This window comes from Cicer arietinum, chromosome 2, assembly GCF_000331145.2.
Source record: "Cicer arietinum cultivar CDC Frontier isolate Library 1 chromosome 2, Cicar.CDCFrontier_v2.0, whole genome shotgun sequence".
Classification (NCBI taxonomy): domain Eukaryota; kingdom Viridiplantae; phylum Streptophyta; class Magnoliopsida; order Fabales; family Fabaceae; genus Cicer; species Cicer arietinum.
In genome coordinates, this window is record NC_021161.2 from 42,424,510 (window position 1) to 42,496,598 (window position 72,089).

The following is a 72,089-nucleotide window of genomic DNA, read 5'->3' on the forward strand; positions in this document are numbered from 1 at the left end:
CGAACAGACTGAAAGTAAATAGATAAGGGAAAAGATACCACATAAGGATATATACTAGTTCACCCAACTCGGGCTACGTACAGTCCTCACAACTGTGAGATTTTCCACTAAGCGTTTAAATAGAGAACAATCTTGGTTTTACACCACCAGTTCAGATCAACCTTAATCTGTTATAAAGTAAAACCTTTCCAACCAGAAAGGAGTTCAATCAGGTCGCCTATCAATCTTTAGATAAGAGTTTACACTTCACCTTTTAACCATAAATGGATTTTCTACAAATTATTCAAGCTATATTCAACACTGTAGACTTTGCATTTACAAGATAATTATTTAAAGAGTTTGGCATAATCTAAGTGATCTCAACTCGTGTTTGATATTAGATTCTTGACAAAAGAATTCAATAGAATAACTCTAAGAAATTGAATAAGGACATAACTGATTCTTTGGTGTGAATGAGATACTTTCAAGTGTATGAATATAAGTGAGTGATGAATTTTGTTAGCACTTGAAGTTCTAACTTTTTCTTGATCTTGACCTTCCTTTTATATACTTTAGGAAGGTTGATGACAACCAAAAGATCCATTAGAAAGTGCATTGCTGTCATGTGTCATATTTAACCAAAGACCAGACTTTATGAATTAAAAATGTTCATGTCTTTGAACATTCTTCGTTTCGATTCTGTGATGAGAATGATTGGTCTTAAGCTTCGCATTCATGGACAACTTTGATTGTGTTTAATAATCCTTTGATTCTCAGATATATGATTGATGCATTCAGTTTAAGACAGTGTTTTGATTCCGGCGAAACAGATTGTAGAATGATGTGAATATGCTGGAGAATGATTGTTGAACATTATGGAGACTGATGATCATTCTGCAGACTAATGAGAACTTTCTGCAAATTGATGTTATCATTTTGGAGATTGATAAGAACTTTCTGCAGATTGATGCTATCATTCTAGAGATTGATGTTTAACATGCTGGAGAGTAATGTTAACATGTTGGAGATTGATGTTAACCACCATTCGTAAAACTTAATCTTTTATTTCATAAGATTTGTTGTCATTAAAACATACATCAAAAAGGTTTTGTTTTTTTTTTTGCCTCAACAGCTAGCAACATCAGCGACACGCAATAACGAGCAAGAATGATGATCAGCAACAAGAAACAACCTAAAAGCACAATCTCAACACCAAAAAATTATGAAAAACAATAAGGAATCGCGAAGATGAAACCAAAAGTCGAACAAACAACCGCAGATGAGTTTGCAATGTAATCATGAAACAAACAAGGAACAAGAACAGAAGGAACGATTTCAAGAGCGACCCAGTGGGGTGTCGTTGAATAAAGCCAAGATTAACTAATATTATTTCCTTATTCACAATAAAAGGATTTTTACAAAAGCAACTCAAACTATAAACAACTCTTATAGTTTTGATTTTACACAATAATGATTTAGAGAGATTGGTATAATCTAATTATGCTCAAATAGTGTTTGAGAATAGATTCTTGATAAAAGAACTCAGTAATATTATATGGATATATGAAGAGGAAATCAGAACTGATCCTTTTGTAATTGAGAAGCTTTCAAGTATGTAAAGTGTATGTGATTGATGGATTTTCTTAGCTCTTGAAGTTCTACGTTTTTCTTGAGTTTGGAGTTCCTTTTATAGGCTTCAAGGAGGTTGATGATAGCTACCATGACCGTTGAAAAGGTGCCTTGATGTCATGTGTCAGACTTGACCAAAGACCAGACTTTTAAACTTTGAATGTTATTGTTTTGAACATTATGCGTTTATGCTTATGTGTTAATAATGTCTTATTTGTAGCTTCCCCAGAGATGTGCTTATCATTCTGGACTGATGTCATCATACTGGAGAATGATGTTGATCATTCTGAAGATAGTTATTAATCATTATGGAGAAAGATATTTGTTGTTGAAGATCAAGTGTAACAAGCTGGAGAATGTTTATCAATCTGGAGACTGATGTTACACTGTTAGAGAATTATCATTTGACACTTTTGCTTTAAGTTGTGCCTTTTAATCTTTGATCTTTTTGAGTGAATCTTTTGCTCATATGAGAGTTGTATATTCCTAGTATATGAACTAGAAATCCATTTTCAATTTGTAAGAGCTTTCTTTGTTTTAAAAACGGATGCGATCTTGCTTGTTGAAAATGATAGAAACGTGGAGAACATTCTTGGTTTTCCAGATTATGTCAAGAATGTTCTTGGTTCAGTTTTGTTCATTTTTAACACTTTCTTTAAATTTATTTCTCTTGCATTTGCTTTGTACCTAACTTGAATTATTACATTCAACAATAGCACATAATTTTAGAATCATAATTAGAGTCTTTAATTAACTTTGTTTGTTTACATCAAAACATTAATTTGAGATTTTGCCTCAACATATTAAAATATTAATGTGCTCACTTAAAAGAATTTTCTCCAGTATGATGGATCATATCGTCTATCCGATCATCCATATCTAGACTAACTTCCTCTCTCTTTAAGACAGATTTAGAGTTGGTATATATTCACCATGCCATGTCGATCTTGTATAATTTTGGTGAATCCTTTTACACAAATGACATGATTTCTTATTTCATCAACTCGTTGTGGTTTATGATTCACACAATTTACACAAGGACATTGAAAAATTTCATTACTTTTTTGAAAGATTTTTTTTCAACAAATTGTAGAAACTTTGTCATTTCATTCTCATATTCATCACTTAGTGTATCAACTACAATTCAAAATTATTATATTATGCAAAGGACACTCATCAATAATTCACATAAACTATATTTAATCAAATTGATTTATTATTAAAGCTCAAAATTCAACAAAACATTAAAAAGGAGAATAATATAACATGTCAACGACATAGAAAAGATAAAAAATGAGAATAATAACATGTCACCACACATAAATAAGGAACACATCAAACGGTGTTTTCTTATCTACAGTAAAAAAAATCAACTTTTTTATTACTTTGAATTTGATAAATAAAGATAAGCAATTATAAAATAAATAATATAAAAATAGATAATAAAAATAATCAATTATAAAATGAATAATATAAAGAAGTGGATACGAATTAAAAAACACATAAATATAAAAAGGAATAATTGTACATCTAAAAATGAAAAAAAGTTATAACTATTCATGAATTGTAAGTCAATTAAATAAAACTTTAAAACTTAGAATGTTATTACAAAATGAGTCAAGTTAATTTGACTAATTATTAATTTGTTTTATACGTGACCTTTATTTTGTAATATTTATTTGTTACAAAATTATAAAATAGATAAATTTAAATAACTGATTTATCTATAAAAATTAAAATAAAAAATTAAACAACAAAACCCTTCTCCACTTCACCCTCTGAAATCTTATCATGTCTTTATTTTAATGTATTTAATGTTGAAATAAAATAAAATAAAATTATCAATGTAACATTAATATACTATCGTTCTAAAGACAAATATATTACGTTACAAAGATAATTTTAAAATAAAATAATTTGAATTTGTGATATTTAATAATAAAAGTAGCAAAATAGATTTTTAAGTAAGATTTACGAAATAATAATAAATTTTATAAAAAAAATATGTAATTTTTTTTTTATTTTTAAATTTTATATATATTTTTGATGAGTTTTTATTTAAGAGAATTTTTATTTTTTTTTCTAATTACTATTAAACAATACAAGATTTATAAAAATATAAATTTAATTGATACATATATAATAGAATGAAGTTTAATTTTAAATTGTTAAAAAAATGTTTAAAATTATAAATCATATTAATTTTTTATTATTAATTATAGTTCTTATAACATGTTAAGAAAACTAAAAAAAAATTATTAATTCAAAAAAATGATCAAACTTAACAAACATATAATTTTGCCTTCAACAATTCACAATAAAACACTTTATTTGTTAAAGTTTAATATACATTGCATATCATGATTTTTTAGTGTATTTGAATTGATTTTTCACATGACAAACGCGAGGATAAGCACAAATAGCTTGTAGCTCCGTAATAGATATTTTGTGAGTACCATATTCTCCACCATCTTTATGTGAGTTTCACCACATAAACCTTTTAATAATATTATTAGGGCGTAGTCGTTAAGCTCGTATTACAATTTTACTTTAGAAACAAAAATTACTTATTAGTAATATTAAAATTTAAAAATTGACTTAATTATTAATTAGAATTATTGAAAAATGAACATTTTAGCTTGCCATAAATAAAAAAGAAAAAATATATATATGTATAGATATGCAAGTATGAATTTCATTGAGAAACAAGACTCAATTTGATCTTCAATTTCATATTATTTTTTACTACTATACTTTAGATGAATTGGATATTAAGGGATTAAGCCTCTATCCATAAAATAAATAAGTAAAATATTTAATTACAGTTTCGGTCTCCTTATTTTAGTTGAATTACGAAAATAATCATCTATTTTATTTCTCTTCAGTTTTGGTTTTTCAAACAGGATTTTAGTCTAAAACTTGATAAAATGTCATTTATTTAAGTCACACCACTTCATTTATGATAATAGATCTTAAGTACAATTGGTGCACCACGAGATCTTGAGGCATTGTGTGACTTAAATAAGCGCAAAAAATGACACTTCATCAAAAAAATTACCAAATTTTTTTTTGGAGAACCAAAGCTGGAGAGAAATAAAATAGATGAACTATTTTCGTGATTCAGCTAACATAGAAGGACCAAAACTGCAATTAAGCTTAAATAAAATCAAATCTTTATAAGGATGCCAATGGTGTAGGGTGGAGGTCTAGAGTGCTTATCTCATCTCCGTTCATGCTCCTCAACAAGTCTTGTGTCTCCAGTTTCTACTATAGGGAGATTTTCGCTTACTTCCTCGTCTCCACAAATCCTCATGGACCTCTAGAGGGATCCATCTATATAAAAAAGCTAACACTCTCGTAATTTAATTTTTAATTTTTAATTCAGTGTGATGTTGGAACCAAATTAATTTTATATTTAGAGTTTTAATGATAAAAAATATTTTATGAGAACAAGATATTTGACTTTACAGAATATAAAAGAAGATTCGTGTTTTTGAATAAGATCTAAAATAAGATTTGATTCAGATTTATACTTGAATAAAATATGAAATAAAATTTGATTCAAATTTATAATTGAAGAAAATATTTGACCAAGTTGAAAAGAAGATATGGTCAAAATTTGAAGAAGATTTGATCAACATTTATCTACAACAAAATATGAACAATATCAATATGAACAAAATACAAACAAAATCAATTTGAAGAATTTACAAATTCAATATAAGCAGAATCAATCTAGAAAAACTGTTCATATTGAATTCAAAAATAAAGGATTGACTAAAGAGCATATTATCAAAAAAACATCTTATTCAAAATTATTTTTAAACAAGATCATTGTTGACTTATCAATTATTGCACTTTTTTCCAAACACACACCGAGTATATCTTCCACATTTTTCTTGTGTCAATTTGCATCAATACAAAGTTATTTTCAACCCTTTTATTTATTTTTTAATTAAGCACTTTATAGTATTCTTCTAGCCCCGGTGGTTATGATGGTTACAAATTACATATACTACTAGAGTACTAGTACTACTCAAATTTACATTTATATACAAACTAAACCAAAAATACAATTATTCAAGCCAGCCAAAAGGGTACAATACTCAAGTGATTTATTTATTTTTAATATGTATATGATATATAACATAAAGTGAGTATTAATAATCGGGTTAATTTCTGGACTTGGAAGGTTGCATTCCCTTGACCACAGTAACAGGGCAAGAAGCATTTGCCACCACATGCTTGCTAACACTTCCTAACAACACTCTGAAAGAAAAAAGTTAAATGTTTAAACTATCTCCTTCAATTAAATTAAACACAAAAAATCTCTAAAAAATCTCAAATTATAAGATTTTTGGTAAACCAAAACATATATTACACACAATTGTAAATAATAATCTCTCAATTTAAACTAAGAATTACTTAAGAAATTAACTGAACCTCTAAATAAAAATAAATTGATCCAATCATCTATTACTTGTAACAATTTATTGATTAATAAATAGTACTACCTTTTAATGGGACCCAAACCCCTGCTTCCAACAACCAAAGAGTCAAGATGAAGATCTTCCACAGCACTGCACAATTTCTCCCTTGGATCTCCCCAATATACTTTTGCCATTGCCCTTGCCTAATTCAAAAACCAACAAATTAAAATCCACATATTTGTAACCATAGTCACTAATCTCTTGAATTTATCATTTTTTTCTTTCTTATAAACATAAGAAAATAACACAATAAGAATCAAAATAAATACCCCTTTGGTCTTGGAGGCATTTTCAAGAATATCTATGACTTCAGAATCCCTGGCAATCCCATATTGCTTTGTAAAGTTTATCTCCCTCAATTCCTCTAGAGGCACCAAAGCTGCAAACCCATTAACAATCCAAAACACAACAAAATTGTTATGCTTCATAAGCACAAGTTTATCACATTAAAGATAAACCTTTATAACATATAGTCATTTAGTATGTGTCAACCAAGGTTTTTTTTTTAAAAAAAAAAAAGGTCAATGATCCAATTTGGGTCGCAACATCAAAAAAAAAATTATGTTTCTATTTCTAGTCGTGTTTTAAACCTTGAACTATTTATTAAAAAAAAAAAAAAAAAAAAAGAAGAGAATGGAAAAAGGACACTAACGTGAACCATTGTCTTCAAAAAGTTCTTTTCTAGTGTGATCAGCTGAAAGAGGTTGAACGTTGATCATAATAATATGATCATTTTTGTTGATCAAATTATCAATTGCCCATCTAAGTGCTAATTTGCTTGTAGGAGAGAAATCCATAGCTACTCCAACTTGGTGTGTTTTTGCCATCTTTCACTTATGCTTCCAATAATTGATGAAGGGGGTAACATCCTTTTTATAGTTGTATGTTTTGTTCAAAAGACTTGTTTGGCTGGTTTTGGAAGGTTCAAGAAAGTGGTATTAGAAAAAGAGACAAAGGAATTTGTCATAGTTTGTTTTGTTCTTTAAGAATAAGTGAAAGGAATTTGTAACATTAACAAAGGTGGTGTGTGGAATATTGGCATAAATAAAGGTGAAAAGTATTAAGATAGTGAACCTTGCTTTTTCTTGAAGAGAAAGAAACAAAAAAATATATAAATACAACCATCATATAATATATGTACAAGTGTATGTAAATAATTGCTTGCGTTAGGTTATTAGTTGACAAAATGATATTGTTAGATAAGAACAAAAGAAAATAATTGTTATTCTTAAAATTTGTACGGTGTATATTTGAACTTTTATAAAAGTGACTTAATGATATCTCTTATATACAAACATATGTTCGGAGTATATTTTATTTTGACCTCTTAACAGTTCTTGAAACTACTATTCTTCTAAAAGCAACAACATATATAAAGAATAAATATAGGCAAAAGAATCCTTAAACAACTATATGTCTAAAAATTTAATTTGTGAGGGTTCTTATGTTGTTGTTATGAGAAATTGAAAAGCTATAAATAATTTGCCTTTATATTATAAATATATCGTTAAATATATATTTTGGTAAATTATATACCTTTAATATTGTTTTTTACTAATACATAGCTTTAAAATGGGAGAGGACTCCCTCCAGATACATGAGGGTGTCGTGCATTTCCACCCCTTGATTTAATAGGAGAGAAGGATTCAAAAAATGAATTTAAGGGTAATAATTTCTCCACGTGAGGAAATGTTGTGTAGTAAGCGTACCTTTAGAAGTCGCACTTAGAAAAGTGAAAGTTACATATAAGAAAAGTGAAAGTTACATATGAGATTCTTAAGTTTAATGTTTTAAGATTTTAAATTGAGATGTAATGTTCAATTTAATCGTATAGTTATCGTTGTTTTTGAATTTTGAAAAAAAATTTAAAAATAATTTATGTCACCGAAAATATTACTGCATTAAGTCGCGGACTAGGTCGTTCTCTTTAAGACGTTTCAAGGCACTACTTAAATTGTGCAAGGCAGACTATCAACCACGAAGTCTCTAGAATAAAACAATTGAAATACTTTGTATCGGAATTCTAGTACATCGTAGAAAACCGTTCTAGAATTACACCTTCAATATGGCAGTCGAATGACTGCCACTAGTAATATAGCACTACCACCACTCGAAAGAAATAGAAAAAAAAAGTAAGAAGGGGGAGAAGTGAGAAAAGCCTTAGATACAAAAAGCTTTTGATGTTTTTTTTTTCAACTGAGGAGAACCCTCTATTTATAGAGGAAATCCGCAATTGGATATGAGAGAATCACGGGTCCATCAGAACGTGTGCTCCAAGATGTGACCTCAGAAACGTGCACTCCAAACTTAAGGGTTTTGACTGGATCGGATATTTCATGTTGACTCGGGTCGGACGAGAGGCGGTGCGCACGTTTGTGGTGGTCAATTTGCTTGCGTTCTCCCTCCTTCACAAAATTGGAGTACCTCTTGGGGCCCTCCCCAAATGTCCTACCTCCACCTTATATACACTAATAGTGTGTGATATCCGTGATATTTCTTTTTTTCAATTCACAACAACACTAGCTCTCATAAATGTCATCATTATTTTCAATAAATTTTCATTAAAGCATCATCATTTCCAACAATTACCTATAATAATTGTATTTATTTTAATGATTTTTTTTTTGTAAACAAGTACTCCCTGTTTTAGTGAGTATTTTGTGTATTATTAAATGAAGTGTTTGATAGCATCTTATCATGGAGATTTCGTTATTATTTTTTCTTGATTTAAATGAACTTCTGATCTCCTATTTTATCAATAATTAGTTATTAGTTCATTCATTTTTAAAATCAGTTTTTTGTCCTTTTATTAACTGATTCTTAGGATTTTGTTGGTCTCCACCATTTTTTATTATGTTACCCTTTTATTAATCATGTGACACTTAATCGTTGTTATTAACTTTGTTTAATTAACATATTTAAATTTAAAATTTAAAATTATTTATTTTATTTAACTTTTTTTCATTTTTAAAATGTTTATATAAAATATTTAATATTTAAATTATTATTATATTAAATTTTTTAAAAATAAATTTATTTTATTTATAAATTAAAATATTTAAATAAAATATTTCAAATTTATTTATTTTATCCAACAATAATTTAAAATTTTAAAATATTTAATTTTATTTTATATTTTAAAATATAAATAAAATAAATTACAACAATACATATAAATTATTTTATCCAAGTAACAACAAATGTCACTTTAGTGCCACATCATTAGAGAATTAAAAATCTAGTTTTAAAAAAATAAGAGGACTAAAAGTTTATTTTTTATAAAATAGAAAGACCAAAATTACATTTAAGTTTTTTTAAAATGAATCTTTTTGATAGATTAAACAAAAAACGTAAAATTCTAAATTACAATATGTTTATTCTAATAAATCGTGCACGTGAATTTATTGTTTTCATCTCCAAAAAAAAAATAACAGTATTTTTATTTTATTTTTTGAATAAAGAGGGCAAAACCCAAAAAAAGAAGAAACTACTTAATTACACGAATATTTCTTAACATGTAAACTCTAGAACTGTCATAAAAAATGAGTCTTTAAAACTCATTAAGAAGAAACTCCAAAACATGAAAAGAAAAAGAACTTTGTAAAATACAATGATTGACAAAATCCAGTTGCCTTCACGCCAAGTTTAACAAATTTAATTTATTGTTTAATTAAAATAAGGAGAAAATGCATTGACCTACTCAATTATCGATTTAAATGATATTCACACTTCATCTAATTTTTAAAATGTATTTATATCTCCTGCATTCATATAAAAATTATGTTAAACATGTTTCTTTTTATCACCCTTACATCTTTATTTATCATTCATCCAAAAAAAACATTAAAATGCACATTTTGATTGTGTCATATCTTAGCTCAACCATACTTTTTAAATTGTATATACCAGATATAATCTTAAGTTTACATATTAAAATGAAAACTCTAACCGTTTTATACATTGAATAATAGAAGAAGAAATAAGTCTTATGATAAATATGTTCGATACAAATTTTTTTTAGTAAATATAGGAAAGTTGATTGTTTTAGAATACTAAAAATAATGTGAATTTGCTTAAAGATATCTGATAAAATGTCAATACAATTTCTCCTCAAAATATAACTGTAACTTTGGCAATTGAGTTGAAATATAAAAATGAAAATTCGATTCCACACACTACAAGTAAGGTGGAAAATCAAAGGTGTGGAAATATATGGCTATCGAAGACTTTCTAGTTCTAGAAGAATATAACTTGTGTCAAGGGGTGGGAAATGCGGCTTTGTGAAATGTATTTTAAAATGTTAAGATTTGAGTCTGATTTATTATTTTTTTTAAGTATATGAAATGACTTTTTAAAAGTTCATAAGATTAAAAGTTTGTTTGAAAGTATATTTTACAATACACTATAACAATAAAAATATCAACGATCACGAAAAAAATAAATCAAATATACCCATTCTTTAAATATTTGCATCTTTCTTTTTAGGAATAAAATTGTCACTTTGTATGTTGTTCAAATAATTAAATTCAACATCTATTGATGTGCATGATTAACGTGGACGCAAATAATTTGTTTTGAATTTAAATATATTTAATTAATTATCTAATTTTGTATGATTAAAACTTTAAATTAATCAACTACTGATGAATAATTTTATAATATTTTCTTATGAAATTCGAAGTGAATTGAACTAATGAATAACAAGTTGTTTTGGTTTAATGTGATCAACATTTATAAAAAAAAATTAAAATTATTTAAAAAAGTATTTTTTTTTATATTTTTATAATCGATGAATTTTGATTGATAAAGGTGTAATAGGTTAGTTTGGTTCGATTTATCATAACGTCTATTGATGTGCATGATTAACGTGGACGCAAATAATTTGTTTTGAATTTAAATATATTTAATTAATTATCTAATTTTGTACGATTAAAACTTTAAATTAATCAACTACTGATGAATAATTTTATAATATTTTCTTATGAAATTCGAAGTGAATTGAACTAATGAATAACAAGTTGTTTTGGTTTAATGTGATCAACATTTATAAAAAAAAAAAAATTAAAATTATTTAAAAAAGTATTTTTTTTTATATTTTTATAATCGATGAATTTTGATTGATAAAGGTGTAATAGGTTAGTTTGGTTCGATTTATCCTAAGAAAAACAAGCAGAACCAATTAAAATATGGTGCTTGATTTTGTTAAGTTTTTGCAACAGTTTCTAAACAAAATAAAACTTATGAGAAATATAAATGATATATGTGACATCTTTTTGTCATTGTTCAATTTATTCAAAAAAAAATATATTTTATAAATAATTAATTAAAAGAAAAACATATATTTTATTAATAATGTATTTTTTTTTTTTTTTTTTTGAATATCTTCTACATAGAAGTTTGAATAACATTATAACACTAATTATAACTTTCTCTATAAATTATGGTAGACATGACAAATGTTAGGTATTGGTCAATTAGTTAAAATATATTATTCTTCAAATTAATTAATTCAAACATCAAATTTCGAGACGATTAATTGGATTATTAAAATTATGATTGATGAAGATATATATTTTATTTGTATTGTTGAAGAACCTTTTTCGAGCTCGGTGTACGAGTCAAGAAGGAGGAAGTTGGAGGAGTCAGAGGATGTTGATAATGATTCTTGTTCAAGTTTTAGTATATGTCCAAATTTATTAGAGAATTTTGAATTTGATGGGGTGGATAAAAAAATTGGACATTATATTAAGGAATGGGAATTGATGGAGGGAGGGGCGGTTATGGAAAGCAGAGTAATGGGAGGCAATTTAATTTGAAAAATATGGTGGAATCATTTAAAATTAGAAATCAATCACATTTAAATGAGGACAATAATGTTAGTGTTTTAAATTGGAATGAAGATGTTGATGTGGTAGGTGAGGATATTTGGATGTTCGAAAAAATTAATCATTTAAATTTTAAAGGGGATAGTTAAAAATTTGATGGAGATGGAGGAAAGAGATACATGTAATATTGGGCAGGGGTATCGAAGGCATCATCTTGGTCGAAGTTCTAGTACATGTAGTAGGTGGTGGTAGAAGGTTTTATTGTCAAGATAATAAGTTATAACACCAAGAGGTTTTGAGGGTGTGGTATAGAGAAAAAAATTAGAGAACGGGTACAAAGGAAGAAATTTGATTTGTTATGCATTCAAGAGACTAAGTTGGAAGTGATTGATAAGAGGTTGTGTGAAGGTTTGTGGGGGTCATCTGATGTGAACTTCTCTTTTAAATCGTTATCTGATCGTTCGGGTGGCTTACTTACTTTGTGGAATTTCAATATTCATCGGCTTTGTTATCACATGCTCTTGTGACTAAGGAGTTGTGGATGTCATCAGAGGATGTGGTGACGGTAGTTAACATTTATACTCCTTGTGAGGTTCAGTGAAAAGCAGAGTTGTGGGCATTCTTAACCCACAATTGAGTTATAGTTTGATGTTTATTCACGCATTTATGGGGATTTAAATTCTATTCAAAGCATGGAGAAACATAAGGGAGTAGAAGTTTATTGAGAAATAAGGAAATTAACAATTTTAAAGATTTCATAGATGAAAATCATTTGGTGGATTTACCTTTAATTGGAAGGAGATTTACGTGGTCGAGGTTGGATAGTGCTTATATGAGTAGATTGGATGGTGCTTGTATCTCAATGGGCATTGGAAAGAGACTTATTTGATCATTGTTCTATCTTGATGTTCTATGTGATGAAGGATCAGTGACCTAAACCGTTTAGAATGATGAAATGTTGGACATAATTTCCAAGTTATCATGAGTTTGTTCAAAACCACTGAAGATTTTGTCGTTTGCCAGATAGAGAGACTTTGTTTTGAAGGAAAAATTAAAGGAATCAAATCATCTTTGAAGGGGTGGCATAAAAATCATAGTAGCAATATGGGCGAGCAGTTGAGGTCCACCAAGGAGAATATTAATTGGTTGGATGTGAAGGGTGAATCTGATAGGTTAGATTGAGAAGCGTTTCTGATCAGCTGAATTATTTTCCCTTTCTAGACTGTATAGTAGTACTCAATGGTAGAAATCAAGGGCGACGTGGTTAAAAGAGGATGACTCTAATTCGATGTATTTCATATTTTCATTGTATGATTTCTTCTAAGAGTAGGCATAATACCATCTTGAGTATTGAAGTTAGAGGTACTCCAGCGAATGGTGTGGAAGGAGTAAGTGAATCTATTTTCAATATTTTAAAAATCATTTTCAATCAAGTCGAGATAGAAAGATTTAAGTGGATAATTTTCATTTTGAAGTCTATTAGTGCTAAAGAGAATTCTCAATTAACTAGAATATTTGATGAAGAGGAAGTGAAGACAGCTATTGAGATTGTGATAGCTTCAAAAGTTTAAGACCTAATGGTGTCAACTTTGGTTTCTTTAAAGAATTTTGGGGTGATGTTAAGTATGATGAGTTCTTCAATGGAAATCGGGTCATTCTCTAGTTATAATGTGGATGAGGACTCATATTTTAGAATTTCTCATTTGTAATTTGTGGATGATGCAATTATCATGGGTGAGAAGAAATGGTCTAATATAAGAGCTATTAAAGCCAACCAACTGTTTTTTGAATTGGCTTCAGGTCTGAAGGTTAATTTTCACAAAAGTCTTCTAGTTGGTGCGAATGTTAATGAATCATGGTTGACATTCAAGTTATTGAATTGCAAAGTTGGAACAACTCTTTTTAAATACCTTTGATTACCTATTGGGGACAACTCAAGGAAGATATCCTTTTGGAATCCTATGATTGAAAAAATTCAAAGTTATCTGGATGTAGGGACTGCAATTTTTCTATGAATAGCTCATAAAAATTTTCATATATGTGTTATCGATTTATTTATCTTCTTTCTTCAAGGCTTCATCAGATATCATCTCTAAAATTGAATCTCTTTTTAAACATTTTTTATGTGGTAGGGGGAGGGGGTGGTAGCGAGGAGGTTTGCAAGGCTCATTGGGTCAAATGGATAGAATTGTTGTGAGTGTTAGAAATGTGGGCTTGGTGTGCATAATATGTGTGTTTAATGTGATGTTTTTGGATGAATGGTATTGAAGGCTTATAATGGATACATGTGGGTTATGGTTTAAGGTTCTTTCTTGTAAATATGTTGTTAGAATAGGATAGTGGGAGGTAGTACTTCTCAAGATTTGTCATGGTGGAAAGATATTAGGTGTCTAGAGCTTAGAGGTGGGGGGTATTCATAAACAGTGGTTCTCGAACAACTTAGTAAGAAAAATATGTATTGGTGGGAATACTTTATTTTGGTATGGTATGTGGTTGGAAAATGGACCATTACATAGTAGATTTAGTCGGTTGTTTGGAGTGGTGCGTGATAAATTTATAATAGTGGCAAATATGATTAGATTGGGTGGGAGTTGGGAGAGATGAATGGGGGAAGAATCGTAATCTGTTTCAATGAGAATATGGGTTTGTGGAAGAGTGTGTTTCATTATTTTTTAATGTTCATTTGCATGGTCGAGTTGATGATTTTGGGCAATGGAAAAGTACTATCAGCGGGATGTACTATGTGAAAGATGTTTATCAAGGATTTATACAAAACTCTTTTGTAAATTGCTCCTTTTGGTAACATTGTTTGGAATAAAATTGTACAGTTAAAGGTGTCTCTCTTAGGTTGGAGGTTGTTGCAAAATTAGTTGCCTACGAAAGATAATTTATTGAAAAAATACATTTTGGATAGCTCTTCAAGCTTGTATGTGGATGGGTGTGGACTTGAAGAAACTGCTCAACATCTAATTTTTTATTGTCCTTTTTTGGTTCAATTTGGCAAAATATTCTTACCTAATTGATCATTGAGGGTCTTTTGTCTAATGTTTTAACCACACTCAACAATTTGGTGGGTTAGGTGTGCTTCGAAGGGTCGAAAATTTTCAATCCCCATTTGTGCTATATGGAAAATGAGGAATCATATATACTCAGATAAAAAGTGTGCAACACTATTGAAACGACATAACGTGTTAAACTACTCTATTGGTGTTGGGTTCATTATAAAGGAAATGTTTTCGGTATGACTTTAATCAATTGTGGTCTAACCTGATTCATGCTTTATGTAGTTTTGTGGTTTTTTGGGTTGTTTTTGGTGCATAGATGGAGTTTTATTGTCCATACTATGTCTATTTTGTTGTCCAGTTGAGTTTCGTTAGCTCTTTTACCTTTGTATGTTCTTATTCTTCGCACGTCTTATGCTTAGAATTATTTTATTTTAATATATCATTTGATTGTTTAAAATAAAATAAAAATTATTTTTTTTGTTGCAATTATGTATAACTTTTTCCTTTATTTTGTCAACGGAAAAAAATATATTAACACACACAAATATGCACAATTACGCATATCATTACATTCAACTGTGTATCCATTATGTCATTAACTCTCGGGTAGCCAAAATACCCATTTATTTTATCTGCAGATACCAAGTCACTACGAGAATAAGCTGAAATAGCCAGGGTCATCCCTAGGACTTTTCAGTCCTATGAGATTTGTTAGGGCCTTTTGGCTCTCACTATATAATTGTGTTGAATTTTTCAAGGTCACCACGGTTGGACTTAAGTCTCCTTAATCCTAATTTTGACATAATTAACAAACATACAATGTTCATACATCATGTGATAAATCTAACATTTTAACTGAGTAAGATTTCAGGAACAACAACTCAACACCCTACATACCTGAGACAATAGCTTGGAACTCAAGGAATCAACAAAAGTTGAAAATCTTCTAAGCAAATCGATTAGGCAATCGATTCCGTAAAAGGGTTGTATGAGAATATATAGTTTGTGATTAAACAATCGATTAGACAATCGACTGGCACAATCATTGATAAAAATTGTGCAAGTCAGAGGCAAGCCTTTTAGCATGCTAATCGATTGACACATCGATTGTACACATCACAAAAACTAAAACTGATTGGATACATCGATGGACAAATCGATTGTGCAAGTCATAGGGCCAAGCCATTTAATACGCTAATCGATTGGCCAATCGATTTTCGTAAATAAGATTTCATAAGGAACATGGTCTGTGACAAACACAATCGATTGGACAATCCATTGTGATAAATCCAATTGTAACAAGTTTGGTATCAATCGATTGAACTGAACAAACTGGTAAAATCATTTTTCAGAAACATAACACCAAATCGATTGGCACATTGATTTACTTGAAATAAGTTGAGTCCCTGTTTTAACCTAAATCGATTGACAAATCGATTGCACCAAAATTTCAAGTTACAGGGAACACTCAGTATATGGCCAAATCGACTATGTGTATTAATGTATCGATTATGTGACTTAATGAATCGATTGAGGAATCGATTGTCTTGATCTCGTTGTTGGAACAAAACACTTGGAATCGATTATGCAATCGACTCACATATAAACTACACATAATCTTCTGAAAAGTGTATTAAAATAATTGATTGGGTAATCGATTAGTTTATGTAACAAATACTTTGTAAAGAAAGAACTGATAAAAATCCAGTAGTTAAAACTGGTGGCTATCTTCGTTGTTGAGAGAATTCATCAAGAAGAAGTCTTACTGTGATCTTGGAAGAGTTTGGAAAGAAACTCTGGGATACAGTGGCTGATCAAAATCCAGTTTGGAAACTGGTGGCTATCTTCGTTGTTGAGAGAATTCATCAAGAAGAAGTCTTACTGTGATCTTGGAAGAGTTTGTAGAGGAACTCTGGGATACAGTGGTTGCCAAATAGAATAGAGAGAGAGTTTTAAGATTGATAGGCCGGGAGGGCTGGAACATCGGTAAAACACTCTAAGATTCTATTGAAAAAGGCCGAAATCGTTTAATTTCGGGACTGGACGTAGGTCGTCTGAAAGACGGTTGAACCAGTATAAAAATCTTGGTGTGCTTCTCTCTATCCCTTACTCTTTATTTCCATATTGCATTTTATGATTGTATGATTAATCTTGATTGCATGCATGTATCTTGATTAATCTGTAGAACTATTACTGTATAATCTTGACTGGTAATTGATCAATACATGTAAGTGTGAACTTTCAATTAGAATCAACTCCTTGGGACCGTGATCAATCTTGTTGAATATTTTAAAAGACTGCCATAAACCTTTTTCATAAAAGTGAGACCACATATTTTTACAACAACCACAACTCTAGCTAAATAGTCATGTTATTTTGTTAAAGACAAAGCCCTAAGAAAATATGGGCATTTGGATTTTGCGAAGATCGTAGTCCTAGGTGATGATGCTACATTAAAACTTTGTTAAGAATAAAACCTTCGGATAAAATAAGGATGATTTTTTTTTTTTAAATTTCACATTACCTAGAGCTAAAGCCTTCAGTAATGTACTTTTGTATTGATCAATAGTCAAATTCTTCACTGATTGACACACAAAACAAATTTCTAAGAGCTAAAGCCCTCACTAATTTACTCTTATAATTTTAGGTCATTAATTATAAAAATATTAAATATTGTTAAACTTAGTATAATGTTTTATTATTTAGCTTTATTTTCAAATTTATTTATATCTTATTAATCATTTTAAATAATTTAACTCTAATTTGAATATAAATAATATTGTAAATAATTTAAATTATTAAAAAAATTATTTTTATTTTTAGTGAAAATGAAAATATTGCAAATATAATAAAAATGAAAATTTATTCAATTTTAAATTAATTTAAAATAATTTTTTTAATTATATAAATAATTTAATATAATGTTTTATAATTATTCAATTATATTTATAATAAATATATAATTAAATTTTTTACCTAAATAAATTTATATAATTAAATTTAAATTTAAATGATTTTTTATTATAATTTTTAATAATAAAATTAAATAATATAATTATTTTAATACCAATTTAAATAAAGTAATTTTTTTTAACTTCTGGGATCATTTCTAAGGGCATTTGCACTGGAAAATGATGTGTCACTTGATCTTATAAAGGACCTTACCCTTAGGAAATTGTGTAATAAGTTAGATAAGCGAGGGTCGTGCTTTGGGAAATATTCTGACATTTCTAAGGGATTTTGCACTGGAAAATGATGTGTCACTTGAGCTTATAAAGGACCTTACCCTTAAGAAATTGTGTAGTAGGTTAGATAAGCGAGGGTCATGGTTTGGGAAATATTCTGACATTTGAATTTAGTGAAGGCCTGAGCCTTGAAAGATGTTCTAAAAATCTAAATCAACAAGGGTTGTAGTCCTAGGTACATTGAGAGGGCCTCAACTTAGGTTTTTTTTCAAGGATTTTGGCCCAAGGTACGGTTCCGTTTTTTTATTTAAGAAAATGTGTTTTGCAAGGGTTTCAACTATTGGTATTTCTTTAAGATCAGTGTTATAGCTAAAGCCTTTTAGCCCTCAGAAATGTTGTATTTCTCATGTTTTTTTTAGCATTTTCTAAGAATTTTTATCTTAGCAATATCACAAAATTCTTGTAGTGATTAAGCTATCTCCCTCATGCTCATTTTAGATTTTATCACAGATATTTGCGAGTACGAACTTTTTGCTATTCATAGATAGAGAATCCCTTGTACTCCCCATTAATAAAGTTTGCTTATAAAAAAGTAGCTATATATAATTCAATAATATTGTAATCTCACTATTTTTCCACTTCATTCAACTGTGTATATTAAGAGTGGCAAAAAAAGTATCAACATGTCCCCGTTGTGACCTACTATGTCATCAATCGTCTAATATAGGAGTGGGGGAAGAATATAAATAATTGAGTTGAATCCTCTCTCCACCTTGTTTCTCGATGAGTTGACAAGCCGATGGATTGACACATTAAAAAATTAAAAAGAAAATTAAATATATTGATTTTCAAATGAATTGATCGTATCAAAACAATAATTAAAAAACTATAAAATAATCTACTAAAATTCAACGTAATAAAAAAATCAATACACAAGCACTAAAACTCTAAATTTATTGAGTTGCAATGGAAAATATGCTAATAGTTAGAGAAAAAAAAACTTTAGTCAGAAAAAATAAACAAAATTTTAAATTGAATCCACAAGTAAATTCACATTATTTGTGTCCACCATGTCTTTTCAACGAGCTAAACTGGACCCATCGACTTAAGTATTAAAATCCAAAACCACAATTTATTGTATCTAAAATAACTAATTAAACAAATTAAATCGAAAGTATTCAACTCATTTTACACCTCATAATATATATTGTTCATTCTTGAAATCAGTTATCTTTACTTTTCTTTTTTTTAATAACTTTTTCACTCATCAAGATTTCCATCGTAAAATTTTCCACCATTCCATGAATTTCCTACTCGTTTGTTTTTTTCTCTTAATTTTGAAGTATGTACACCTTAAAATTTGGGGACATAGGAAGAAAATAGAAGTAGCATAGAAAGGGAAAGTTGGGCGTCACCTAACAGTATGATCCCAGCCTCAATCAACCAAGCAAGTAGGTCCATTCCCACTGTCCTACACACTTATTAAAGCATAAAAGACCGGTCCATCTCCAATGACTATGAGGACCGATTTAGATCTCGTGTCATCATTAATGCACCCTCTATATTAGAGATCATCCGATTAAAATTGAATATTTTAAAAATAAAGTACATTTTATATTTTAAAAAAATTAAAAATTCTGAACTTTATTTTTGAACTGTTTAATTTTAATCAATCGGTCTTCAATATATCGATTATACAACTGCGTAATGTACAAGATTCAAATTGCATGAAGACATTGAATATATCACTTCTACTTATCATTGATTATTTATTTGATTAATAGGCCTCAGATATATTTTATATTCTCTCAATTCTTATATATAAGTTTATAAGTGAAAGTGTTGATATATTTGATTTAAATTAATCGACACTTTTGTCTATGAAGGGGACTATATATATATAATTATTTTTCACAAATTAAGAAGAAAAAAATTGAAAAAAATGATTATTCTACTTATTTATTCTTATTAATTAACAATTGATGTATTTTTAATTATTTATGAAAAAAATTCAAAACGTAAATGTACTTTAAAAAATTCAAACTTTGTACACTAAAAACTTTTTTTATAAATTTTTTAGAATTTATTTGTATTTTTAAAAAATTTAAATAAAAAACTTCAATATACAATTGTTTTTGAAATTCAAAATATAATTTTTTAAAAAAAAAACTCAAACTTTGTATTCTAAAAAACATTTTTAAATTTTCTAAAAATATTTGTGTACCAAAAAGAATTTTTAAAATTTTTCAGAATACAAATATTTACCACAAAATATAAATTTTGAAGTATTTTTTTTTTTTGAAGAAAGATAAATTAATTTTTTAAATAAAATATGAAAGTAGAGTATAAACATAGGGTAAAAAATTTCCGTGAAATATACTCTCCATCAACTCTAAATTATAAATATTATCAATGCAATATTATACCTAACTCCACTCATTAAACAAAGCTAGATTGTACCAAACTTTTGAAGTAAAAATCAAGCTTTTGAATCAAAGGGAATTATTACAACACTCAATTTTCCTTGGATATAAATTGTTAAATATTGACTTTCTGTTTTTACATTAGACTATCACTAACATATATATTCTCTCCTTTATGCCGTGAGTAATCCATTTTATCTTTAATTTTTAATATAATATTAATTAAATTTTCTTTAATTTTATTAAATAATAATGAATATGTCAATGTTTAATAAGAGTAATGTAATAAGAGAACTTATTTTTTTCTTTCATTATATTTTCTTCTTTACATTTACATGTTCGAGATCAAATGTCACTCCATCTAAAATAAATTATAAATAAAAATATGTCAAATTACATATATTAAAAAAGATAATTGATTACATTTAAATTTAATCAATGTAATTCCAATAAAAAAACTTAAATATATCATCTAAACTACCCTCTATGATCGAAAAACTGTATTACTTCTGTTTAAAAATATAAGCAAAGATTAATTAAAGAAAACGAATATATTAAATCTAAAATTCAGATAAAATACATCAACTGTCTTTAATAAGTTTTTTTTTTAATATTTTGGAGTGAAAAATATCATTGAAAATAGAAAAATTAAATTCATTAAATATAAGAGAATTTATTGATTTTATGACCAGACATCATCCATATAAAAATAATTTTACATTAATATCCAATGGAAAATCAAAATATGTTCACATGAATTTACTTTATAAGAGTAACTTAAAAATAATTAGAAAATGTAGTCCTCTTATTTCACATTTACACCGAAGCATTTCCTATTTTCTCAAAAAAAATATAGGTTAATTTTATAAGAAAATGAACCATGTACTCTCAATATAAAATAAAGAAGTGCCATTGAATTTGATGGCTCACTGTGTTATTGTAACTACTTTAGTACAATTGATTTGTGGTTGTATGTGAGTGTAAATTACACGCTCGCTAAACTTTAATTTTAATTTATATTTCATTGGAGAGAGTTTTGTGGTAGGAGAGAGTATTGTGTAATGTCTAGTGATATAAATGAGAGTAACCTTAACATTTATTTATGATATGGATGTTGTACCATTTGTCTATGTGAGAAGACACGTACTTGTCATCATTCGCCATTTACGAAGACGATTCCTTTTCAATTCAACTCAACAATTCATTACAATTTCAACAAGTGCGTGCAAATTCAAATCTTTGGAATTTTATTTCCCTTTGTTTGAAAAAGGAAGTGTCGTGGAAATTCCTTCTTCTCATTCAACCACTCTCATGCACTTATCCGCCTCTAAACTATAGAAACAAACAATTTGTATTTTCATTGCAAACTTTCTCTCTCTCTCTCTCTCTCTGTATGTGTGTTTGTGTTTATGGAAAAGTCAACGGCATGTTTGGTTAGTGCCATTGTGATCCTTTGTTTCTGCTTCATAAACCATGTTAAATCTGATTCATTGGATCACCGTTACAAAGAAGGTGATTTTGTACCTTTTTATGCTAACAAAGTGGGACCCTTTCACAATCCAAGGTTAGATTTTCAACACTTTCACTTTTTCATCTACCCTTTTAAATTTCAATCATATAGTTCTAAATTACGCTGCAATTTCGGCCGCGCAATACTTAATATTGTAGAGACCTCTGATATGATATTGTTGTAGAGACCTCTGAAACTTTTATATTTTAGTTGTGATTATAGTTGTGGACTGCAATTTAGAGCTATGATCCCAATCCTAAAATTATAATTTAGAGAAAAAAATTTGGGTTGTGTTATTATGAGGTATCCATACAAGAATTTTTCAATGTGGATGAAGAGGAGATGAATGTGTCTTAGAAGGTGTTGTATTCATACTTTTAATTGCTTCATTGTCAAATATCAGAAATTGTACATAGTGTCAAATGGAAGTATCAGAAATTGCAGAGCATTTCATTTTATTCATATTATTGAAGTGTGTTCGTTTCTTCTTTTGCTGAAAGAGTACTGTTGAATTAATGAACTTTGCATTATATAGTATCAAAATGGCTATATGCAAGAATGGATATTAAATAGTGTAATGCATGTTTTAATTTTTAAAGCATTATCATGAGTTTCTTCCTAATTGGTTACTTTGTTAATATTTGAATTTTCCTTGAACTTTTTGTATGCCACAGTGAGACATACAGATATTTCGACCTTCCCTTTTGCGCACCAGGTTAGTTTAATTCTATTTTTATCTATGAAGCACTGACACAGACACGTACATCAAACACGATATTGATAATGACATGTTGACACTAATAATAATTTGAAAAATGAAAGAAATTGAATGTATCTACATGTGTCGATGTCAGACATCAAATACACCTTTAATCTGAATTGTTGATGTTTCAAAGATTTATTATTACCCTAAGCTTTCTATTAGTGTCACTGTATTCCCTATCCTTATAAATAATTCATGAATGTGTTGGCTGCAGATAATGTGGAAGAAAAGAAAGAAGATCTTGGTGAAGTTTTGAATGGGGATAGATTAGTTGTTGCTCCTTACAAAATGGATTTTCTGATTAATAAAAAACCTGAGAGCATATGCGGAAAGAAGCTGACAAGAAATGAGGTTGCTCAATTCAGACATGCTGTTTTGAAGGACTATTTTTATCAAATGTACTATGATGACTTGCCTATTTGGGGTTTCCTTGGAAGATTTGAGAATGATGATAAAGATGACACAAATGAGGCCACAGTTTATCTATTTAGGCATGTTCATTTTGAGATCCTTTACAATAAGGATAACATCATTGATGTTTTCATTAGAAATGATCCAAATGCTGTTGTAGACTTGACAGAAGATAGAGAGGTAGATGTGGATTTCACATATTCTGTCAGATGGACTCAAACAGATATTCCATTTGAGAAAAGGTTGGAGAAATACTCACAGACATCATCACTCTCACATCACTTGGAAATCCATTGGTTTTCTATTATTAACTCTTGTGTTACTGTTCTCCTCTTGACTGGATTCCTTGCCATGATTCTCATGCGTGTGCTGAAGAATGATTTTGTCAAGTAAGAATCGTCGTATTTATTGATCTCAGCAGTATGATTCTAAGTTGCAGCTGCAGTTGTAGTCATGTTGCAAACTTTGATATTGTAGCAAAATGCAAGCAAATGCGGTTGATGCGGCCACAACTGCAGTTGCAGAGACCTCTAAAACATTTATATTGCGGACTGCAATTTCAAACTATTTACATGGATTTAGACCTTTTAGTTTGTGGAGCTTATTGCATCTACATATGCAAATACTATGATAGGTTTACACCTGATGAAGAGGCACTTGATGACCAAGAGGAGAGTGGATGGAAGTATATCCATGGTGATGTATTTAGATATCCAAGATACAAGTCTTTGTTTGCAGCAGCAATTGGAATAGGCTCTCAATTATTTACACTGTGAGTGAGTACTAATAATATAAAGGTGTTTCCTCATTTTTCATGTCTTTGCCTTTTATTGTTCATCTCTTTTGTGACTGACTATATAACTTTGCTACCATTTTCAGTGTAATCTTCATCTTTATGCTTGCACTAGTTGGTGTTTTCTATCCTTACAACAGAGGAGCTTTGTTTACTGCACTAGTTGTCATATATGCACTAACTTCTGGCATTGCGGGTTATTCTTCGGCTTCATTCTATTACATGATTGAAGGGAAAAATTGGGTAAAGCCCAACATTATGCATTTAATTGTATCTGACTTACTCATGAATTTGATGGAATTGAAGTTTTTGCCTAAATTTATTTCTAATTGTAGCATATTGTATAGTTTACTGACTTTGAAACTTGTTAACATGATGCTTCACATGGATTGAAACAGATTCTTGAATTATAAACTTAAAGTATATTGTCTCTTTTTATTTGCTATCAAAAATATTATTAGGTGAGCTTCTTATTAAAGAAATAAAAATGGTTATTGTTACGGAAGAAGTTTGACAAAAACCTCAAAAATATTATGTGGTAGCATGTAACACTTACAATAATAACCATCCATTCTCCCATGTATGATCAGTCATAATCTGATTGATCAAATATCATATTTTCATACAGACTTCCTTTTCTTGAATAAATTTTTTGTAAGAAATAGCATTGCTTTTAAAGAAATATAATGATTAATTGGTGCACACACTTTCACATCAATCAATAATTCATGCAATCACTGCAGTCAGTCGATTTAAATCATTGGATAAATATCAGATGATTCATAACGTGACTTCAACAAATTGAGAACTCAGAATCTCAACTATATGATCTTTCACCATTAGCCGAGATTATTGACGACAATGACTGCTGACTGCTAAGTACATCAAATTCATTTCCTTTTTTCTCTTGCTTGTATTTCCTTTAAAACAATCGAAAAGTATACCTCCAAAAGAACAAATCTAAATGGATTGGACTTATCAAATATTGGTCTGTTGCATTTCAGGTGAAAATTTTGGTGTTAAGTGGAAGTCTGTTCTCTGGACCATTGTTTTTGACATTCTGCTTTCTCAACACTGTTGCTGTTGCCTATAACTCCACAGCAGCACTACCCTTTGGAACAATTGTGGTTATTTTCCTCATATGGACTCTTGTAACATCACCTTTATTAGTATTGGGTGGAATTGCTGGTAAGAATAGCCGATCAGAGTTTCAAGCGCCTTGTCGCACAAACAAGTATCCTAGGCATATTCCTCAACTACCTTGGTACCGTAAAACTCCTGCTCAAATGGCTATGGCTGGTTTTCTGCCATTCAGTGCCATTTACATTGAACTCTACTACATATTTTCTAGTGTTTGGGGTCACCAGATTTATACCATATACAGCATTTTGTTCATTATTTTCATCATTCTCTTGATTGTCACTGCTTTTGTTAATGTGGCATTGACATACTTTCAACTTGCTGCTGAGGACCATGATTGGTGGGGGAGGTAAGTTCCTGTAATGTAACACTGAATGCTTTCTATACTTCTTTGTTTATTGATCATAATTTTTAGGCTATGAAAATAATTTCAATGCTATGGGAATATAGACTCCTTCCATTCAAACACAAACACCTTGGCATGCATGACTAGATTTCCCTTATTGAAAAATGTTTTTCAAAGGATAACATGATGCTACAAAGCTTCAGCTATGCTAAACAGATCTCGATCCTTTACTACCTCTGCAGTTAGAGATCCGTCGTGCTATTCATCTAATGGTTGAAAGTGTTGTTCTCTCTATTGTTGAATGAATCAAAGGCTGACCTCTAAGAAGTGGAGGAAAAAAAGGATCCAAGGTCACACTAGATTCTTCCAGCAAGGAAGAGTTAATCCATAGATTTTAAAATATCATATAAAGAAAATAAAAGAAAAAATTACTGTCAAAACAATAAATGCATATTCTTAGGCTGCACATTGATGTAATTCATGTTCTTCCTTTCTCTAACTTGATCATTTTTTACATGCTATTAGGTCTTTCCTCTGTGGTGGATCAACTGGTTTGTTCATATATGGGTATTGTATGTTCTTCTACAATGCAAGATCAGATATGTCTGGTTTCATGCAAACCTCTTTCTTTTTTGGCTACATGGCTTGCATTTGCTATGGTTTCTTTCTCATGCTTGGAACTGTTGGTTTCCGAGCTTCTTTAATCTTTGTCAGGCACATATACCATTCCATCAAGTGTGAATAGCCCAGAAGCTCACTTTTACTGTGCAGTGTTGTATACAGCAACAAAAGATCTCGTTACAAATGGTTACTACATACAGAATAGTAGGGGAAATGCAATTGCTCTCCAAATTTATATCACTGCTTAACATAGTCTGATAGAAAGTGTATCATGATAGTAACTCACAAAGTTCTTACTTTTTGAAATTATAGAAGTGCTTTATGCATTACACATTCACATAGCTTTAGGATTACAACATTGTATTATTTGCATCTTAATTGATGAAAGAGTTCTTTAGGGAACCTACTATTGCAAGTTCAGTAAAATGAATAACAATTACCGATCATTTTAAGCTTGTTTATGAAGTTTAATAATTAAAAAAGCCACTGTTGTTTTTGAGAGGTATAATACACTATATTTGGAGCAATAATATCACAGCACAAATCATCAACCGCATCTAGAGAGCAACTTATTCTATAGCTAAGAATATTATAATGGCATCAGAATATTTTGTCAACATTTAAAGCTTAAAGGCTTGCAAGATAAGAACATAAAGAAGTCTATAATAACTTAGTTTCAACTGAAAAACGGAAGCATGGTACATCAGGTATCCATAAAATGATCATTAAGTCTAAAACTTGCAATTACAATGCAGGAAATTCAATGTACCAGGAATGAATTTTAGTATACATTATCTATATTTGCTAATATAGATAGCATTCATCAACCTATAACTTCTGTCAAACAAGAGGTAATAAAAGGCAATGAAAGGGCAAGATCCAGTATGCTTTTTTCAGTGAAATAGTTATCTGACATCTGATACAAGCATTGGTGTGATATCTCTCAATACTTCCAAGAAGAACCACCAAGTCTAATAACCTCTTCGCCTCCATTATCCCTTCTAGGAATTCTTTCCACATTAGCATCTCCTTTACTATTACCTAAATCACCGTACAAATCTTTAAGTTTAGCTAGATTACTTGATGCAGAAGTCTTCTTACTTCCATCTCTCTGTGGACTAGAACGTGAGTCATACCGAGCAGTGCCAACTTGGCTCTGACTTTGGCTCCTGCTCCTACTTCTACTCCGACTCCTGCTCCTACTACGATGGTGCCTACTACCATTGCCAATGTTGTTGTCATAATCCCGGCTACTTCCTCTTTCTGTGTACTTAGACCTCTTATCATAATCGTAACTCCTCTCTCGCTCCCTATCCCTCCTGCTTCTGTCCCTCTCATGATCCCTATCCCGGTCCCGATCCCTGTATCTTTCAGCATCTCGGTCCTTGTTCCTATCTCGGTCATAATATCTGTCCCTATCACGTTCCCGGTCCCTTTCCCTTTCACGGTCCCGGGAGCGTGACCGCTCCCTGTCCCTATCAGGATATTCACGGCTCTGACTACGGCGATTACTTGGAGATTTTCTTATGTCATCACTGACATTTTTTTCATGAGGAGGAGGGGCTAATGTACGACGAATGGGTGAAGAATCCCTTGTGGAAGCTCGATGTGGCGCACGCTGACCAAAAGAGACTGAAAGGGCAGCTTTCACAGAAGGTGGTCTACGAGCAGTGTCATCAGAACCATGACGGGTGGTTTCCCCAGTTGTACCAGAATGTGTAATAGGGAGCTTCAACTTTTCAAGATTTGACACAACCTGACGCATTACAGGAACTGGGATGCGGGGGAAAAGTGTGTCGAAGTAGTACTGCACCACCAGAACAAAATCATCAATGTGCTTATGCAAAAAGTTAAATCAATAGAAATGAAGGGAAAAGTAAATGGGGCAATGGAGCATTCAACTTCGTGAATGATGACATTTAATCGTAAAAAATCAACAAATAGAACACAAAAATGACAACTGCCAGAAGAGGTAGTAAAGACTTAACCCTAAAAAACGGCAAGTACAAATCATGAAAGTAATAAAGTACAAATCATGTAACCCTATGAAGATTACATTTTGACGGTCATTACTCATCAATAACAGTTTAGCAGCATGGCTTTAATTGAAACAAGTACAAATCATCAAAGCAAGACACATTCAGCCTTTCAGGGCAACAAAATTGATCCTCGCTCTCATACTCGCACACAAAAATATTGAAGATCATGCTTGAAAATATGTTTCTTTTAAGAGTTTTGGAAATACTAGGATGTTAGATATATTGTATATTTCAAATTCAAATAAATAATAAATTTTAGATACAATGACTTCATACATATAGACTTAAAGATTAGTATACATTTATTAGCAGAAATTTCAAAATGCAAATGAATGTAAGCTCATAATCCAACAAGTCAGACATTATAGAGATCTCTTCTACATCAGAACAACAAATATATGTCAAATGATCAGAGTATAAAGCAGATTAAAAACTTGATGTTTGACAAAGCCGTGTGACACTGGACAGTCCAAGTTTCAGGATGAACATGTGGGCATTACAGGATGCCTATATATTTCTCTAAGATCTTAAATGGATTAAGCTTCCAAAAGAATTAGAGGTTAATCCTAAAAGACTAAAAGATAAATATTATTATGGAACAAAAGCAGACGGGGCTAAGCATAGCTTATAAAACTTATGTTAACTCCAAACACAAGAGCAGGTGTTAAGGTGACAACTAGATCTCTTATACTCCAAACACAAGAGCAGGTGTTAAGGTGACAACTAGATCTCTTATACTCACAGTGATGCATTATCTAGCATTATGCAGAAGTATGTCATTATAGCAATCAATCAACTAGTATAAAAAGTTGATAGGGGAAACAAAAAATGCAAAAATAATGACACGAGACAAGTATCCGCTCAACTTCGGAAAGAAAAAGAGATAAAATTATGGAAGTAAAAAAGAATGGAAGATACACAAGATGGGAAAATTTCTATTTTGGTCCCTAAGTAAAAGATGCACCAATTATTAATTTCCTCACTTAGTTTTATCAAATTTGAGAAGCCCTTGAAGAATATTATCCTTGACTTTTTATAATAGAAATACTTTCCCCTTTGGTTTTTCCATCTAATTCTAACATGCTATCAGTTTCTCGTCTACCAAAGTCTAACAATTTGATCACTCAAGTTCACATTCCCAATATCAGTGTCCCTTTCACCAGGACTAAAATGAGTTATATTCTAAGGCAATTATATGATTAAATACTCAGTTTTTTCTCAAAACCACTAGTGATTCTAGAAATAAGACAAGAAAAGATGTCTGGAAAGAAAAGAAAAAGAGGAAGATTCTTTTGAAACAGTATACTTAAAAGAAATTATTACTGGTAAGTGAAAAAGGTTTATGTCCAAAGATCTTGAAAGTCTGAAAGCACCTCATACTGTTCCTCCAAAATATGTGATGATGAGGAACATATCTGCATTTGCAATCTTTTGATGCACCTGGAATCTGGTAGAAGAGCTCTGAAGAGAGAATTCTCAATTTAACTAGTCAATACTTGAGTCAAATGATTATTTTCCCTAGCTCTTGTAAGAAATTACATTTAAAAATCTATAAATCAAGAGGTCAGGGTATAGTCTGCCATTATCATGTAAATGCATTTGATTGTCTACAAACAAAATTAAAGCATGAGCCCAAAGAATTTAAACTAGAAAAGCATGTTGCCATATAGATAACAAACCTGTCCAAGGAGTAAATCACGGATATATACACCCATTGTAGTCATCCGTCCATTAGACCCGGGAGAAAATTCCTGAAATACAGCATCATAATTTTATTAATAATATTAGCATGCTACCTAAAAGAGTACTTTTAAATGGTATGCTAGATAATAATGCAAGAAAACTGAAACCAAGACAAATAACTATCTTTCAAAGATAGTGTGACATCAAGGCTTCAGCACCTTGATCAAAACCCCTCATAGATAAAATCATTTTTTTAAAGAAGCAATAAAATCAAATTTGATGCATGAGAAAAGTGTGTGGAATTGCATAAAAAGGAAATAGCCCTGTAATTTCAAGTATAAATATAGAAAGAAAAAAAAAGGAAATAGAAATATCGGAATAAATCCAAAAAAAGGTGTCAAAATCATGTCCTCATACCTCATCATCTTTGGCATATGGCTCATACCAGTTCCACAGAGTCTTTGGATCAGCAACATATCTCAGATAGAGAAACCCAACCTATAAACAATATAAAGAATTAAAGCATATCACAAGACAAATGGATAGGAGATAAGAATGCTGACATATACCCTAAAAGCTAAAATTAAAAAAAAAGGTTGATCATTGGCGTAAGCAACAGCATATAACCTCTTTATTTTGATGTCAAGCAGAATGTAATCAAAGTATCAAACCATCTTTTGCCTCATTATACAATACTTGCAATCAAGATAAAGGAATACATGATGCAAAGCATTCCTAACTTCGTGAAAATTAGAAGTAAAAGAAAAGAGATGGAATTCGATTTTTACAATCACATAAGTTCACAAGTAACACTCATAACTAATTTAAATTAACCAAGTCTTGATATAAAAGACGAGTTTATTACAAAAAATAAAACTAAGACTAAAATAAACAGTCAACTGAAGGCCAAAATATCTGGAAATATCATAACCAGAGACAAAAGCATGGATATTGTTAGATCAAGCACAAAACATAGTACACAAATAGAGAAAATAATAAACCTAGAATGAAGTTGATAACCCAAAACAAATGCAGATAGAATAAGAAGCAGGAACTGGAAAGGTCAAACCAACAGCCAAACTCTCTAAAACATCACCCACAAGCCGTAGCTGATGGCAGCCACGGGCATATAGATTGGAGGGATTGGTCAAATGAATGACAGAAAAGGTCATGGTGCTTCAGTCTTAAGATTTCAAGGAGGCTCGCGTCTTAATTTTGAGAAAAGGGAAATTTGTCCTCTTGATGGGATCATGGAACCAAGATGGATCAAAGTGATTAAGTGACCCCAAATGATCTCGCCAAAGCATATTTCCCGGAGTGATCAAGATCGTAGCAGCAAGCGAAAATCATGGAAGCATACAATCCTACTATTTAGCCCATGATTTTGACTACCTTGCATTTGACAATTCAACAAAATCCACAAACACACTAAACCCAAACTCCATTATGATATTTCAAGATAGGTTATAGAAAGAAATACAAAAAGTAAATCGTAAATAATCAAATCAAATTGTCTCCAGTGCACTAATCTTCTCTTGATATAAATTTAACGGTTCCTAAACTTGATACAAAATGGTGAAAAAGATATTCACACGCAAACTACCAAGAATAACATGCACAAACACAAGCAAACCCTAATAAATATGCAACGTTTTCATCACTTAAATAAATAAATAAAAGCAAACAAGAAAAGTCACATATAACTGTCAGAAATCTTTACATACCGCTCTAATGTAAGGAGAATCGGGGTGTTTCAGTAGTCCATGCATCTGCTTGACAGTAAGCTTCATAGTGAAAAACTTGTATAGAAGACAGAAAGCAGTTGAAGGACCACGACAGTTCCCCGTCATCCATGGTTCCACATGATCAACTTGATTGTATATCTCGTCAATAACTTCATGGTATGTTTTTAATCGATAAAGCTCCTTGAAGTAATCAGATGACAGAATATTCATACAAAGGACTTTCTCAAGCAAGGACTCAATTGGCCTGCCAGAAGTCTGTATCTCCATGATGGGTCACAAAATATATTATCACCCCAACAATTAAAAAATTTAAAAAAATATTAACTCCCAGCAAAGTAATGAAGTCACAAGCCCATTCCTACAACAAAGAAGAAAAAAGGACCGTGAAAATTCAAAACAACAATTGTAACAATGTTAGAATAACATAACGATGCGTGGAACAGGCATAAAAAGACTACGCTAACTGTTTCGTTTTGAACACAAGTACACCCATTTACAGAGGGGCAAAAACTACTTATCACAAAATCAAAAAGCTCAAAAATAATTAACAAATAAGCGACAATTGGACAAATGAAGCGCTTCAAAAAGATTCTTTTACTCTCTTTTGCTTAAATTTCTCATATTACACTAAAACAACTCCGCTCAAAAAGACCAAAGTTCAGAACTTGTAGAAGTAATTCTATAAATAATTCAATTTCACTAGATAAATAAATAAATGAAAACAGCTACTACATGAAACTATCTTTCAACATGTAAACCGAAATAAATAAATAACTAGAAAGTGGCAGGAGCAGGGGCGCGTGAAAAACTCTAAAAACGAAAGAAAAGAAATCAAGGGGACAAAACCCTTTCTCGGGGAAATCGAATTCGAAATTGGGTACAAATTGAGATTTGGGGTTTTTAAAAAAACGAGGCGATGCTTGAGAAAGAAGTATGAAGAAGTTGGAGAAAGGGAAGAATACGCACCAATTGTGAAGAGCTCGGAGGTACAAGACAGAGAATTGAAAATTGGAGCGTGGTTTTGAACCCTAGCTAGATTTTGCTTCTGAGGCTTAGGTTTGATAATCGAAGAACGCTACGCGGAACGGAAGAGGGGAAAATAATATTGCACAGTGTCTGTTATAAATCGATTCGGTCATATCCGGTCCGGACCGGTCTGTTCGGCTCATAGAGACACGTGAAAAAACCTAGGTATCGTAGTGTCTTTTTAAGAAAAATAAAGGGTGGCTCAATATTTTATAAAGGACCGTATAATACAAGTGTTTGCGAATTAAGGATGTATTCAATTGGGATTTTAATTAGAATTTAGAATAATTTTTTTAAAATATAAAATTATTTTTAAGATTTAAAAATATTATTTAATATTTGATTAAGATTTTAAAAGAGTATAAATAATTTCTAAGGTATTTAATTAAGATTTCTAAGATCTTTTTAAAGAGATCAATAAAATTCAATGGTATTTAATTGAGATTTATCACAACATAAAAATTATTTTTTGATATTCAAAAATATATGGATTTTGATAGATTATTTAAACAATCTTTTAAAATCTACACAATTTTAAAAAAAAAAATGTCTCACAAAAGCCATTCTAATAAAGAAACCATCTATATATTTTGGAATACCAAGAGAATTTTTAAGTTGTAAAAAGTTTCAATTGAATATCATCATATTTTGTTGCATTCTTTTAAAAAATCTTAAAAATCTCAATTAAATACATTGTGATTATTTAAAATCTTAACTGAATATCAAATGATTTTTTCTAATCAAAAAGTCTTTTAAATTTTCTAGAAATCTCAATTCAATATATTCCTTCAGATGATTTTTATTATATTTTTTAATTTTTTTTTGTTGGTTTTTCATATATTCCTCGCATTGACGTGTTTTTGTTGATTTTTCATATTATCATTGATTTTATATTGAATTCAAATTAGTATATTTTTTGTTGAATACAAAAATTGATCTAAGTTATTTATGTTTTGTAACATTAATATTCCTCTCAATTAACATGTTTTTTTATGTTTTGTCTTGTTTAATAAAAAAAATTGATTTGTCTTATTAAGTATATGGTTATGTGTTATAATTTAATAAATAAATAAAATTATTTTATCCCGTGTTATAGGATTCAAGGTTTAACGTTTTACGGTTTGAGGTTATTATTATTAGTAGGGTTTAGGGTTTGATGTTATCCTTATTAGTAGGATTTAAGGTTTACCATTTAGGATTTGAAGTTATTCTTTTGAATTTATAAGATTTTTTTTAGGAACTAAAAGTATTAATTTCTTACAATTTGTATTTTAAAATAGTCAGGGTCGTCAATCAACCCATGCAACAAGAACATTGGCACAATGCCTCCAATTAGAGAGGGCTCCAAAATATTTTTATATTATACCATAACCTTTAAAAATTTACATTGATACCCTTAATTTTGTATATTAAATACCTTAAAATTTTATATTTGCATCTTATACCTGAAATAAATAGTCAAATAACAAGTTTTCCACCATTGAGCCTCTGACAGTGGTTGGAGCCTATCAGGTGTCACCACCCACCATAAAATGTTATAATCTTGAATTTAGAGTTTTGTGATTTTAGCGACTCAATTTTTAGATTCGAATAGGGCCTCCAAAAACATTAAGACGACCTTACCTAAATAAAATAAAAAATGATTTCGGGACTAAAGTGGTTGAATTGTTTTAAGATCGATCGTTCAGAAACAAATTGCTATCTAAAGAGAAAAGTAATCATTAAGGAAAAAACTAACCCTCAATAGGACCCATGGTTGTATGGGTACCTAAGAACTTGTTAAACTCTAATGTAGGTTGGTTCTCAAAATGTCAAGAAAAAATCATGGTATTTGGAGAGTGGTTGTTCAAGACATATGACAGAAAATAGATTCTCTAATTTGTGAAGATGGATGGAGGATTTGTAACTTTTTAAAATAGTGATCGAGCACAAATCAAAGGAAAAAAATATTATAAGTAAAGGTAATTCTACAAAAATAGTTAATGTTCAATAGGTTGAAGGATTAAAATATAACATACTAAGCAGAAGACAATTATGTGATAGTAGTTTTGAAGTTATTTTTAAACCAAACATATATAAAATCAAGCAAACATCTTCTGAAAAAATCTTTTTCTCTAGTTCATGAGAGAAAAATTTGTATGTACTATATTTAGAAGAATTACACGTTGAATCATGTTTTATGTCCAATGATAAATATAAATGGGTGTGGCATAAATGTGTTGGACATTTAAGCATTAAAACAATCTCAAACTTATCCAAACTTGATTTTGTTATAGGACTACCAAAAATAGTTTGGACAAGATAAAATATGTGAAACTTATGGTAAAGAAAAACAAGTCAATAATAGCTTTTATTCAAATGATTTTATTTTAACTTAAAAACCTCTTGAACTACTTCACATTGATCTCTTTAGTCCTATTTGTTGAGAGAAATGAAATATAATTTTGTAATTGTTGATGATTTTTCAAGATTCACGGGGTATTATTTTTAAAACAAAAGATGATTATTTTGAAGCATTTCAAACTTTTTATAGAAAAGTTCAAAATGAGAAAACTCAAATATCATTTTTGTAAATAGTGATCATGGAGGAGAATTTATAAATGTTTATTTTAAAAATTGCTTTTATGAAAATGATATTTATCGTAATATTTATTGTGCAAGAACTCCTCAATAAAGTGCAGTTGTTGAAAGGAAGAATATAACTTTGCAAGAAATGGCTAAAACTATTCTGAAAAAATCAAATGTTGAGAAATATTTTTGGTGTAAAACAATCAACACTTTTGTAAATCGTGCTTCAATAAGAAAAATTCTCAACAAAAAACCATATAAGTTATGGAAAAATAGAAAGCCAAATATTTCATACATTCATTTTATTTTATTTTTGTTATTTCTATATTTTCAATAACGAAGGTAATTTAGAAAAGTTTTGATGCAAAATCAAATAAAGTCATCTTTATAGGATACTCCGCTAATTCTAAAGGTTATAGAATCTATAATCTAAGAACCAAAACAATAAAAGTATGCATGTCTTATTTGATGAATTTAATGATCTTGACATACAAAAGATTGACGATGAGGAACAAGATTAATCCCAACAACAAAACAGAAAATTGTTCTTTAGAAAAACAAGATTAATCATCAATCTTCAATTCAAACTCCTCCACAAAGTTGGAGAGTTGTAGGAGATCATCCACAAAATCAAATAATTGGAAACACATTTGATATTAGAAGAAGAATGTCTTTCAAATATGACAACAACAACGTGACAATGACCTCTCTAAATAGAACCAAAATCTATCAAAGAAGCTATAGTTGATGACTTATGGGTTGAAGCAATTCAAGAATAACATATTCAATTTGAGAAAAACTAAGTCTAAACCCTTGTTCCAAATCCTCAAACTTTCATTGGTACAAAATGGGTATTCATAAACAAATTGGATGGAGAAGGTAAAGTAATTAGATATAAAGCAAGACTTGTTGCTCAAGTTATAATCAACAAGAAGGTATTGATTATGATGAAACATTTACTCCAGTCGCAAGGTTAGAAGCAATAAGAATTTTTCTTGCAAATGCATCTCATAAACTTATTAAACTTTTTCAACTAGATGTTAAAAGTGCATTTTTAAATGAAGAGTTTTATGTTCATCAATCTCCTAATTTTGAAGATATAAAGAAACCAAATCATATTTTTAAACTCACCAAAGTTCTATATGGACTTAAGCAAGCTTCTAGAGCTTGGTATGAAATGTTGAGTTCATTCTTGATCAAAAATGGTTTTTCTATATGAGAGATTGATGATACACTTTTTAGAAAAACTAATAAATCTGATTTATTAATAGTCCAAGTGTATGTTGATGATATAAACATTGGTTTAACAAATGAAAAATGTGTGAAGATTTTTCAAATCTCATGCAAAATGAATTTGAAATGAGCATGATGGGATAATTAAGATTTTTTATTAGGTTACAAATCAAACAATATGAAAATGGTATTTTTATTTGTCAAGAAAAATATATCAAAGATATTCTAAAAATATACAAAATGAATGAAGTCAAATTAATGGCAACTCCCATACATTTATCTTCAAGTTTGGACAAAGATGAAAAAGGAAAATCTATTTCTAAAAAAGAATATAGACAAATGATTGATTCCCTAATATACATCACTACCAATAGACTAGATATTGTTTTTAGAGTTGGTTTTATGTGTTATATTTCAATCTTCACCTTGAAAATCTCATTTAATTACAGTAAAAATAATTTTTAGATATCTATTAGTGATAGAAGCACAAGTGCATGATATTATCGGGTAGTAAAAATTATCGTTCCCACAAGAACTTTGTTATGAGTATCAATCTCTCTTTAATATGATGATTAGCTAAAACAACAAATGTTGATAATGATTTTTAGTTAAAATTCACAATAAAAATAAATTTTTGGGATTGTAGTTTTTCACAATGATGAATACAATAAAATTAACCTTATTTAAGTTATGAGTGTTAAACTCTTAACAATCAGACTAACAATAATAACTAATGCCTTCTTTCAAAGAACAAAAGTGTATTTTAAAATAATAATCAACTTATTTCTATGATTGATGTATTAGCAAAATCCTTAGAAGATATATTTCATGATTTCAAGAGAACCGAAATCTATTTTCATGATTTGATTCTCTTGTCCCATCTTAGGGGTCAGATATCAAATTCACCTTTCAATATATTATTTGATATACAAGTATAAACATGACTCTTACTAAGATTGAATTAAAAGATCAATAGTCAGGCAAAAAGAAATAGAAATGGTTAGAGATTCATCATTGGAAATCCTACAATCCCAAGACAAGGAAGATCTATTTATACATGATCATAGTAGAATCAAATCTTAAATATAAAAACATTGTAAATATAAAATAACAAAATAAAGTAACAGAGTAAAAATGGAAATCCGAATATTATTGAAACTAAATTTTTTGCTAAGAGAAATACAAGAACAAAAGCAAGAGTAACAAGAGATTGTGAGTAAGAATATATGTTTAAATTTGAGTATTTTCGTTCTTTTTATAGTCCTAGATGCCTTCATGAGTTTTAATTACAATAAACCATCATAATTTACAGAAGAAAAACGTTTCAGCAACAGAAAATAAATAGATTACGACCATAATGGTTATTACTGTCTCGCGTTCAGTCATTACGGTTGTAATGGCCATTACGAACATGCAATAATTATTGCTGAAACTTGAGTTTCTTTCATTTTCTTGATCAAAATGGACCATGACTGCACCATTTGACTCCAAAGCTCTTTTGCACCAAAAATCTTCACTTATTCCTTCACTTTTTCTTGCAATCTAAACAAAACAAAAAGGTAGTAAATGTAACTAAAACCAAATTAAAAACATCAATTTAACCTACCTAACAAAGCTATAAAAATTGAAAGAAAACACACAATTGCATTGGTCATGCGAAAACAAAATACAATTGCATTGTCAACAACTAAAGTCGAATATGTCTCAACTGCAAATTGTTCTCAAGTTATTTGGATTAAAAATCAGCTTGAAGACTTTTATGTAAGTTAATCAAATTTTCAATTTAATTTGTCAAAAAATCCCATAAAACATTCAAGAACAAAACATATTAAAATTAAACATCATTTTATTATGAATCATGTGACCAAGAAGAATGTTGAATTAATTTTTGTTGATACTAAAAATCAACTTGTAGATATCTTCACAAAACTCTAGTAGAAGGTCGTTTTGACTTTATTAAAGAAAAATTAAACATAATATAAAAATCCAAATTTTTGTTAAAGTAATGTATCACCAAAATATTATAGTTATCACAAGAACGTTATCTGTTTTCAAAATTTTAATTCTTTTTTTTTTCTTCTTTTTTCTCCCTTTTCAAAAATCTACTCAATTTTCATTATTTGTATGTTTGATTTTTTTAAAACCCAATAGTTAATAAAGCGGCCACTCCCTCCTTTTTGAAGAAAAAAAAAACAACTACTTTTTAGCTTAATCATGTTTATCCCTCTATTTTTTAGCTTAACCAAGTCTCAACACACACACACTCTCTCTCTCTCTATATATATATATATATATATATTTCTTTTTTTTACAAAATTAATAACTTCTCTGTCTCTTTTCTATCTTCTATCATTCTTCAAACTACTTCTTCCACACAACATCGATTTCAAATTTTCAAAACAAATAAAATTCACTCAAAAAAACACATTCATGGCTCAAACAAACTCCTCTAGGAAAAAAGCACCAACCAGACTTACACCTCCAACACCATCTTTTACTCCTCGCCTTACTACTCCATAATCATCCTCTTTAGAAAAGACCTTTTCTGATTATTTCTGAAGCTCTCCTGAACCTAGCCCACCTTCCCTTATCATGGCTCCTCTCATCACTGCTCTACCCCATCTCTTTCAATTTAACCTTCCAACCATAACCTAAGAACCACCACACCTTCACAAAAAATAAAAATAAAAGGCCAAATCAGGCAATCCTCCCTCAAAATGAAGATATATGAGAATCATGGCTTACATAGGTACTTCCAAAAAAATCAAAAAGTGTTGACACAACCACTTACACAATATTAAACAACTCTAACAATGAACCTTCTCCACCTAAAAGGATTCAATCATTTCCATATTCCTTATCTCTACCAAGAAACTTTGAACCATTACCAACGAATACTACACCTTATGAACCACTTTCCGAAACACCACACAAATCACACGAGCCACCTATTGAACCCTCACAATCTACTCCACAAAAATCATCAAAAGAAACCCTCAACACCACAAAATCTAGTTCAAAACCATCAAAATCTATTTCCAAAAATAAATCATCCAAAACTTCCTCCAAAACAACTACAAAATCCTCATCCTTCATACTCAAACAAAGACAAATCTAAAAACCAAAATGTTATGCACCAAAAACCAAACCTTTGGAACGTTTTGCACCAAACAACATTATTAGAATGCTCTCCATTGAAACCAACACTTTCAAAACATTCTCCACAAAAGTCAAAAACTCAAGAACGTTTTTCATCAAAACCCAAATCCTAAAAAAATCCACTCAAAACATAAACCTCCAAAATTTTCATTCCACCCCTTATCTCCTTCTATCGTGAAAAAACATACCAAGACAAATGGGTTGAGAGGCCAGTAGATATTGGAAGAAATTTTGTCTTTGAAAGTCTCAACCTAGAAGGAACTCCAATAAAACAGTACTACACCAATGCTTTAGGATGATCCAAATTTTTGGAAATTTCTAATAAATATTATCCTAAAGTCATATGTGATTTCTACCGCAAAATACACATTTTCCTGACAATGTCTGATTACGACAAAACTCAAAGGGGTAGAAATACATCTAACTTCTGATATTCTTGTTGAATTTTGTTATCTTCTCACTAAAGGACCAACTATTTTTGGCAAAGATTAGTATACATCTCTCAACTTACAAAAAAATGAAGTTTTAAGTTAAATTTTCACTCAAGGGTCTGCCAACTTTATGTTTGATGATTTAAAACCTCTCATAAAAATCTTCAATAGCATCATCTAATATTCTTTTCTCACTCATTATGAAAGTCATGAGTTTGTGTTTGACAATGATGCCATGATCATTTATTGCCTTTTCCACTGCCAAAAATTAAATTTGCCCTACATCATTCAAAACATGATAGCTTCCACCGCTTGTGATTACAAATGTCTCACCATGCCATATGATATGGTCATTACCAAAATCTTCAAATTTTTCAAAGTCCCTCTTAAGGATGAGGACTCATTTATCAAAATCTCAAAATTCACCTTAAAAAATATTTCTCATATGAAGAAAGATCCATTTCTCCCACAAGTTGCTAATGCACCTCAATTCCCTCCACCATAAGATACACATTTGCCCAATCCTAACTCTAACAGAAGGAAACAATATGAGCGAATAATTATATTGAACCTCAACGCTCAAAGTTTTAATTTGGAAATTTTTGCATAATGTTCTTTGTTCTACTCACCATCAATCTGAACCAATTCCTTTTGATCTTGAAATCCCAAACTGTTTTTGGACACCAAGTATGAGCTCATTGCAAAGTCCTATCTTACAAAGACAAACATCCAATCACATTAATTATGGAAGAGTTTCACACGAGTCATATATCTTTCTTTCTCCACAAGTAAGCTTATCCTCCCTTTTTGGAATCAACATATTTTTTTGCTAGCCCTACTTTTGATTCAATTGCTCCCAATATTGCTCAAAAAAATACACAATTCATTACCATTCCAACTATTGGTTCGACTTTTTCCACATTGGAATCTTTTTGCACTTCCTTTGTTCCTTCTAACGACACACAAGTTTCAGCTTCCCAAAATGCTTGTGAAGATGTTTGCCCATCAAAGAGGACAAAGATTAAGAGGGATACATCCAAGACAAGAAAGGACATCCCAAAGATATTTATTGCTCTTCAATCAATTATTGATTAACAGATTCATCAAGATTGGAATAATCTTATTTTAAGGGATTGGATGGTAAATGAAGATGCACTGAACTATGATTTAATCATCTTCTTTAGAAGCCTCCACCTTCTTTTCCTATTTTGCCAATGCCCACCATTTCCTTATCATACGATGGTTTTTACCACCGTTGTCATTCTGATCTACTTTGTGTGTGTTCCCCCTATTTCATTTTGTTGTGACAAATGGGGAAAAGAAAAAATAGATTTAAGTTTTAAGACGTATTTTTGAAAAACTCCTTGTGTACTTATTTGCTTTAATATTCTTCAAGTTAATGTTTTTTTAACCACATGTATAAATCCTTATAATATCTTATTAATGAAAAAAATATTTTGATTCAAAAATGTTTGTTTGCATATGATAATGGATGCAACAATTGAAGGGAGTTTTTGACAAAAAACAATTCACTTTATATCATGCTTAAATCAAAATAAAAATTCAATTTTAATTAACATTTTGTCATCATAAAAAAGTTAGAGATTGTTGAGGCAAAATCCCTAATTATTATTTTGAAGATAATGAAATTGTTAATTATAATTATGATCATATTATCAACTTATGTTTTTGAGTGATTTATTCAAAGATAGGAAACCAAGCATAAGCTTGCATATTCATGAAAAAACCACAAGGCTTTTTCCAAAGCAATCAATAATTTTTTTTATCATTATTTGCAATCCCATATCATGCCCTATCAAGACAGAAATAAATTTTTGTAAAGTTCAAGATTTTTTGAAGAATCATAAAAATGAATGATCGAAGAATGTTCAGAAAAACATTCTAGTTGTCCTTTAATGAAGACAAAGTCGAGATAGATTAGTTTGGAAAGTCCAAATTGTAAGTTAAGAATATCACATTCGCTCATAAGGTTGTTGAGATTAAATGAACAATTTAAGCCCCCCAAATAGTTAAAACAGTCTTCAGATTGATGAGATGTGAGCAAAAACAAAAAGAAACAAGTACACTATTAACCCTATTATGCAAAAAGCTATGCATGCTTTTGATCAAACACATTACTAACTAACTTTTGACAACTCATTATTACACTTGTTCACGTTTTTCTTCAGACTCAAAAGCAAGAACGTTATAGGTTGGTCAAGAATGTTCTAAACAACAATATAAACATGCACTTAATATGTTTAAAACGGATCAGACACTTGACTAATGTGTCTAAGAACTATATTCAACTTTATGTGAATTTTCAAGCCTATCTTCATCTATTAAAGGAAGATCAAGCAGAAGATCAAGTAGAAGACAAAGGCATGAGTTACCAAAGCAATCAATCTACATCTGACCATTCAAAGCTCAAGTTCAAACGCTCTTTTTTCAAGCAAAACTCCAGTTCTCTAATTATATTTGTCAATCATCTTATTGAGTTATTGTTGTTAATCAACCTCAAACAATTTTTAAGAAGTGTTTAGATCTAAAAAAAATTATCATACACATCATTTTGTAAGCTAAGTCTATATTTTAAGTTAGATTAAGTGTGATGTAAAAATCTTTTTTCTAGTTTGAAACATACTTATAAAAATTCTTTCTAGATTGAAAGTTGACTGTAGAAATTTCTTCCCGTTGAGGTAAAATCTCATAATATTTTTATGATAATCCAATAAAGTTAATTAAACTTCTAATTATGATTCTAAAAGTGTGTTGCTATTTAACAATGTGTTTTTGAATGTATTAATTGAAGATATATATTAAACATAACAACACAAGATTATTTTTGAAGAAGCAAAATCATTTTGAAAATCGAAAATCATTCAGGTTTATTAAAAACAGAAGTCTGAAAAAATGGAGATCGTTTTGGTTTTTCACACCCTTCAATTTTATCAGACCAAGAACATTTTAGTTTGTGAAAGAATAATACTTTCCTTAAACAACATCGCTCTAATTTGAAAATATATCAGTCTTCATTACAAAAGTACCAAGCTTATGAACACAAGATCATTTCGGACAGATCCATTACAAATGATTAATAAAGGCAAAAGCAAAACATCAAGAACAACACAAGCAAGATCAATCTCCAGATTGATGACTAAAGCAACAAGTACATATAGGACATAAATGACAAGACACTCCAATCGCACCTCTGAACAGTTCGCGTACAAAGCAAAAAAACATAAACAATTGTCAAATGTTCTTAATCTAACACTTACTCAAAACAGAAACGAAGGTCGTTCTTGTAATAAAGCAATAACATTCTTGTTTTTCAACAACACTTTTCTATTAAAATAACAACTGGACATTGGGACTACTAACGATTATATGAGTTGTCATCAGTCTTCATGAAGTCTATAAAAGGAACCTTAAGGTCAAGGGAATATAAAGAGTTTAAAGTGCAAGCAATCAATCACTTAAACAACCATTCTTGAGAAATCTAAGGCTCTTCAATTAAGCAAAAGCTCGAGCTTTGTTTGACTAGATTTAAGGATCTATTTGCTGAGTCTTTTTGCTGATAATCAAAAATCAAACAAATGTTGAGTGCATTCTGATCCATCAATCCTTTTTAAATAATTTAATTTGAAACTCAACACTATAATGTTGAAGATAATTTGAGTAAATTGTAAAAATCTTTTTGTGATTAAAAGGTAACTTGTAAAAACTCTCTCTAGATTGAAAGATAACTGATTGAAATCATTTCAAGGTCAAAAGGTGAAATATTGTAACTGGTCGAGATTGATCTTAAAAGTTGGTGTGAAAAGCAAGAATATTCTTGTTTAAGCACTTTAGTGAAAAAGCTCACAATTTGTGAGGACTAGACGTAGCCCACTTGGGTGAACCAAGATATATTAATGTGTGAATTTCTTTCCCTTATCTCTATTTATTTTTTACTCACTAAACATAGATCATGTATGAAAATTTTCTTTTGATTTCACTAACCAAGAACGTTATGCTTTTGTTGTGTTTAAAACTAAGATTGATCTTAAGATAATTAAAAGCATTAATTAATTTTAAAAAGAGGAATCACAATTCAAACCCCCCTTTCTTGTGATTGACATTATCATTTCACTTTCAAGATTAAAAGATGAATGTTGTGACTGATCAAAGTGTGACAAGAAAAATAGTGCAAAGTATAATGTTATGGTGTTGAGCACATTGATGGATAATCTCACAGATTGTGAGAACAAGACGTAACCCCTTTAGGTGAACTAAGATACGTCTTTATGTAATCTTCTTATTCATTCTCTATATTCATCTTGCACTCACCAATCACATTTCATTTGCTTATAAACTAAATTATTTTTATTTAAACTAACGCATCTAGAACGTTACAGAGATTAACTTATTTGAATCAAGATTGTTCTCGAGTTAATTAAAGTTAATTGCATGAATTAAATTTTAAAATGAATCACAATTCAAACTTCTTTCTTGTGATTGATATTGCTACTTCAAAATATTATTTGGTGTGGCGGTTAATGAACTTTGAAAAGATCAAAATTCTTTTGTTGTCTCCCAAAGTACAAAGATGGAGAGTGATTTGTAGCATTACATTTTTTTATCAAGTTGACTTTATTCATAACTCTTCGATCAAGAGTAATGTTCTAAAGCATAACTTGATTAACCCTAATAATAAACATGGATTAAACCTCTTGTGAAGGTTATGAAGATGAACGTTGATGATGCTTACACCCATAATGGCGAGTTCATATGTGGTTTCTAGTACAAAACGGCCTCAATTATCTCTTTATTTACTGAAATGTGGTCTTTTCGCAGTGATGTTTTATTGACTCGTGATAAAAGTATTCATAATGTTATTTTTGAAATTTACTCCCCGACTGTCCTCTCCATGATCAAGAAATACTATACTTAGTTTATTCACTTGCTTATCCTCCTCAAATAATTTATCTCTATATTGCATAGGTGAACTGAACCTACTCGTTTAGTTATTCTCCAAGATAAGCAAATATATGTGTTCATTTCTTAGTTCAATTGAGTCACAATGCTTCTTTTTTTTGTTCAAATAGTGTACCTTCCTTTTCTTTGTTAGATTCATTTTTTATGTATGATGCTAAAAATTATCATTATCAATTTTCATTTTAGTTAATATAATTTATTTTTAATAAAAAAGGTGAATATGTTTTAGTTGAATGTGAATTTTTTAAATGACATCAATTTTTAACTCTACTTCAAAGTATATAATACTACACTTTTCCGTAAAAAAAATACTACACTATGAGATATGTGGCATAATCTAAAACATACACCATATATTAAGAAAATTGTTTTTATTTTACATATTTTAATCAATAATATGTTATTTATTTTTTATTCATTTTCATCAACTTAAACTTAGGCAATACAACATACGCGACATCCGTGGACAGTATTTTATGTTGGGGACAGGATGTGGAGATGGAGGTGTTGATTCTACCTCGCACCCAAACCCATCTCAATAATAAAAAAAAAATGCATTTTTACATTTTTTTAATATATGCATATACTCATTCATTTTATTTATTAATTAATTGTATATTTTAAATTTTACTTTTTTTCTCAATTAAAAGTGTAAACTTTATATAATTTTATTTATCACTGCACAATAATTTTTATTTTATTATATTTATTATAACAAACAAATTTTTTATTTTATACATAAAGACAAGGTGGGAAACCCGACTGCAATCCGGCGATGATTTCAATTTCTAACCACAATGATAAATTGAGCATGGCGGGGATCCAAAATCCACCCCTCTCTATTGCATACCTACTTGAACTTTGAATATTTGCTAACAACCCAATAGGTTATTTGAAATCTTAAAAATCTAAAAAATATTACAATCCTACAAACTTTCATGCTATAAATCAATTAAAATTCAAACATTAAAATTCAAACATCAAAATCTTGATTACAAAAGTCTTTTGAAAATCTGCAAAAAAAATTTATGTAAAATAATAGTTTAAAATCGAAATCCAATGCACCCTCTTACATATATTTTCTTTTTAATTGAAGAAGGCAGCAACTCAAATTACTTCTATCTTCATTATGCACAATTTTTGCGCATCCAATTTAGGTTTAACAAACAAGTTAAGGTAGATTTTTACCTCACACCCCTTTAATTACCCAACTTTCACATTATCTTCAAAACACCCACTTTACCCTTTTCTTACGAAAAACAAATCAAACCTCCACAAACTTCATGGAATTTCTACAAAACACAAACTAAAATTTCACGAATAAATTTCAATTTGTACTGAAAAACTTAAACTTTTAATTTTCTTGATATCCATTTGTAATTTAGTAAATTTAAATTGAACTTTTCAGAACACATTTGGATTTGGAATCTCGTAAAGGTAGAAGAATTTTTCAATTCTTTTTTCTTAAAAAAAAAGCTATTCACTAATGTCTTAGATATAAACTCAATCGTTATCATCAGTATACAAGCTAGCTTTCAAATAAAACAGAAACAAATTCTTACTTAAAAATGCAAAGTAATCATGCTTAATTAATTAGCATTGTAGAAAAATAGGTCAATGTATTATTTAATGGAAAATAAGCAAGAATAATGTTGTTCATCATGGTGAACTATGCAAAGCTACGCCTATGCGCATCGACCCACAGTCACACCGTGAAAATCTTATTCCCGAACACACTAAATAATAGAGTATCAAGTCATATGCAGTTGAACTGTTCTATAATCCAAAGAATTGCTTACACTTATTCACATATAAGTTAAATAAACAGAGGCAAAGTAATTTGATTGTGATTAGTCTAGCTTTTGTTGCTAATCAAGGTGTTGAACTCACTAACAGACGACCCTGGTTTAGATGTGGATTTGTATTTTGAATTTCAATTATGCAATAGGATAAAAAAGTGATAGTTCCTTTACATGATTGATTCCGTAATACCTCTTGATAGGAAAATGAATTTGCAATCATTATTGGATTATAAATAGATGATCTGAACAGTTTCTTCCTAATGAGAAAGTTAATAAGAGAAAAAAAATGATACTAGAGAAGCAAGTTAGTGGATGTATTAAAAATAAGTGTCCTGATTAATCAAACAACCGATTAATGCAAAATCCCTATATTATTTTCTAATGTATAGCTTAACAATTCATGCATCATTGTATCATATAGTAGAACACTGATATATAAATGAGAGAGAAATCCTTACCTGGAGTCTATGTTGTTGTCAGTCTCAAATAGCGGCGTGAAATGCCGAACCTCAAAAATGAGATAGCAGATAGTGGGATGACTATTGTGAAGGTAAAAAAAACAGTATATAAACTAAATATAAAATACAAACAATATACAAAAAATACTAAAAAATAGCAAAGTACACAAAATTATAGAGATAATCATACTTAATAACCAAAATCCAATATCAAAATCAAGTTCTAATGGTAATCAAAATCAACAAAACATAGAACAGAAAATAGAGCAGAAGAAACAGAGCTACAGAAAAACAAAAACAACATAGCAAGAACAAAATGATGCTAAACGGAGCAAGAACAGAACAGAACAATGCTGAACGGAGCAAGAACCAAACGAAAAAACGACAGAGCACGAACGATGGCAACGAAGCAAGAATGAAACAGAGGAGCGATGCTAGACCAATCCCTTTGTGAGTTTATAACAAAGAAAATTAGGGCTTAAGTGGGTGCATAATGACCCAGATACCCCTAATGAAGAATAAAAAAATAAAACTACCTGCATTTTTTAAAAAGCCCTACAACGAGTCCATTAAATGGTCAGGCTAGGATAGCAGGTCACTATTTGCGGCCGGGAGTGCTGCCACCGTTGAACGCATTTTTCTGGCCGGTGGCGTCACAGCTAGTCTCTCCACTGCACTGGGAAAGAGGGATTGCGCAGGGATTGACAACAGAGCCAGGAGTGAGAGCATCTCACAACCCAGAGGCATGCAAGAACAACTGTCAACAACTAACAAACAAAAGGGAGAAAATAAAAGATCGTATTGACTATTGAGTTCTATTATGCATCAGAGTTCAGACAAGAAACTATTGTCCATCTTTTAGTAACATTTTTGTGATTCTGTTTTGTTTCTCATCCCATATTTTGTTCCATCCTATGACAACAAATACTTCTGTACATCCAATCCCTTATATTTTAGCAAAACAAACCCTTAATATGATTAAATGACTACCACAATATATAGACAGTATTGATGTAAGAAGAAACCTCGACTTGGGATGTTACAAACGTGGAGAATCTCGATCAGAATTCGAGTCATATTCAGTTTCACTTTCAATGTCATACTCAGTTTCACTTTCAATGTCATACTCAGTTTCACTTTCAATGTCATACTCAGTTTCACTTTCATCTTCATAATATTCTGAGTTTAATGTGAATCTCATACCTTGACTAACCTTCCTATTGCAAATTTTATAGGCACCCATAATAGCCTTGAACAACGACTCGCTCCGCTCGATCTCTCCATATTCTAAAAGGCTATGTATCTTTTTTACACCTTCAACCATGCCAGCTTTTCCATAACAACCTACCAGATTAATATGAGTTACAATGTCCGGTTCCACATGCTTATCCCGCATTTTCATGTATATATTTAACGCCTTGTCAACATCTCCAGCTGAAGCATATGCATAGATTGCGACGTTATACGCTGAAGAGTCGAGATCAATCTCAGATTCTAAGAATGTCTGGGCAGATTCTAGTGCCAAAGTATGCATACCAACTAAAGAGTACAAAGCAGTGTAGGTTGCTTGCGAAGCGTAATGTTTACCCTCTTGGTAAGACGACTCTAATTGTTCCACTGCTTCAACAGGAAACCCTCCCTTCTTTAATATAGTGAATAACACTTTAAAAGTACCGCCATTTGGCAAAAGCTTCTTAGATACCATCATCTCATGTAGTAATTCACCACACTCGTGAAACTGTCTATTGACAGTGTAACACGCCAGTACCTTGTTATATGAAACACAATCCCCCAGTAAACCCAACAGTTTCATCTCCTCGGCTATCTTGATGGCCTCATCGATCAGGCCCACATCTTTATAAAGATACATTATTGTTTCGTATGAAATACTATTTACCCTACCCATCTCTTTCAAATTTTCAAAAGTCAGTTTCGCTTCAGATACCAAGCCGAGATCGGCAAGTGAGGTGATCATACTATTACATGCAACTAAATCAAGACCGCCTTCCATTTTCTGCATCTGCTCATAGATGGACTTCACTCCTTCCAAGTTGCCAACCTTACAATAAGACTTTAGTAGGGTTGATAACACAACTAAATTTGCTGATAATCCAGATTCTTCCATCAAATGGAAGTATTGAAGTGCCTCGTCGAGACTACCGTGTTCTGCAAATCCATTTATTAGAGATCCATACACAACCTCATTTGGTTTTACGCTGGCTCTTAGCATTTCCTGGTACACGCTGACTGCGTCAGAAAGCTGACCAAGACGAGCATAGCATCCAATAACAGCAGAAAAAGTTTGACAATGTGGCTTAAACCCCATTTCCTGCATTTCAACTACAAGTTCCCTTGCTTGGTCCACTAAATCAGCACCAGATAACATTTGAATAATAGAATTATAGGTACTATCGTTGGGCCAAATCCCTTGATTTTGCATTTCTTTGAAGAGAAAAACAGCTTTCTCATAAAGTTTTGCTTTGCCATATGCTTTGATCAAGACATTAAACTCTAAAATATCCCTTGTCTGTCCAGTCATGTCCCTTTTCCTATAAAACATATTCTCCGCTTCGGCCCAAAATCCCTTCTCAGCAAAAGCATCGATAATTGCAGCACATATAACAGACGATGGTTCCTTAATCATTTGAAACTTCTGAAGCAAGTCATTTGCTTTATCAAGATCTCCTTCATTGATATACATCTTGACAATACCAGGAAGAGAATGTTCATCGACAGAAACAGAAGATTTCTCCATTTCATCAACCACAGATTCCACAGCATCAACCATATTCTCCGTGCACAATGCACCGAGAAGAGCACGGTAAGTTACAACGTCTGGGAATAGCCCGACCTCTCTAATCCTTCTATAACAAGAAAGAGCAGCATTGATATTCCCTGCATTAGCATACAAGGACAAAAATATGTTATAAGTTCTAGTATTAGGCAATATACCCTTCTCTTCCATTTTAGCAAGCAGAGATTCAGCTTCAGACAAATTGCCATGACTTCCACTAATAAAGATCATTGTATTAAAAGTGCAAGTATCCACCGCCACTCCAGATTTCATCATATCAGCAAAGATATCAGCCGCGTCTTTCAGCCGCCCAGCCTTGCCATACAAATCTATCAGGGTATTGTAAGTGGTAGAGAGTCGAGGTTTCTGAGGAGCATTCTCCCTTTCCAACGACAACATACCATTAGAAGCCTGAGTTCCTCCACCTGTCTTAAACAGCTCGGTGGAAAGAAACTGCTTAAAACTAATAGGCACCGGTGATCTAGAACCATTGATATCAAAAGTCGAAGAATCGAAATCAAGATCATCTAAGTCAACTTTGCCAACACACCAATTCTTGTAAAACCTATCAGCCCTATCAAACTCACCAACATCTTTCAAAACCTTAACAACAGTACTCATGGTAACCTCATCAGGGAAAAAACCTCTCATCCTCATATGCTTAATCCACAAAAGAGACTCGTTAGCAAGACCACCTTTGCCATAACAATCAACAAGCATGCTATAAGTATTATTCGTAGGCAAAACATCATTTTTCGCCATCTCAATCCAACATAGTCTCAACTGATCCCATTGTTGAGCTCTACCAAGAACCCTAAGCACAACATTATAATGAATCACATTATGAAGATACCCTTTCTGTGATTTGAACCACTTAAATACCCTAACAACACGTTCCCAATTTCTCTGTTTTCGAAGAATGATAGTGATTTCTTTTGGACTAAGATTTTCAACTAAGGAACCATCAAGGGTATCTTCAACATCATCTGACAATTCTAATGACCTCAAAATTGAAGTTAAAACATTGTCATAATCTTTGGTTTTTTTCTTCTTCTTATTGTTATTAACGGATGAAAATTTAGTAGGTAAAGGTGGAGTCTGTGAGTGAAGACAAGTGAGAGGGGGACAAACCCATCTTGGATTACGGGGTGGAAAATGACCCAGGAGAGGTTTTGTGAAAACGTTGGTGAAAATTTTTGATGAAGAAGAAGATAGAGAAGAAGTACTTACAGGGAATTTTTCTGCACACGACATGTTTGATTGTTTGTTTGTTTTGATGTGGTTATGGAATTGTGGTGTTGTTTGAGAAGAGGGAAGAGAAGGGAAACTGTAAGAAAAAAAGGGTTTAAGGGAAAGGGGCGTGAATGAAGTTTGAGAGGGTGGCACCAATTTTAGCGGTAATTACAGATTAGTAGATTTTTGTAATGTCAACGATATTGCATATTAGTCCTTCACGAATCACGAATTTGACCATGACGACTACCTATAGTTCTTTTGGTTCTTGGTCTAGTAGAGACACATTCAATGTAGTGACCTCAATATTGGAGGTTCAAATGCATATATATTTTAGTCATTTTAATTATGTTAAATATGTAGATATTTTATCGTTTAATGCTATTAATTTAGATGTTGTGATTTTGTTTTATAAATTTATTCTTTTAAATTTTTAACGAATTTATATTTGTGTTATTCTTGATTGATATATTTTTTTTAATTTGAATGAATGTATATTACTTTTGGTCACAAAAAAGTTTTCTATGTACATGTTTTATTTTAGTTGATATTATAAAGGTTAAGACTCTAAGGTTGTAGTCATTTTTATGATTTTATTCCAAAATTTTATAATATTCACATATTGTGCACCAACCAGATGTGTCACATGTGTTAGTATAGTTTTTATTTATTAGTTTTCCAAAATGATGATAAAAGATTGATTTTGGGTATTTGACTTATTAAAATTTATGTTTAAAGATGCAGTTTTTGTCTCCCTATGTTTACCGATTCACGAAATTAATCATTATATTTTAAAATTGGCTTAATTGCAGCTGTGGTCCCCCTATTTTAGCTGAATCGCGAAAGTAGTCCATCCATTTTGTTTCTCCCCAGTTTTGGTCCCCCAAACAGAATTTTAGTCCAAAACTTGATAAAATTTTTAGTTTTTAAAGCCGTACTACACCATTTATGATCATATATTTCAAGTACAATTGTTGCAAATAAGATCTTGAGGCATTGTGTGACTTAAATAAATGTAAAAAAAATGAAATTTTATCAAGTTTTGGACCAAAATTCTGCTTGGGGGACCAAAATTGAGGAGAAACAAAATGGGGGGACTACTTTCGCGATTCAGTTAAAATAGGGTGATCAAAACTGCAATTAAGCCTTTAAAATTTAATAGTTTAGATATCTCATTCTTACTTTTTAGCTAAAAAATGACGATGCGATATTTTAAATAATGTGACATATGATAAGATAATGTAAAATGATTAACACTCATGAAATTGCATTAAAAATCTCTACAAATTTAACTTTCAATTTTAGAAATTTTTTATTTTTGTAATTTAATTATGACATATGAATAATTAATGAATCTAGATGATTCTATATCATAAAATTATGTCAAATCATTAACAATATGTCAAATCTTTATTTTTTTAATTTAAAAATATAAAAGAAAAAAAAACTGTCAACTTTTAAAATAAATGAACTAATTTCATGAAATTGTGAAAATAAAAAAAATTAAATCTACATGTAAGACTTAAATTTATCCACACATAATTATTTATCAAACCCTATGATAGAATATATGACATATTCATTATCTATTTTCAATGAATTTCTATAAACCCCCTTAAATAGTTTGTGAGAATGAATCATAGTTTATGTAAAAGCAATTTTACTTTTATTTTATCTTTTACCATCAAGATTACTTACACATGAATATTTATACAATAAACACAAACATTTAATTAAGTATATGTTTGATTTTGTGACGATAAAAAATAATTTTGAATGAATTGATTAAAAGCAAGTCGAATGTAAAATAATCTATGTTTGAATATATTTATATAAAATTAAATTAAGCATCCAAAATTATTTTTACACCTTTAAAATCAATTGGCTCCAATCTCAAAATCAAACTTAGAATAATTTGTTTATCGAAATGAACTTCTATGTTTGTAACATCTTTTGTGAAGCAAACTAGATTTCTTGACTCGCTCACAAATTTAAGTTGCAAGTAGGAGACTAACCTAGTCTCATCTATAGATTTCCTCTTTCTCACTTGGTTAGTGGTGTTTTGTTTAGAACAAACGAAAACGCGATTCCTTCAAAAACAGAACTATACTTTCTTCATGAATAAAAACGAGAAAAGACGAATCTATCCCCACATATATCCGGAATCTTCTAGTAAGTTTGTTTCTTCTGTTTTCCTAGTAGTATAGAATAACGACGCTTATAACAATAACAATTGCTCACTGCGTCGCCATTGTTTCACTTTCACCACAAACACAACAAAAAGAGAAACTAATTTTTTTTTTCCTTAAAAAAATCAAAATGTTCGGTGTGGTTTTCCCAAACCGTAGTTTCCCAATGGACATCTCAACCTTCGCACAAATCGACACTTTCCATTGGATCCTCGACATGAACACTTTCGTTGGTAAGTTAAATTAAATTCTTTAATTTCATCTCCCCGCGCACATTAACATCTTCCACTTTCAACTAACCGTTCTCCTCTAACTTACGCAGGTGAAGCGTACGATCAAGTCAGCGAAATCTGCATCTTCCTCATCAACAATTTCACTCTCCCACCGGACAAAGCGCTCGCTGTCTACGTTCAGTCGCCGGGATCACCGTTCGTCTACTGCGGTGCCGTCACTATCGCCCGTCCCTCCGCCGTGCTGTCTCTACTTTGGCCGGAGCCTGGTGCTGGTGACGTACAGCCGCAACTGACGGCGGACGCTCAACCTTTGTCGGCGAAAATAGGTGTTTCGGTGGAGGATTTGGTGTCTCTGCCGTCGATTGATGTTGCCGGTGAGAAGAGGATTGAGCGGTTGGCGATGAAAGTTGGAGAGAATTTGTTTAACTTTATGCAATCATTTTGTGGCGTTGATGGATCGAAGTTGATTGTTCCGATGGATATTTTGGATCGGTGGTTTAAGAAGTTTCAAGAAAGGGCTAAGCGTGACCCTCAATACTTGAAGGGTTTCGCTTTGTAAGTTTTTTTTTCTCTCTTTTGTTTTATTTAATTTTTGTCTCTGTTGAAAAAATGTTGAAAAATAGAAGAAAGTGGTTTCTCTTGTGTTGATGTGATTTTAATCTAGATGTTTTTTAAGGAATCAAGGTTCATTTCATGCTATTGTGTTATGTTCTATGAAGCACATATATTGACCCGAACACGAGATTGCCGTGTCAATGCAATGCTCCTAATAATTTAAGAAAATAAATGAATTGCACGTAATCAATATATCGGAGTCGAACACCGACACGTGTTAGACACTGGGACATTGTCATCAATTAGAAGTGTCGTTGCTACGGTGGTTTATGTTATGTTGTGGTTTGTTTAGATAAACAACTTAAATTTAATTAAGCTCTTTTAGGACAAGTGCTTATATCATACAATCACTTATGTATAAGTTATTTCTATAGACTCCATATGAACTCTATAATTCAACCAATCCTATAAGTTATTTTTATAATCTATAAGCTAGAGTTTGTCGAAATTAGATGAAAATAGTTTATGAACCTGATATTATAAATTGTTTCCATAAACTCTTACAAATATTGTGTCAAATGTTTATGTTGGTGGATAAGTTCAGATAAGTTGTTCATAAGCCAATCCCAATGCAGCATGAATAGAACAATGTGGGAAGAGTTTGTAGGTAAATGATAATGAAAATGCAGTTTTTTTTTCTTCTTTCCTTAATTTGAATTTATAGTTGTTTGTGAATGTCTATAGTACTTGAATGGTAGACATTATTCCAATATGCTAGAGTTATTAGTTCAAGGTTAAGGGCTTGGAATATGATAAGTGTTTGAAAGTTTTATGTTGTTGGTGAATTGGTGATGGTTGATAGGTAATGTGTTTAATGCATGTTGATGATGGTGCTAAATCATGTTATAGTTTTTACTTGGAGGAAAAAAAGTATATTTTTGGTTATGATACTGAAACATAGATGCAAGGGTCAGTTAAACTAAGTAGGATCCTCTCAGAACTCAATTGCCATAGTTTGTGATGTGTATAAAGCCACTCATTTGAGTCATTTCTACAACTGATGACATAATTAAACCTGTATGCACTTCTCCATTAAACTGGAGAAAATCTCAACTCCAGTTAAACAGCATAGTTGACATGGGTGCTAGTTCTTCTCTTTCTCCCTCTTGAGAACATTTTGATTTGATTGGTGAAAAGATAATGCTTTTAAAGAATTAGCTGAATCAAGAAGCAAATGTTGGGGGTAATTGTTGTGAGGTTGTTGGAGGATTGGCTAGAGTCTGCAGAGTTAGGAAGCTTATAGGAGCATTGTAGTTATGAAAAGGTTTAGTTTAAACATGTTGGAGTGGTATTGATAATCATTTAATAGTATTTTAATTTTGTAAGGCTTGGTTAATGGTTAAGTCTAGTTAATGTTTCATGGGATGAGGCATCTAAAGGTTGGTATCTCTAGTTGATAAGGCCTATGTATAACTCTTCTTTTGGCATTATAAATGGAATCAAAATATGTGTTCTGAAGACATTATCTGTTATAGGTGGCTTGTACTTAATCTAAAGAATTGCAAATATTTGTGAATTGGTGATATGGATGCATATATTTTTGTAATTAGAAAGTTGAATTAGACAAATGAGACTGAGAAAGGCCTAAAAATTTGCCAAATGTCAAGGAGTGCCCTGATTAAGGAAACTAAAATGTTCATGTGTGTCAGATCAATGTTGTTATGGTGACTATATGCTGCATTATAACTTAATCATAACTTAAGCTAGTCTAGCTTATATCATCTCTCTTTTTATAGCCATTGGGCTGTAGTTTCTCTGTTGAAGAAAAGTTAACATAGTTGGGATATCACTAATTAATGTGATGCTTCTTAACTCTGACTTTCTTTTGCTGAAAAAAAAACTTACATCCCGGGGAAATCACAGAAAATTGGTATTATTGCAATTAAATACCTACATTTTACATAGCAATTAAATTCTGAGGGGCCATATCAGTAATGGAATAATCTAATTATGAGGACACCTTTAATCTGTCTTTCTAGAGACTAGAGAGTAGAGAGGATTTTAAGTTGAAATTTGTTACTTGTACATATACACTCGAATATTAATTGGTGGTTTCATATTTAATTGCAAATGACACAACAAAACAAGTCTCTTTTTTTTTTTCTTTTCATGAGCTGCACGGCAACTTTCCTTTGTTTTTTTTTTCTTGAATGTGTTTAGCAAACAAAACACCAATTTGTTTTCTGCTTCACATATGTTTTTCTCTTCCCGCCAATTTTCCCTCTCGAGACAAACAAGGCATAAATATTAATATCTCGTGTGGGAAAAATTTGATTACCCAAAAAAATCATCAAACTTCTCCGTTGGTTGGTGCAAATAAATTCAAGCAATCAAAAGTGCTCAGGAGAGCATGGACAGTCGAAACAAGACTCTGCACCATTTCAGATCAATTTCAATCATACACCTATACAAATTGCAGACCCAAAATGGCATGTTGGAACCAATAGATCAATATTTTAACATTAACAAGAGTTATATTAAAGGTTATAATCACGTGTTATCTTATAATAGGATCATGCACTGTGGCTTCAACTGAATACCCAAATGTTTGTGATAGCTACACTAATATCGCACATACACCTTTGATAACACAATGAGAGAAATTACAACTCATTCCAGATATTACATTATTAACCACATAAATGCAATTTCATGTATGCTATAAGTTGTACAATACCAGTTAATAGCGTAGGCTAACAAAGAAAAACCACAGCTTTTTCAACCCTTAATTGAAACACAATACATACAACCAGCATTGTTTATCAACACTGCTCTCAGCTCATAAGTACAAAGATAATCATAGCCATCTAAACCAAACCATGAGAAGAAACTAGGAATGTTCCAGTCAACAAAAGAAGCTTTTGCCGTTCACCACTTGCGCATGCAACTTAATGTATAAGCTCCTATGTGTGATCAACTCCTAATCGGAATGTTTGTGTAAAAGGTTGCGGCTACCCCAAGCAGAAGAATAAGTTGAAACAGCAGAGCCAGTCGCACTTAATGAGTGTTTTGCAAATCCAAGGCTCTTTCTAGTTACCAAATATACAGTATAAAAGAATCCAACCCATCCTGGTTCACATTTTTTTCATGTTCATGCAATACAAGTGTTAGCCCAGAGGAAAAGGAGAAAATAAAAGAGCAATCTTACATAAAATTCAATCCCAGAAAGCTAAAAACTTAAAGCATTGCATTAAATTTCAGTGTGGAAAGAGCAAAATCTATTGTCATGTTATAGTTATACCACAGAACCTCTGCAGTGGCTAGCATATGCAAACAAGTAATGAACCTGAATTTCCAGCAGTCGCAAAACAATGCAGTCATTACAGTTGGTGAATGTCAGCCATTGGATGGGGATCGGCTACTCGTATTATATAACTTTAATTTTAGTAAATCAGGTATAAAATACAATATAAAATACAATTTAAAATCCAAGCCATTCAATTTTCGTCTTATAGCTGAGATCACGACTGTTTGAAATGTTAACTGCAGTGAATCAATTTCCAATTTGTGGAGTTTGGTTTACAAGAAAGAATTCCATTAGGCAATTTTGATATTCAGCAACTTTATGACTGACACGTCTGGCAGCACTCAAATAATTAACAAAAAAATCATTTAGTCTCCAACGTGCATTAGGTGATTAGAGAATTTTGAGGTCAATATTAATCTATGTAACATAACACTGGCGTTTCATGTTGAAGGTGTGTGTGAGTACCCGACGTGATGGTGTCTGACACTCGTACGACACTGACATGTGGTTATTTTTAATCCCCTTATTTTCTCAAATTATTATCGGTATCTACGTGTTCGTGTCGGCACGGTGTCTGGTGTCCATGTATGTGTCTCAGTGTCTGTGTTAATGCTTAATAGATGTCAACAAGATGTGTCTGGTGTCCATGTACAATTACATACAAAACTGAAAACATTCAAGATATCATGAAAATGCATGCAGTAACCAGGACACACACAAATACTTCAGGAACATTCATGTATTGTTCTAATTTCTGTACAAGGTAATGCAACAAACTAGCACGATCATTGATCTGAAATAATGCTAGTCTTCAACAAAAGGAAACAGTTCAATTGAAATTCAGAATCTTTTTTTGACATGTACCGAAGTCCAATTAATCTATAGCCTTAGTCAAATTAAGCAACCAAACAAAATATTCATAACAATTCAAATAGCAAACAGGATTAAGCAATTAAAAAGGAAAGAATAAGGTTGACAAACAACCAGTTACCTGTAGTAATCACAATAGCCACGGTTGCCCAAAATGTAACTGTGGAAATAGCAAATATGGCTACTGATAATGCTCCGATATATATTGCAGTCACTAAAGCGAAAAAAAGAGCCAAGAATCCTCCAGCTACAGCCAAAGAAATGAGAAGGGAGACAATAATGGCATTGATAGTTGCAACAAGAATGACAAGCAGAAAGGTAAGGAGTCCTGTCAAGGCAACAAGAGCAATTGTCCCAACCTGCAGAAATTTGAAAAACAAACCATAAATATTCAACTAAAAGGATAGTTTTAAGATACCCCATTATCTTGACTTGATGATTACACAAAAAATATGGATATCTGTGTGCTGCTTAACAATATCGTTTAGGATGATCTCTTGAATTGGTATCGAAACTTCACAAAACTGATAATGAAATCTTACCGACAAAAGTATGAAAACAAAACAAGCTTCTATTCCATGCTTTAAATGATGATAATTCTATCACATGAAATAAAATAAAAAAATGCATACAGATACGCTGCTTCTAATCATAGGATCGTGAAATTATGATTAGAGCCTTAGCATTATATTTATCATACAATTACTTTAGAACTTTGAAAAGTAGAATGTTAATCATATTAATCCTTAAATGATAAAATGTTCGCAGTACATACATGTGTATTTTGTCAATTAAATTAGTTCTTAAATGTGTATTTTCCAGGTAAAATTAATTTTAAATGTGCCTTCAATGAATTTAATCAAGTTTAATGGGAATGCACATACAATGTAAAATAGTTTTCCACTATCATCTAATAAAAAACCACCATTCTGCCATGTCATACAGCAATTTTCGAAATATCTTTGTGATTTGGCGGAATACAAGACACTCATTGAATGCCAGTGTTAATCCCTAATATTTTCTCAATTTAATCCCTAATAGAATCCTTCAGTTAGGAATAATTTTACTTACAATAGATTTTACAGTTAAGAACATTACTTATTCCATGATCCGATTCTTATTTTTTTGACGAACTAATTTTAATATGGAAATATAAAAATATTAAGAAGTCTTCTATAATCAATTAATCATTAATCACTCCTCCGAACAATCATTAAACGAAAAACAGCTTAAAATTTTGCACATCATTAATTAGAAGTATCAACATAACTGAAACTCAATTCAATTTAACGAAAAAATGAGCGAATTGAAATGCAATGTAGAACATGAGAAGTAAAGTAACAAATAGTGTTTGTGTTGTACTAGATTGAATTGAAATAGAAATGAAAGAAAGAGAGTAACCGAAATTAGAAGGAGAGGGCGGAGGGGAGAGCCTTGACGAGACCAGAGAAGAAGGCGTCGAGAGTAGTTTCTAGAAGCTTCGGGGATGAAAGGAGAGAGAGAGGTTTTGATCCGAGTTGCGGTATAAGAGGGTTCGGATATTAGACTATGAACGACGTCGTATATGTTTTCCGTTGTCGTTTTCTTCTTCTTGTTCTCGTTGTTGAAGCTCTGTTCTTCTTCTACAACTACTCCGTTTTGGTTCTCTGCCATTTTCCGTTTCAGATCCAACTGAAAATCGTGTTAGTTAGTTGGAGAATGGAAAACTTCAAAGCAGATAAATTAAAGTAATCAAGACTGGAACAGTGCGTCCCTCGTTTTACTCACGACTATTTTGTTATATATTATTGTGTGAAATCTCGTTTTTGTCCCTCACAGAAAATCATGTAAAAATTTGATGGATAAATAACCCTATCCTATGTTTGGATTGCGTTGTCATGATATTTAATACGATATTCAAACAAATTTTAGGTATCTTTTTTCTACTATGGTAATATTTGGGAATAATTTGATTGCAAAAACTTTCAAAAACATCTAAATAAAAACGATTAAAATCACATAATTTGTCTATTTGCTGATACTTAACATTCATTTTTTCAATTTTCTTCTTTCTTTATTGAAAAATTAAAATCATATAGTTTGTCTCTACATATGAAGTAGATTTATCCATCACCTTCTAATCATGAAATAAGTTTGAGTGGAAGTTCTTCAAGTGTTTATTTCTATGATAGAATTATAATTTCTTAACTAGTATTCTAGTTAAAGGGTGCGTTCGTCCTTGAGAAACATATCCACTCTTGTGTATCTTGTTTGAAGAAAATATCTTCCATTATTTATTATATTTGTCAATTCGAGGAATTACCACAATGGACTAAGAACAACCAAATAAATGAGTTGAACATTGTATCTTCGTCAACAACCTTAAACATTAAGTATATATATGATCATCTATGTTATATATTACTTAAAATAGACATTTACTTATACTTAAGGCACACCGGCATATGGTAAACACATAAGACATAAGCTCCAAAATTGTCCTCATAGAGCTATTATACAATGAGAAACATACAGAACAAAAAACCAAAGCAAGTACTCCTAATAGAAAACTAAAGATGAAACTAAAAAGAAAAATCCAACAAATGTAGCAGCAATCAATCTAGCAATCATGTTCATGGCCCTTTTTTCATGCATGTCTTACTATACAATAACATAACAACATTAATGCAGAAAACTCAATTCAAAGCCAAATCTACAACAAATAACCTCCATCAAAGTTTCAATGTCAAATCTGGTGTAGAGTTTTCTATGTCAACTACACATGAATTCACATTCACCTCAGTAGCAAAACTCAAACCTGAATTTCCACTGAGTATGAAATTCTGTTCTCTATCACCAGACGCCGGTCGAAAACTACCGGGCCACAACAACTCCGACTCTTCATCTTCAACGAATATCGGTAGTCCAACACAAACTTGTTCATCATCAAATCTTGTATTGTTTTTCACCTCATGAGGAAAAGGCCTACTAATTGTTGGTGGTGAAAATCCATGGAGCATTGAAGAGTGTGCTTTTATTCCTAATGATCTAAAAGAACCATGCAAAGGTAATGAAGCTAAACTAGCATACCTTTCAGAAAACAATCCAATTCTCATAGCTCTTTTTGCTAATGTTCTTTCTCTTTTGTGTGCATTTTGGTGTCCACCAAGAGCTTGTGAGCTGAAAAACTTTCTTTGACAGTAATTGCATGAGAAAACTCTTGGAATGGTTGCTGAAGTAGTTTGTGACACAGTGTTAGCAGGTTCATTGCTGCTCTCAGAAGTGCTTGAGACTGAGATTAATCCTATTGAATCTTTTGATGTTCCTAATAACTCATTGTTCTTGAAATTTAGAGTTAAGTCAAGAGATATATCATTTAAATTAGGATGATTATTGATATCTATTGGATTTGTTGTGATGGAAGAGTTTCTTGAGGTTTCTTGTGTTGATGATACATTGGAAGCAACTTGGCTGGTAACTTCTGCTTCATAATATTCTATATAAGCTTCCACTTCAAGATCAATGTTTGGTTTCATGATTAGTTTGAAGCTCTAATTTGCAAAATAGATTTCAGAATGTTATATTATTTCAGATCTTGGAGCGAAAGATTTGTTTTATCCTGCAATTAGGACAATACATCAGTTCATAGTTAGTATTCATCAAACACCAGAAAATATTGGTAATTGTTGCTATCAATTACTATAACTGAACATAATCATCCTACTCCCCCTGGAATAAAATATAAACAAAAATGATAATTGAAAAGTTGATATATCTAATCGTGGTCTTTTCAGTTACATCAACTTTCAATTACCATTTTTGCTTATATTTTATTTCAAAACATTGTAACACAATTCCACATTCATGTACGTGTTTTGTGATGAATTGCCTTGACAAACGAGTTTCGCTGCGAAAAAGATTCTTACTAGATACTTAGAAAGATTTAGAAATCTGTATCTGGTCGCGAATTATTGAAGATTTGATTTGGTGTAGATTCCATAATGAGAAGTAATGGTCAACTATTTTAATTATTTTCAAAAGGGTTTGGATCCATAGGGGGACTATAGTTGGATCACAAATTAATCTCACAAACAAGACTCCTGTTCTGTTTTTTCAGATTTTTCTTAAGAAAAATTCAGCAAAACAATAATGCTAATTGTTGAATATGAAACATTAAAAAATAAAAATGATTGGATTTAAAGTGGAGCCAAGGAATGATTCCTATTCAGATTGAAGAATACAGTTAAGGAACTATTCCTGATTGAATAATCACACATGCTTTGTTTTGTTGGCCTTATATTTAGCCAGTGAATAAAAAGTGTAATAAAGTAGCTAGGAGACATGCCATGAACTTCGCTACTTAACTAATATAAGATGTTTTCTCATTTCATCATGTCTTAAGTATCATAAACGATCCAGGAAATCAAATTCCTTTCTTTGTTTACTCTAACATGTAACCTACTAACATCTAATTTGAAATCAACATGAAATCTTTTATTTGGATTGTTACTTATTATTTATTTTTAAGAGCCAACTGACTTAGTGCATGATTCGATTAACTGTGAGGTTGACAAAATCACAATCTGCTTATGTGATTTGGACAAAAACTATATTTTTTGTAACATCAATAAAATCACAGCGTCACCAAGATTTTACCAAAATAACCGTCAAGGCTATTGGTATGTAAGTGAAGGTCAAGTTTTAGATTCAATAAGAGATAGAGTGACTTCATTTGAGAAAAACAAAAACATTAATATAGAGAACTAAGAACATCAAAATATTCAAAACAAAGAACTGCATGCAGATATATACTTGTTTCTTATTCTTCCTTATCAATTTTAGTATAAAATATAGTAATCTTCCAAGACTTTCATTCTATAAAAACAAACACAAAGTTTTACAACAAAGAAATGCTTACTTTGGAGATAGTTTAAAGATGAAAACTACTTTGAAGCCTTTGCAAGGGAGCCATATTTTAGTGGTAGCAAAAATATGGCAAAATGAGGTGAAATCTACAAACCAAGAAAGGCTTTTTAAGATAAAGAGAAGTGGAAAAGTAAAAAAAAAAAAAAAGAAGATTCAACAAGTAGTTAAAAATTAAGTACAGAGATGACAGTAGAAGAGTACTGCATACCTTGTCAAATTTCAAGATCAAGTGAAAGTAGTTTGCTTCTGAAAATCACTTAAACACTGCTTTGGAATTGGAGACATCTGTTTTCAGTGTTGCTTTTTTTGCTATGACTGGTTATGAGAAGACAGAACTGGTTCTTGTGTTTTTAATGTTTCTGAAAGACTAATAAAGGTTAAGGAGTGTGAAGTTAAATGTTTTTTAATTAATAAGTTCAACCCAAGAGGTATAAAAAGTTGGATTTGAAAAAATATTTCAGATTTTTTTCACTTAGTCTAATATAATTCGAGAACAAATTGTACCGGCTGTCGTACGTAAAATGAGATAGTAAAAAGAAAATATATATATATATATATATATATATATATATATATATATATAATTATAATATTTTTTTGTCTTAGTAGTCTCTCCAATTTTATCTTTGACTATTAAATTAATCTGACGATTGAAATATAATATTTTTAATTATTAGATTAATCTTATAATTAAAGTGTGATGAAAAAAACAACAAAAATAGAATAAGATCCAAGTCATGATACACATTTTTGTCTCCAAATTTTGGGGAACTTTGAAGTAATGGTTGCAATTGTTGTTGTTGTGTGACTAATAACCTCATTCCACTAATGAAAGTAATCTCTTGTAATTAATAACTACATTAAAAACATCGTTTTCTACAATAAATTTATAATGAGTCTAGCCTTTATCTTTTGTTTTCTTCCCAAAATTCCAATTTTGGGATTTTTAAAGAAAGCTAATAAGTAATACCATGTTTTTACCCACTTACCAAGTTAAATCTACAGTAGGGTTAATTTATCGTACATAATATAAGGAAGAACAAAAAAATAAGGCAAGAACACTGTGTGGCCATTATTTCCCACCAATGATTCTCTAACCTTCTCTTTCTTTGTCCCTCTCTCCCCACTTCAAATGCATGGGGTCAGCTTTCAAAGTTTCATATTTGCTTCCATCTATCACGTCTTCAAGTATAACTACTATAAATAATAATATTATTATCATACCAAAGTATATATAGTTCATATAGTATGTACTATGATGGACTATGTTCCGTGCTATTATTGGATGCATGTATGTAGTTAGTAATTGCATAACTTTTTTATTTAAATTAAATGGTCTAAATTTTAAATTTGATAAATTTTATTTTAAAAAAAAATTAAAAACTATTTGAGGTAAAGACCATCTAATCGAGATCAAGCGGTCATATAATTATTGAATACTTACTGTGAGCAACTTCAATTAATCCAAATTATATCATCATTTCTTTTTCAATAGTATTTTTTAAGAACTATGATATATGATTTTCTTAGTAAAAGAAAACTTCTTTTTTTTTATGAAATATAACATAATTTTTTTTCCAATTAATAACTACTCAAGTTACTCATAGCAAATAATAGACCAAATGTCCTTTTCCCAACAACCATTTTATATTTACCAACTTTACCCCCTTTTTTATCCTTGAAAATTTCCTTGATAGTCACAATACCCTTTTCTTTAGAAGTTTATTATAAAACAATGAGAGACGGCAATTAAAGCATGCAAAAACTAGTATTAGTTTTTCTTCATGTCTAATATTGTTGGCCAATCTTGTTTATACATTTTAAAACGGTCAAAATAGAATTTGAACATGTGTGATTTTTTATTTATTTGTTGTTGCTAAGAACATGTGTGGTTCTTTGTTGAGGGAAAAAGGATAACATATTGAACCATTGCATAGGATGAGAAAGCCAAGTGGGCGTTTTTTTAAATAAAAAAACAAGTGGACATAATCAAGCTATCAAAATTAAACGAAGAGTTTCTTCTGATGTGTTTATATCAAATCAATTCAAATAAAAACTACAAATTGATATAAAAATCAAAATCAACACGAGACTTAATATTATATTATTTTTAGGTATTTTTTTTTTGTTGTAAAAACAGTTTAAATTGAATCAGATTTCGAATTATTTTTTTAAAAAATTGAATCAAATCACATTTATAAATTTAAATACTTATTTATTTTATTATTAGTATAAAATGTAATAATTTATTCTTTTCTATTTTTTATTTTTTTATCAATACTTACTAGTTTAGTATAATATTTATTTATTGACTATTTTTTTATTATATAATAAATTTTACTATAATTAACTCACACAACTGTAAGGTTTCAGTTTCGAACTCAAAATAAGTTCAACTTAACTAACAATATGAACATTTGTCAGTTGAGATAAAACTTAAAAATATTTATCAACTATTTTATATGTTTAAATAATAACTAATAGTAATTATTCCGTAATGTAAATTTACCATACATTATACGTCATAGTATATCTGATGATGTTTAGTAACATATTATTTAATATATATATAATATAAATATAAACAATTATACATCATAAAGAACTAAATTAATTCATCTAGTTCAAATTCTTTTAGGAAATATTTCAAATTAAATAACCTAATTTATCTCTAAATGGATTCAAACTGAAGCGCGAACCTTTAATTTCTTCCATGGCCCTCATTAGTCTACATCATTTTGTACAAGGGTTTCTTAGAAGATAATGGGATGGTCCATTATTCGAGGCATGAAATTATGGAAGCATCATGGCCATAGATCCAATATTTGCTCTTTTCAACTTGTAAGAGAAACATTTTCTTCCTTTGGAACTTAAATTTCAACCACGCGAGTTGTCATCCAATTGTTTGCGAGCACGAGCAAGAATAAATAATTCTCACAAATCCATCATGCTACCAAACTATCTAACAATACCATCATTCATAATTCTATAGTATATAATATGCTTTGAAATATTTACAAGTTCATATTTAAACTTACACATGGAATTGTTGAGCAGGACTTGTGCACAATTATTATGTGGCTATCCATTAAAGTGATTCAATGATAAACAAGTTCAGCTTCTACTATGTCTCTATTTAATCAATAATTTAAACTTACATGAAAGCATATGTGGGATGTGATAGCTTTATTACTCTCAATAATAATTAATTTATGGGTAAGCCCACAACAGAAAAAAAAATTGTGGCTTGATGAGTAATGTTGTTTTTGACTTGACTAGTATTATTATATATTATGCATTAATTTAAATATTTTTTCAATCATTAATATTCTCTCCAACTTTATTTATGAGTAAAAGTTGTCATAATTTTTTGACCTTACATATAAATAAAAATCACTAAATTCAATTTTATTATATTATTGTTTTGAAAATACCCTATATTAATTATCTTATTTTTCAAGATAAGTGCATAATTTCAATACAAATTCCATGTAATAATTATTTAAAAAAAGTAATATTTTAGTAATTATAATTAACTTTTAAATATATACTAGTATAAATTAGAAAACTTTATTTATAATAAAGTGGGAGGGAATACTAAAATATGGTTGGTGGTAACATCAATTATTATGCGGGGGCAAAGTAGAATAATATATAGGTCCTATTTAATTTGGCTAAAGTATAATTAATATAACGGGCAATTGTCAAAGTTATATATTATTATTTTCAGTTAGTTATTGTATATATTCCTATGCATCAAATATATTTTTTATTTATTGTTATAGGGTTTGAACCCCTGGTCCGTAATAAATCTAATTAAATTCTTAATTTAAATCAACTCATCTTATGTTAGTATCAAATGGTTTATAACGAATCCAACGTTGATTTAGAGTATTGCACAATTACAACACTGTTTGTATGCAATAAAAAAAAAAATCTAAATGCAACACATAATCAATAAAATTTTGGACAAGATGTCTACAACACATGGATTATGGATATGGCATTTTTTTTATATAGATAAATGTTAATATGTTAGTTAAGTTAATTAGTAATTTTATCTCTAACATTAAGAGTTCAATTTGAACCATAAATGCACTCCTTCGACAACTTCAACTGTTAGATCAAACTACTTGATCTACATGTATATGGTTTGATAAATATTGATAAATAAAATTCAAACTTTTAAGTGATTACTTCCACTTATTTAACCCCTGTTTTTGACACAATTTTGCTAGGAAACACATGAGTTAAAGGATCTTGAATGAATTTTAAGCAGAGGTCAGAAATTTAATTCCGAAAATTAAACTAACATAATCTAACTTACAAAATTCGCTTATATATTAGTAAAAAAACATTCAATTATAAAAAAACATGAATAAAAATAGAACTTGGAACTGAATAAAAAAATACTACACTGAAATTTTGGAATAATATATATAATCAACAATAAACCACAAAAAATAATTTAAAATTCATATATTAAATAAATCAATGAGCGAAAAAAAATTCACAATAATCCACACATTTTTTGAGGAAACAATAATCTACACTTATACAAAATCTAAATTAAAGCAACAGTAAAATAAAAATAAAAATTGACAATAGTTATGTAGGAAAAATTGAGTTTTATGACACTTTAAACATTCAAATTTATCCATGATCAAATCTATGATAAATTGACTAATAATATATATTTTTTTTTTTAATATGAACAACTACATTATTTTCAAGAACTTCATCCATTTTATTTATAAATATTGTCTTCACAATTTATATTGTTAAAAAAACTCTCTCTTTAGTTGCTATATCATGTTTCTGCTAATTTTTGTTGTTGAATAAGTATATTTTTTATATTTAACTATCTTAAATATATATATATATATATATATATATATATATATATATATATAATCTACTTATTCATCAAATAAAATTCATATTTTGGAGTAGTTAAGACTACTTCGTAGTTATGTGTGTTGTATAAATTATGTGAAATAATTGGTTTTAAACAAATAATTGATTCGTAAAAATAAAAAGAGTGATTACTTTAAGGTTGTCACTTTAAGATTCCACTACTTGAAAAAAATAGAAAAATATATGAGATATTTTTCTTTATATATACGCATCACTATATTTGGTTTATTATGTTTGATTAATTGTTTATCTACAAAGCATCAACCATATTGGCCAGAGAATAATAGTTAAAATTAGAGTGAAACTTGGAGAAAGAATATTAGAGCAGCACTTGTCTAAAGGGCTGACAAGGCAAAGCTTATAAAAAACTAAATCTATCCTATAAAAAGTACTTTATGAAGAATATAAATCTTAGCAAAATTGGATCTTGCATCATGCTTTTGGGTTGAATTACCAGCCAAAGTTAAACATAATTATATAGCTTAAGCACATGTTCAAGGAGAATTAGTATTTTATCACTCAAAAAGATAGAAAAAGTAGCATGGTGTAGTAGAGAAATTAAGGAAGGATTGTGAATTGGATTTCCTATTATTATGATAGAACACTTTAACTGATTTTAACCGTCTAATTTTTAATTAATGATTGGGATCATTTTAATTTAAAAAGATATAATTTTCAATCTAAACCGTTTGATATAAAATTAACGATTGAAATTTAAAATAACTGTTTGAATCACTTACCGCAGAAAATCCAAGTCTGGACATTATGCTTCTTAAATTAAAGCAATTTTTTATAGCTTTGTTCACTTAAAAGTAACTCTTAGGCTAAGATGATACCTACTAATTAGGCCATTAAGGCCTAAGCACATGTACAGAGTATATAAGTGATTTTCTAAACAAGTTCAGAGAGTACTATGAGATATATATTAAAAACAAAACACGAGAACCAATGCAACCTAGCCATATGTTTGATCATAACTCATAAAATTTGTGAGGAACATTAAAAAGTACATAAAAAAATATTAAAATACATTGGAATATTACATTCTCTGGAAACTAACACAAATATAAGACACTGCCAAAGACAAACTATAATTTAATAAATTATGTATATCTATTACTTTCTAGAGTTTAATAGACATAGATTATCAGTATAAATAATTTTATACCAACAATTAATATAAATTTTGTTTCTATTAAATGTCAATGATATATTGTTCCTATTGCATGATTTTTTTTTTATCTAAAATTAATACATAATTTTTGGAATCAAATATAAAAAATAATCACAAAATTTTCTCATTTAATTTAATTTTTCTTTATCATCGATCTAATTTATTAGTTATGAAAAATAATTTAGACAACAAACTTAATTTTTTATTGTGATTGCATTGATTAAATGTGATTGTTATTTTTTTTTTAATGTATGTAATTTGATCCATTTTTGTTTATAATTTATTCTAAGGAAATATACTACTCACCACATTTCCTTAGACTCATGTGATTGAGTTTAAGTGGTTAATGAGTTTCAATTATGAAAGAATTTTTTGGAAGAACATTTTTTTTTGTTATAAAATATTTTTGAAAAACTGTTATTGTCACTGTTACTTTAGGTTTTTCTTTTTTAAGACTTGTTGTGTACTATCTAAAATTGTACAAACAGTCTGGCAACAATGACGTCTCCAAGTTAAAACAACTCAATCAAAATTGTATTGGACTCCTATTGCATTGTAGGACCTCTTCAAGCATTACACTGTCTGACATGGCACTAAGATCACTTGCAAACCAAAGAGACTATAACACTAAGACCACACTAAAATTGAAGAGATAGTGGTATTAGGAGCACTCTTTAACTGAAGGGACAATAATTTATAGGGACACTCTTAAACCGGATGGACAATGGTATTAGGATCACTATTCGATTGAAGAGATCCTTAAAATCGGAGGAATAAAAAGAAATGGAAGAAATGGTTTGAAAGTACGTCAACAAGAAGAGGGAAGAGAAAAAGTTAAAAATTACATCCAATTTTAGTACGTTTTTTTAAAAAGATAGAGCATTCTATTTATAACGATAAAAAGAAAAATGGTCAGAAAATAAAAGATTCATATCGAGTGATTGTTAAAAATAAAATAATTTTAATGAAACCTTAGTTACCTTCCGATTGAATTGTGAATTATTAGAAAGAAAAAGAAAATACTACTAGTATTATTTAGTTTGCTAGCTTTTGTTGTATCACATAAATGGCACGTGACCAAGTGACACTACAACTTTTGGTCATGACAGTTAGAGACAATTCCATGTTTCCTTCGTTTAATGTAGTTCCCAAGAAGCCGCTAGTCATCACCACCTTAAACCTCCAAAACAAGCACAGATTGGTCCCCTACACCACACACTCTCTTATTATAATGTCTCAATGCATAACTTAATCAGCATCTCTATCTAATCTAATGCAGTATGGTATTATACTATTAGTATATGCGATGCTGAAAAAATACTTGGTGATGCATGATTACACTCTCTACTGAAATATTTTAATAAGGAAATTAAATTCTGCTACCAGGTTAGTGACTTTTAATAACTTACATATATTCTCATGCTTCCTTACTTTATAATTATTTATACCATAAACATTTAGTTAGTGCTGATTAGTTAGAGTCCACTAGAGACACTCTAAGTTTTGATAAGTATTCATAATCATGGCTATTAACATTAGTTAATTTCCAAAACTTCTCATTATTCCAATTAATTGGAGAGCTTTCCTAGTTTTTGTATTGAAATTATCCAACTATAGTAATATTAATTATATATTAGGCTCAACTAAAAAATAAAATAAAAATCTAAATATTAAAAACCCAAAATTTAAATATTATCAATGAATTTGTTTATCTCTTATTCGTTTTTTTTTCAAAGTTTTTCCACATTTAATTTATATGTCTTTTATTTTTGTTCTTTAATTACTTAATTGTATCGGTCTCCTCATTTGATCCGTCAAATTTCGTCACCAGCATTGATCAAATTATCTCGACATTATTTTTAAAATGCTTTTAGTAAATCTCAAATCAACGAACTAATTGTGTGGGAAGTATTGATATTAACCAGTTAATTTTTATTTTTATAAGCAACCCCTAGTTAATTATCTATTGGATTTGAATTTGAGATACCAAAATATTATTGGTTATACAAATGATAATACTTGTTATTGGGAGGATATCAAAATACTTGGATGGTTGGCAAGGAAAACTTAGAATAATTCTTTTATGGTAACAAAAATTTGGACATTCTATTTAAACATGTGTACAAAAATTAAAAAAATAATAATTAATAATATATAATTTTAAAATAATATATATATATATATATATATATTTGTATTTATGTCAAAATAATATATTTAATTTTTTGTGTTTACGCAAAAATGTTACTGAAAACAATTATTGGAAATACAACAGGTTCGTAATATTTTTGTTTAAAGGATTTGTAAAAGACATATTCTTTTCACGCCTATATACACTTTGAAAATATACATTCGAAAGAAAAAAAGCACATTTTTTATGCTTCAAATGTGTACTACTAGACAAAATTATGGTTTTTTTTGCCTTCAAAATGTGTACTTTTGGAGTCTAGTTCATTTTTAAAAGATAGGAGTTTAAAGGAGAGTTATCTTTGTAAAATGCTTACATGTGGCCCAAAACAAACAGCAGAAGACAAAGAAGGTAGAAGCATTACATGTGGCCCGAAACACAACATGTTCTATCTAAAGTATGAGTCTTTTTTGTTTTGTTTTTTATTTTCTTTTGCAATGGGTTTTTTCTCTTTGCAATGGATAAAATAAAAGAACAAAGCTT

At 30.2% G+C, this 72,089-nt stretch overlaps 7 protein-coding genes across 10 annotated transcripts; 2 read left to right on the plus strand and 5 right to left on the minus strand.

Annotated features, from left to right (window-relative positions):
• Positions 1 to 5,632: 5,632 nt before the first annotated feature.
• Positions 5,633 to 7,120, minus strand: LOC101491938 (universal stress protein PHOS32). The gene is made up of 4 exons (XM_004490737.4): positions 6,751 to 7,120; positions 6,368 to 6,477; positions 6,123 to 6,241; positions 5,633 to 5,877 (listed from the first exon to the last, which is right to left on the minus strand). Exons 1-4 carry the CDS (start codon positions 6,923 to 6,925, stop codon positions 5,781 to 5,783), a joined length of 501 nt encoding a protein of 166 aa, XP_004490794.1. The 5' UTR covers positions 6,926 to 7,120; the 3' UTR covers positions 5,633 to 5,780.
• Positions 7,121 to 21,591: 14,471 nt separating this feature from the next.
• On the plus strand, positions 21,592 to 26,556 carry LOC101492270 (transmembrane 9 superfamily member 2-like). Its single transcript, XM_004490738.4, has 7 exons — positions 21,592 to 22,100; positions 22,721 to 22,761; positions 23,024 to 23,609; positions 23,855 to 23,992; positions 24,100 to 24,256; positions 25,018 to 25,502; positions 26,025 to 26,556. The coding sequence occupies exons 1-7, from the start codon at positions 21,946 to 21,948 to the stop codon at positions 26,242 to 26,244; spliced, it is 1,782 nt and encodes a 593-aa protein (XP_004490795.1). The 5' UTR covers positions 21,592 to 21,945; the 3' UTR covers positions 26,245 to 26,556.
• A 207-nt stretch (positions 26,557 to 26,763) lies between these two features.
• On the minus strand, positions 26,764 to 32,710 carry LOC101492609 (pre-mRNA splicing factor SR-like 1). 3 transcript variants are annotated; one of them, XR_003471571.2, is made up of 6 exons: positions 32,554 to 32,710; positions 31,567 to 31,945; positions 30,260 to 30,340; positions 29,839 to 29,910; positions 29,483 to 29,620; positions 27,720 to 27,927 (listed from the first exon to the last, which is right to left on the minus strand). XR_003471571.2 is itself a non-coding variant. In XM_027331908.2 (6 exons), the coding sequence occupies exons 2-5, from the start codon at positions 31,852 to 31,854 to the stop codon at positions 29,534 to 29,536; spliced, it is 528 nt and encodes a 175-aa protein (XP_027187709.1). In that variant the 5' UTR covers positions 31,855 to 31,945; positions 32,554 to 32,710; the 3' UTR covers positions 27,720 to 27,927; position 29,533. The 3 variants fall into 3 exon arrangements, 2 of the variants coding, with proteins under 2 accessions (XP_004490796.1, XP_027187709.1); XM_027331908.2 differs by having other exon boundaries at positions 29,533 to 29,620; XM_004490739.4 differs by lacking the exon at positions 29,483 to 29,620 and having other exon boundaries at positions 26,764 to 27,927.
• A 15,309-nt stretch (positions 32,711 to 48,019) lies between these two features.
• On the minus strand, positions 48,020 to 51,434 carry LOC101492940 (pentatricopeptide repeat-containing protein At1g73710). The gene has a single exon (XM_004490740.3). The coding sequence runs from the start codon at positions 51,287 to 51,289 to the stop codon at positions 48,281 to 48,283; it is 3,009 nt and encodes a 1,002-aa protein (XP_004490797.1). The 5' UTR covers positions 51,290 to 51,434; the 3' UTR covers positions 48,020 to 48,280.
• Positions 51,435 to 53,486: 2,052 nt separating this feature from the next.
• On the plus strand, positions 53,487 to 54,369 carry LOC101493272 (uncharacterized). The gene is made up of 2 exons (XM_004490741.4): positions 53,487 to 53,690; positions 53,780 to 54,369. The coding sequence occupies exons 1-2, from the start codon at positions 53,588 to 53,590 to the stop codon at positions 54,247 to 54,249; spliced, it is 573 nt and encodes a 190-aa protein (XP_004490798.1). The 5' UTR covers positions 53,487 to 53,587; the 3' UTR covers positions 54,250 to 54,369.
• A 2,535-nt stretch (positions 54,370 to 56,904) lies between these two features.
• LOC101493592 (uncharacterized) lies at positions 56,905 to 60,182 on the minus strand. Its single transcript, XM_004490742.4, has 3 exons — positions 59,824 to 60,182; positions 58,544 to 58,781; positions 56,905 to 57,374 (listed from the first exon to the last, which is right to left on the minus strand). Exons 1-3 carry the CDS (start codon positions 60,073 to 60,075, stop codon positions 57,226 to 57,228), a joined length of 639 nt encoding a protein of 212 aa, XP_004490799.1. The 5' UTR covers positions 60,076 to 60,182; the 3' UTR covers positions 56,905 to 57,225.
• A 685-nt stretch (positions 60,183 to 60,867) lies between these two features.
• Positions 60,868 to 63,674, minus strand: LOC101493910 (zinc finger protein 4). Of its 2 annotated transcripts, XM_004490744.4 has the most exons (3): positions 63,536 to 63,674; positions 63,320 to 63,413; positions 60,868 to 62,020 (listed from the first exon to the last, which is right to left on the minus strand). In XM_004490744.4, exon 3 carries the CDS (start codon positions 61,935 to 61,937, stop codon positions 61,134 to 61,136), a length of 804 nt encoding a protein of 267 aa, XP_004490801.1. In that variant the 5' UTR covers positions 61,938 to 62,020; positions 63,320 to 63,413; positions 63,536 to 63,674; the 3' UTR covers positions 60,868 to 61,133. The 2 variants fall into 2 exon arrangements, with proteins under 2 accessions (XP_004490801.1, XP_004490802.1); XM_004490745.4 differs by lacking the exon at positions 63,320 to 63,413 and having other exon boundaries at positions 63,536 to 63,673.
• Between the last annotated feature and the right edge of the window lie 8,415 nt (positions 63,675 to 72,089).

Coding starts and splice junctions, on each gene's coding strand:
- LOC101491938 (XM_004490737.4), bottom strand. CDS start 6,925: ATGGCAAAAACACACCAAGTTGGAGTAGCTATGGATTTCTCTCCTACA. Junction 6,478..6,750: donor TTTTGAAGACAATGGTTCAC/GTTAGTGTCCTT, acceptor ATGGGTTTGCAG/CTTTGGTGCCTCTAGAGGAA. Junction 5,878..6,122: donor GGTTTGGGTCCCATTAAAAG/GTAGTACTATTT, acceptor TTTTTCTTTCAG/AGTGTTGTTAGGAAGTGTTA.
- LOC101492270 (XM_004490738.4), top strand. CDS start 21,946: ATGGAAAAGTCAACGGCATGTTTGGTTAGTGCCATTGTGATCCTTTGT. Junction 23,610..23,854: donor CTGAAGAATGATTTTGTCAA/GTAAGAATCGTC, acceptor ATACTATGATAG/GTTTACACCTGATGAAGAGG. Junction 25,503..26,024: donor GACCATGATTGGTGGGGGAG/GTAAGTTCCTGT, acceptor ACATGCTATTAG/GTCTTTCCTCTGTGGTGGAT.
- LOC101492609 (XM_004490739.4), bottom strand. CDS start 31,854: ATGGAGATACAGACTTCTGGCAGGCCAATTGAGTCCTTGCTTGAGAAA. Junction 30,341..31,566: donor ATTCTCCTTACATTAGAGCG/GTATGTAAAGAT, acceptor TATTGTTTATAG/GTTGGGTTTCTCTATCTGAG. Junction 29,911..30,259: donor CATATGCCAAAGATGATGAG/GTATGAGGACAT, acceptor GCTGTATTTCAG/GAATTTTCTCCCGGGTCTAA.
- LOC101492940 (XM_004490740.3), bottom strand. CDS start 51,289: ATGTCGTGTGCAGAAAAATTCCCTGTAAGTACTTCTTCTCTATCTTCT.
- LOC101493272 (XM_004490741.4), top strand. CDS start 53,588: ATGTTCGGTGTGGTTTTCCCAAACCGTAGTTTCCCAATGGACATCTCA. Junction 53,691..53,779: donor CGACATGAACACTTTCGTTG/GTAAGTTAAATT, acceptor TAACTTACGCAG/GTGAAGCGTACGATCAAGTC.
- LOC101493592 (XM_004490742.4), bottom strand. CDS start 60,075: ATGGCAGAGAACCAAAACGGAGTAGTTGTAGAAGAAGAACAGAGCTTC. Junction 58,782..59,823: donor GCCCTCTCCTTCTAATTTCG/GTTACTCTCTTT, acceptor AAATTTCTGCAG/GTTGGGACAATTGCTCTTGT. Junction 57,375..58,543: donor GGCTATTGTGATTACTACAG/GTAACTGGTTGT, acceptor AATGTGAACCAG/GATGGGTTGGATTCTTTTAT.
- LOC101493910 (XM_004490744.4), bottom strand. CDS start 61,937: ATGAAACCAAACATTGATCTTGAAGTGGAAGCTTATATAGAATATTAT.